The sequence below is a fragment of the Sceloporus occidentalis genome, unplaced genomic scaffold, assembly GCF_023333645.1.
Source record: "Sceloporus occidentalis isolate IW3139 unplaced genomic scaffold, rSceOcc1.0.p SCAF_53, whole genome shotgun sequence".
Taxonomy (NCBI): Eukaryota; Metazoa; Chordata; class Lepidosauria; order Squamata; family Phrynosomatidae; genus Sceloporus; species Sceloporus occidentalis.
In genome coordinates this window covers 2,970,756-3,042,844 of record NW_028317033.1, presented here as the reverse complement: position 1 = coordinate 3,042,844, position 72,089 = coordinate 2,970,756, and the positions used below count along the sequence as shown (strand labels likewise).

The following is a 72,089-nucleotide window of genomic DNA, read 5'->3' as shown; positions in this document are numbered from 1 at the left end:
GCCTGATGTGGCGAAGAAGGAGCTCTGTTTAGACCCAGAATGTGCGAAATGCCGATATTACAGCATTAAGTTATCTTCTCGCTATTCACCTTGGTATATCTTGGGCTGTAGTTACAAAAAGTTGCTAGAGATTTTTTAAAATGTTGCAATTCCTTGTAAGGATCCCGTCCGGCACTGAAATGACGATTTATTGTATGTGTATCTCTTATTAAAGAAAACAGAAATTCATGACCTTTGATCACCAAATATTTTTTTAGAAATTACTATGACTACAACCTAATGTGTAATAATAATAAACACAAACGGATATTCAATACACCAAACAGGGATATATATATTTACATACTGCAATGGAAGGGTACCTAGGAGACTATTACCAGTAATTTTACCATAATAACCAGGATTCCACAATGACTACTGACAAACCACAACTCTCCCTTTAGTGAATAGAGCCCTAAAGTGTTGTTTACTGGAGGAACATAGAAAGAAAAAAAAAATGTACGGCTTCCTACACTGTGGCTACTATTGAGACTTTAGTGGCTTTCCATTTGAGACCATTCATAGAATCTGTATGGATTGTGCTGCAGCGTTTCGCTACTGTCTGATAGCATTGAACAGTTTAATCCTGAGTTCCAGTGACCATGTATTATTATTATCTCATATATGACGGGTATTTTCATATTCCCACATGCCACCGGCAGTATTCAGATGGGCCCCTGGTTCTTATTAAACGGATATGGATAAAACTGCTTCAGATCTGGTCAGTGGCCAATTGGCAGCCACGCAACACAGAGACAATTATGTTTGTGTGCAGAGATTTAAAAGAGCCCGACCACATTAAGTACTCGATGGGCACCTTTACCCCCTATTTGCTAACCACATATCCCCTATGTGATTGGCACTCAGAGAGTTAAAGGAATAGTCATAAGGTTTTTCGTGATTATCGCGCTCCAGTTTGAATAACACGCTATCGTGCTGGTGGCACCGTGGGAACACGCATTCTCAGTGCCTGCACACAAGTACACAGAACCCCAGTTACTGTTGAATGACACGTGCCATCAGGCACTAATGAAGTAAGTGAACAAGCAGGAATTCTCCTTAAAATTCTCGTGGGCAGACAATATATTAACTTATTAAATGAGCCACACGCTCAACTCTTGGTCACATAACACACAAAACCCTCTTAGCTGCATCCCGTCACAAGCCAGCACAACAAAGCCAATACTCGCAACCTTCCCTCATTACACCCCTCGATACTCCAAAGGGAAACCTTCCTAACAAATCCAATCCCAACACGGCAACCATACAGTAGCCAGATATATACCCCAGTCTCGACTCTCTATAGCTGTCACAGGCTCACAAAAATAATCTTATCATGGCACCTGTCAGTGGGTGAGATATATTAGGCAGCAACTGAACATTTTTGCCCTCAAAGTTGATGTGTTGGAAGCATGAAAAGTAGGCAAGCTTAAGGATCTGAGCGACTTTGACAAGGGCCAAATTGTGATGGCCTTACGACTGGGTCCGAGTATCTCCAAAACTGCAGCTCTTGTGGGGTGTTCCTGGTCTGCAGTGATCAGAATGGAATTAAAAGCAGTTAATAGCTAACAGGGTCATAGGCTGGCCAAGGCTCCTTGATGCACGTGGGGGACTGCCCACTGGCACTGGTGAACGATCCCGCCACCCAGAGGATTCGGGTGTTGACCCAGACGCTGGCGCTTCTCCCGGAGTTCTCTAGGCCAAACCTGGTATGCACATACTGAACATGCATGAATACACAAGTATGCACAATAGGCACATTCCAAAGGCATGCATATACACATATATATACACACACACACACACACACACACACACACACACACGGGATCCTGACTCATTAACCCTGATCCTTGCCTTTTCCTTACAAGCAGAGTCACGCCTTACTGACTGCAGCATGCGACCAATAAAGGCGCTTCTTACCGGCAGATCCTGTCACATGACAGGAAATAGGATGCCACTATTGATCCTACACACATAATGGACTCTGAGTCTCAGCAAATACCCATGCTGCAGGAGAGCCACATCACAGCATTCCTTCTAGGCAGTGGAGGTTACTACAGAAATTACACCGCAGCAAGCAAGGGCCCCTTGCCACCTGGGGCAAATACCCCATCGTTAATCTGCCCCTGGCTGATTAATATGATGGGCCATAACAAGCCAAGGCCTGGGACCTAAATTGATATTGGTGTTCAAGAGGTCAGGCTCGGGATGACTCTGTTGCTCTGGCACTTAAAGCCATCAGCTGCCAACGACATACGTGGTTAGATAGGACTCCCCACACTTGGGGTACTTTGACGTAGCGGTGGGCCAAGTAATATATGGCCGTATAGTGTGAAGGAATCCCCCATATTTACACAGGTGTTTTTCAGATGGTATTCGCTGAATTCTTGCTTTAACGATATATGTGCGGCTGCTGGCTGGACGCTTCAGTATCGTTACGTACCTCTATACTGTCCTGTAGCAGCCATCATTTTATGCACATTAGCAATAAACTGCACGTTTGCTTGTGTATTCTGCACCGAATTAGAGATGCAGCAATCTTAATGCTGTTTAAACCAATATACAGATTTTTCTGTTTTCCTGTTATTTTCTAGATAACCTTTTACTTCTAATTTCCCTTCTTTTCCTTCTTCTTGTGGGACCTGAAGGGACCAAGCAGAAAAAAAAACCACTTCCCTGAGAACCTTCTAGAATCTAGATCCACCTGCCTTCTGGGCTGCTCCCTGAGGCTAATCCGATTTCTTCTTTCGTAGACAGCCCCCAATAGCGCACATTCTCATTTAAAGTCCCTGGAAGGTTCCAACTAGCCAATGCTGGCCTGTGAGACTATCTGTGACCGGAATGGGCTGCGTTGACTGATCACAATCAGCTTTAAAAGGCTTAAATTGTGGTATGACTGTTCGGTTACTACATAGGGCGCTCCGGTACGCTACTTCCTGTTGCTCAGGTTACAAACAGTACGTGGGGAGAGCAATTCTAATAAAATGTACGGTAATAACTGACATCGCGGCCCTTTAAGGCCTATTTTCATAATAAGCACAGATGCATACAGGCTAATAGACTCCGACACACACCCTCCCTCCAAAATGAACAGCCGTCGGCGCCTTCCATTATAACACGCGCGGTATATAATACCTATTTCTCATGGGTTTCCACGTGAATCTTATGCAATGAACGAGCCTCCGCCCTCCGCCAATCACCTACTCCTTTATCCAGATTGACAGGCGAATACGCCAAACACAAATGGCAGAGGGCTGGCTTCTCCCGAGCGAGTTATTCGCGTGTCCATCAAGGCAAGTCCTGGAACGCAACCGCCAATCAGCACACGGATAAGGTGTGTCTTACAATGACCGATCCAATCGCAGACTAGCAGGGGCGTGGCTTCTCACGGTTTCTCTCACGTTGGACTCTCTGTGAAGAACTAGAAGGGAGCTGGGAGTGTGATGGTGAAATGTAACGGGGACGTCGTGGAGACTGTGACGGGAACGGCGAAGACATAACGGGGGCTGCGGTGGAAGTATCGCAGGACACCGGCGGAAGTCCTTGTCGGTATGTGTGACCGCTGTGGATAGGTGTCGGGGTTATTCGCTGTGTTATGCACAGGGCTGCACGGAGCGCTGCAGGCAGCACTTGCTGTGCCGAGCGGGTAACCCGAGCATATTGTGAATTCCTGGCACGGTTTATATGGATGGCTTTTCATTCTCCGTGCGATAATATTAATGCCGGTAACCGGCAGACTATTATTCTAGTTAGTGAATCCATGTAGCGCCGTCATATGCCGCAGCGCTGTACAATGGGTCATTATCCTATGTGATCCCTGCTGCTACTAGATATTACCTACGTGTTGAATCCTCTCTTGTTAGAAAGTCTTTAGCCGTGTCCTATAATTGAATATCATCTCCAGCAGGGTGCAGCGCTGCGGAATATGTTGGCGCTATATAAAATGGTAAAGAATAATAATCAGAGGTGTCATATCGTCGCCGCAGTTGTTGTCACAGTGTCTTGGCGTGTTTAAAGCGCCACACTGTGCTTATGTATATGTTTGCGACATTTTAATTAACTTTTATTCACGTTTATTTTAATGGCACAGATCTCTTGCACCATAACTGTTAGTAAATGCATCTCAAAAAGCCAGTGCAAGAAATGCGTGAACATGTATAGATGCGAATGCGTTAATGTAGTATACGGGGGGGGGGATAAGGAGCCTTTGGTGCGTGTGCCGCTTTATGTCACGGATGTGGCCGGTAACGCCATTCACAAGGGCGCTGACGGTGCCTTTTGTTATGTCGTTGGCTGTCACTGTCTACAAAGAGTAACACAAAGCACTACGTAGCGTTGCATAACTATAATTACATACGTGTTTTGGAGAAGTACTGTTCATGCCTGGGTCAGGAAAATTAACTAAATTAACCTAAAAAATCCAAATCTGTGAATACCCCACAGTATCTGTGTCACAATAATGCAGCAACTCCGACTTGCGACATACGCATATTTCTACATGCACACACGTATACACCGGCGCGCGCGCGCACACACGTATACACCGGCGCGCGCGCGCACACACGTATACACCGGCGCGCGCGCGCGCACACACACGTATACACCGGCGCGCACACACGTATACACCGGCGCGCGCGCGCACACACGTATACACCGGCGCGCGCGCGCACACACGTATACACCGGCGCGCGCGCGCACACACGTATACACCGGCGCGCGCGCGCACACACGTATACACCGGCGCGCGCACACACGTATACACCCGGTAGTGTTGACCTGATAAAATGACGTAACTTTGTGAATATCCAGCGGGATATTGCCGGGCCCATCGCCCCCAAAAAACAAAAACGGGGTTTTCTCCAATTCACATAAGAATTGTGCCCAGGCCAGCCTAGTGATGCCATTGTGCCTGTCGTTGGGTATCGCGTACCCGTTCTTTCCGCACAGCCGCGGTGCCCACACTGATTGGAATTGGTTCTTGTAAACTTTGTAACACTTTACCCACCACTAAGTATATGTCGACCGGACCAATTGACATCGGTATATCTTTTATACCATTGCTTCTTCTCAAAAGCATATACAAAGGCATTTGTTTTGATTGTTTAGAAAACGGTTGCGCGTTTACAGAGTTTATGAAAGAAGTATCCATAATGCAGCGCAGCACTGATCGTTCCGATATTCCAAATTCAAACGCCACACTCGGCTTATTCTTCATGGTGATATTAAAGGTGCATTTCAGTCATCATCATCATCATCGTCATGTTCGCTTTAATACATATCCCTTTACGTTTCTATGGAATACTTTTTGTAAATGCATTACTCCATCCTCCCGCCCAAAATGCCATGCAGGAGATGCGTTCGGCCGAACACACGTGACATGCTCACCGCTTGTCATTTCTGCAGGATAATAGTAAGAATGCATATTAAAGCACTAATAACATACCTTAATTTGCATTCTTTTCTTTCCTGGGGCTGTCATTAAACTGAGTTCCTGCATATACTAATGAAGCCCCTTTCCCCTAAATAGCCAGAGAGTCCCTCTGGGTGATTTAGGACTGAGGCATTCTATTGTCTACGAGACTGTGCTGTTGGGCTGGGCCAAGATAATAGAAAACTTCCTATTAAAACGGACGACATAACTCCTGGTTTTTAAAACAGTTTTTAATTGATTCTAGTAAAGCATGGTCCAGTCTGAGGCTTTCAGGACATCTCACTGATGTAAATATGCTTTACAAACGGCCATGCAGGCTGTTCTTTGGAGTGGAAGCTTGCTGGGATTCGCGAGATGAATCTACAACTCCTTCCATAGTGAATAAACCCCATTAATGGAGTGAGAATACATGGGGCTAGTACAATTTCTTGTATTCATGCTGTGAGCAAGTGCTCAGTTACTCTTTCTAACAAAAGGCTATCTTAGGTCATGCCATGAATTTAGAAGGTCACAAATAGCCCCCCCCCCCCCCAAGAAAGTAGAAGCCATTGAGTGAAAGCGGTAGAAGCTCATTGTGTAGCGACCCTTTAGGATTATTGCAAAAAAAAAACAAACCCAGAAGGGAATAACATAAAAAGGGACGTCTGAATATTTGGATAGGATCTGGAAAAGAGCCAGCGTCTAAATGTGTGTCTCCTCTCTATTCCTATCTAAAAAAGCCAACAACAACGCCGCAGCGCATGAGCATCTTCTCACTGCTGCATCTGGAGAGTAAACGCAAGCAGTGGGGCGATCGTTTCTTGGACATTAATTAGATATGACACTTGCGCTATGCACTTATTAATCCCAAGGCTCCTGGATGCGACGGGCTGACCTGATTTAGAGTCCACGTTACGCACGCTGCTCTAGGGCTGTGCACCGCTAGGTCTGCGTTACTGGAAATACAGGACGTGTAGAAAAACGCCAGAAAACGAGAAGGAATCATGAATGTGGCTGCAGATAAAATCTAGTTGGTTCGCTCAAACCACAGGCACATTTATTTTTGGCCTCGTTTTTGTGACATAAATACGGTGTGTTTGGGTTATAAGGCACGTGTGATTAAACATACCAAACCACAAAAATACATCGCCTCGCCCCATCCAATAATCTACAGAATATTACTTAAAACATTATTTTGTTGACCAGCATAAATATTTAACAAACACATGACTAGGGCTGAAACAACTAATCGATAAAATCGATAATAATCGATAATGAAAATCGTTGTCAACGATTTTCATTATCGATTAATCGAATCGATTTTTATCGATTTATAAAAATTATAATCCGACCTCAAACAGAGATCGGATTATAACACTAGAATCCAGATCCCCCGCAACGCTGCAGGGGACCTGCAGCTCCATCAGCCCCTAAGTCAATCCGGCCCTGCCAGTCCGGGCCTGCTGGTGGGTGTTCAGATTGCTGTTTAACCCCTTCTATGGGTTCTGTATAGTTACTGACCTGAACAGCCCGTCTCCTCTGCGCATGTGTGTCTACAATTGATCACGTGCGGGGGAACACTTGGGTAATCTTCTCTAAACCTTCAGACCAATGTGCTCGGGGGGGGGCAATACGTAATATAGACCTGACAATATATTTATAACGGCAGTTGCAATTATTTCTTGAGTTCAAGTCAATCTCGCATTTTTTAATTTTTATTTTTTTTTTACCCGCGAAAAAATATAACTTCAAAGCAGCTGAAACCTGCGTGTAATGTTCTACAGAGCATCTTCTATGAACCGGCACGCAATATTGTTCTCCAGGTTAGTGTACCTCCCAACAGTCCTGTTTTTTTTTAGCACTGTCCCAGGTAGCTGCCCTCATCTCCTTTTGTGGGATATGGGGACTGTTGGTGGTTTGATCTCCCAGGCCCATGGAGGTTGTGCTATTTCAACAGACCCTTCTTTGCCCCCCCCGCCTGCTGCCATACTCCCCAACACAGGTGTCCCTATTTATTTGGATCCAGGAAATGTTTTGAGGTGTGGGTTAGCGCGTTGATGGCATGGAAGTATCACTTCTGTGCATCTACAGTAGGCATGGCGGGGTGGTTAGCCAGGGGTTATTAAGAAGGATGGTGTTTCTAAGTGAAAAGCAATCTGCAAAAGAGGGCATCAGTGAAACAAATGCTCCCCGCTTCACTGATGTGTGACCGAAAGGAGCGTGACTGGCCCTTAAGTTCATTTTTTTTTTTAATTTATTTTTTTAAACAATGACCATGGGAGTGGTGGGATATTACCCTTAATAATGAAGCACGTTCTCAGTTGATGTAGAAGAAAGTGATATCTTCCAGCCTCCGTTTGCCGTGGAACTTGTTTCTATGCAGGATTCTTGGGGAGTGCAGGAATTGGGAGCACGTGAATAAATCGGTCTCTGAAATGCAGACGAGAGAGAAATATCTGTTGGTTTCTATGACGGTCGTTGCTGGGACAGACTGGTGATCAAAATAGGCCCTAGCACTTTAAGGCCAGTATTCATGTATCCCGCAAGTGGTCGCGTGCCACTTCCGACCAGCCACAGTGGCAGTAAAAGTCTTTGAGAGCTGCCAAGTCAAGATTTGCATAAAGCTATCATAAAGAATATGTTCAATAATTAAAAAGTCTATAAACCAGACCGGATGGGATTTTTTTTCTGCTGTCACAGCCTGTTTCTGTGATACAAATATAAGTTTACAATTGCTGGCTTTGACCACTATGCATAGTGGTTTCCCCGGCTATCACAGTCGTTGCGTGCCCACCGTCCCAGAGCTGTTGGGTGAACTGAAGCTTATGTACCTATGCCTTCCTAGGGTGTTTGAGTTTGCTGCCCATTATGGACTAATGGACTTTATAAAGTATAAACGTGTAATCCATAACTATTTACAAAGAAATTACATTTAGTGCATTCAGCTCCAGTACAATAAGTCTGGCTGGTGAAACATGTTGCCTTCGCTTGCTAATGATACGAGTTTTGCCTGGAGGAGGAAGGGGGAATAAGAACCCATGAGATTCCATAATTGATAAATTGTATCTGTCATATGTTTGTTATACCGTAATTAAAGGTTCAGGAGAATGTTCAAAGAGCTGATTGCAACAAGTGTAACATTGTTTCTGCGCAGGGGATATGATTATAACTGGGGAAAGCAGTCAGAAGTGAGATTGTATGTAAGCAGAAAGATCAAAGAATTGATACCGCTTTGTAGATCAACTGTGGGAAGTAAAAGCTCTCTATGGAAATATCATTTTCTCATGTCTTGTTTTATTTTGCATTTGTACTTTTGTAATGCTATGCAAGAATCCGGGAACGAGTTGTTTTTTTTGTGGGGTGTGTTTTTTTTTTTTTGAGTGGGCAAATTGATTTTTTCCAGTCCTGTGTCCCAAGGGTTCTCCTCCACAGAGGAAGCCACCTCAATGCTGTCAGTCTAATCCATTTTGGTCTCTGAACGTACAAAATTCCTCAAGGAACTCTAGTTGTTGTTGTTCTTCAAGGGGTAGAGGCAAGAGTTTGCCCCAGAATCGGGACAGATCCACTGACCAAGGACGGACAGATTTTTATGGTGTAGTAGGTTGCTTCTTGCATGATTGGGCACTTGTCACCTCAAATGTATGGGTTTTAGATGTTAGCAGTACTACTAGAATGTTTTCTGGCTTTGAAGGTTCCTGAAGAGCATCACAGGAGTCTATTTTCCCTATAAAACTTGTGTTATTGTTTTTCTGTAATCTGAGTGTCTGCATGGAAATGTTGATCCTATTGCTACCGTATCAAATCATAAAAAGGTAGTTATTCCTTATTTTTCTTGTTCCAAATTTATCTGGAAATTTAGGCTCCCTGTGGACCCAAGAGCCCCCGATCATTTTTTTTTTGTCTTGATGGAGATAAAAAGGACAGTGATTATTCTAATTAGGGGAGGGGGTGCGCAGAGCCTCCTCTGTTTTGCAGAAGTACCCAGAAAGCAGAGCTGATACCGGGGAGAAATGGACTTGTTGAAAGAAGCAGAACGGCAGAAAAGGAGATGGACACGAAAGAGGTCAGCAGCGAGGGCAACGAAATGCAAATGAAAGTTCGTAGCTCTTCTTTGTCTTCGTTTCGTTGGGGTCACTCCTCGTTTTCTGACGTTCGTGCTACCATACAACATTTTCAAATACAGTCTAATAAACATATATCATGTTGTTTAAAAATTGGTAATAAATATTTACTAGAAATCCACTTTGCTTGCGTGGTTTGTCACATGCTGGGCTGTTCATCGCTCGTTGAGTTCTTTCTCCTGTTTGCTAGAAGGTTCTGGTAGACACAAGGGGGGAGTGAGGAGAGGGAGGGTTATTTCAGGACAGGGCAGCAATTATCCACTAAAACTGCCATTAGATAAAGCACTCCCTTGGTTATAAAACCAAATCAATCTAAAGCAAAAATTCTGTCCAACACAGGTTTAAAAAAAAATCCATTTAATGATGTTGGAAATTGTGAAGCTGAGATTTGCCTCCATTTCTCAGACTTCACTATAATACATTTTTTTTTCTTATCTTTTATTCAGTAAGGATCCTTGGCGCATACCTACTTACCCATCCCTATGTTTAAGATAACTGAAATGACTTGTCGTTCCTGCTGCCTCGGTGCCCTGATCAGCTCATAACCCCATCCAGTTTTCAAGTCGTAGCTGGTTAGAATCACGGCCTCTGTAGTTTAAAAAAAAAACCAAACAACTTGCTATAGTAAAAATGCTTTCTATCGCGCAGGGATCCAGTAAGAATAATCGACCAACGCAGCCCCTGTGAGTATTCAAGCAGCGGTCCTTGGTGAAGTGCTGCTAGCATCCCTGATCTGTAAGAAGATCACTCAATACCTTCCCCTTTAATAGAGAACATCACTCAGTTTGTGATTTACAAAGCAGGTATAAGAGCATTCTTGACTTTTTTTATTTTATTTTGTTATTATACCTGCGAAGAACACTTGAACCTTCTACAACAATCCTCTGATCAATAGTGTATAAGTATAAGCAAGAATAAGCAAGAACACCCACCAAGTGAAATTGCTGAAATAGCAAAACAAACTGGCTTATAGTCAGCTTTCTATTCACAGGACAGGAATTTTTGTTACACTATTGGTTCACGTAAAGGCAGACGATCTGGATGTTTTATATTTATTATTTTATTTAGCGAAGATTCTATTTTACTGCTCTCCCTGCGGTGATGGGCGTCTCGTGCAACAGTCTTGCTGTCATCTGCTTGGCTGGTCAGGGTCCTGAGACCTCAATGACCAGTGGCGGAAACTTAGTCCGTCTGGCTGGCCCTAGGTTTGCAGTAGTGAATAGGCTGTCTGTGAGGTGGTTGAAGGAAAATATTTGCTCTTCTGATTTTCATGCACAGAATAAACATTTTTTTCGGCATAATTGATTTATTTAAAACGAAGCGGTATGATCGGATGTAATAAAGAATGCAAGGGTAGAAATACTATGGTCATACATGTGTAGAGTTAAGCTTAAATATTCTTTATAGAAGAAATGGTGTGTGTTCTGTTGGATTAGGGCCAAGGGCTGCAGGCTGCGCTCTCAAGTGGCATGTGTAGTTATTATGGTAGACACCTCCAAAATATATATATATATATATATATAAATTGTATATGTATTATATCCCTGCCCAGTAAACACAATATGCAGAAATTGCATATTGGGCACATCGTGGGTAGAAGTTACAAAAACTTGTTGCTACGAATAGTGGGTGTATATATAGTCTTTTTTTATTATTATTACATTATTAAATAACATATCAATGACACAATTGAATAGTCTTCCGTTTGATATAAGTATATATAAAAGTATAATTGGTAAACATTAAGCAATCATGAAGTCCCTGTTAATTTCAATTAAAATACTATAGATTTCATATAGAGCATTGAAGAAATATCAAAACATTTATAGTATAATATTCAAAATAAAAATAACTAAAAATCTACTGCCCTAAAACCAGCGGTTAAGGATGAATTAGGTATATATTTTTATATTTTTGAATTTAAATCATTGCCCCCTCGTGTATTACATATATTCCAATAACTGCAGCATAATTAGTGTAAAAGAACCCTTTCTGCAGAGAGTATGTACGGTGGAAGTGTTAATAAGAGCGTAATGCTGCTGAGTTTTGCCTGATTGGTCCCCGCAGAGAGAATTTGTGTGATTAGGAGGGATCTGGCGTATGTGTGTCTCGGTCACATGGGTACGTAGCCTACATAAGAGATGGCTTTATATAACGTGTTTATGTGGGGGTGGGGTGGCCGCCAGATCTGTGTGAAGATGAGGGACAGCAGGAGACAGATGTAGGCTGACCTTGTCCTGCTTATACAACACTTCTTATACTTGGGGTCATCACAAGCCACGAGATTTGTAGAAATGTGGGTATTTTTGTTCAGACTTTCTGAAATGCGACGAACCTCTGCAGGCTTCATGGGCGTCTGAAAGAATGATTAAACTTGCGTCGGTTTACATTGTGCTGAAATAATTATCTTATTGCATGCATACATTGGTCCTTTTACATTGCATCGTCCCCATAACAAAGAACTCCATCAGTGTGTAGTCTCTGCCATGCTTCTTTTATATTCAACAATAGGGGTGTATTCACTAAAGAGGGAGTTGGCAGGAGAGTTGCGGTTTTCTCTTACTGCCTTCACTTTACATTATGAAGGACCATCCCAAGTGAGCTTCTGCTACAGGTATCATGTGGCAGGCCCTTTATAAAACATATTTAATTAGAAAATCTGGCAGGGGTGCCCCTTTTACAGTGTGCATTGAATTCAGTGAATGAAACCCCAACTATCCTGCCAACTCTCACTTTAGTGAATAAGTAGGGGAAGCCTCATCGTGTTTTCGTGGTCCTTGAATAAGGTTCCTCTTATACGAGATTATCCTAAGCAGTTTGGGACACATGGTCACCCATTGAAGCAGAATACCAAGCTTTGCCGGGTGTTTGGGGTTTAAGGATAGAGAAATACAAATAAATTCTCATATGAGATTTTGGTACTATAAGAAAGGGAAATCCTATCAGCGCTTAGTCTCGTAAACAGACTCGTACTTTATGAATCATTGAAATAATCAATGTGAATGCAGTAGCATTCTTAAAAATCCAAAACTTCCTTTTAAAGCACTTAGTCTCCTTCCCCCCCCCCCCTCTCTTTTCTCTCCTCTTTTATGCTCATGACCTCTGCACTGGTATAGACATATTTGCACTGGTGTAGACACTTTAAAATACTTGACATTTTCTTCTGGATATCGGGGGATTGTTTGCAATTTAGAACACCTTATTCAGTGACTCAGTGAACGGTCAAAGATACATTGTGTTTCCACTCAAAATTGATTTCTTGATGTGCAGCTGTAGAACTCGCTTGGCACCTACAAATCGATTATGTGGAGTGCACTTGCTATTCTGTGTATACTGTGGAGTGTTGGATCTAATGACTTCTGTTCTTCCTGTAGGATTGTCCATGCTCTTGGTGTCTACTTCCATCTAATGCAATGCCAAATCAGTGCAGTGACCAGCTCCCCGGAGATCTCCACCAGACTACACTCAGCGTAGACCTGCCCCACAATCTTATCTACCAGCCAAGAGCATCATTACAACAAGAATGTCACATGTCCCATGAGAAACATCCTATAGAAATGCCCCATTCCTCTTTACTTCAGCCAGTAGGATCTGCATCACCAGGACTCAATTCAAACCAGGGTGTTCAACCCACAGAACTAACCCACGGCATGCTTCACAACCAAAGTGATCTTTCTAAGCAAGGACACAGTACTGCTCTAAAGCCACTTACTGTAGATGACCTACCTTACCTCTCCCCACAGCATGGAGATAAATTGCCACTTGAATGCGGTGCAGTTTTGGGTTGTCCATCCACAGATCAGATCAGACCCCCCATTAGTGCTGTTAACATGAAAGAATTTGCAATGCAGGCCCATTTAGATTCCCTGAGGACACTTGTAACAGATATAACACCAGGTTTACTCCAGTCAGAAGATCTGGACTGTGAACTTCCATCACAAGAACTGGTGCCTCCACCAGGCGATACACTAGATGACATGGAAACATGCAATGACTCCAGCAGTAATGAGCTTAATGAGTCAGAAGAGAACGGGAAGGAACCGGCATCCAAAAGGTAAGAAGTCATACATGGTGTTACACAAAAAGAACACTTCCTCTGCGTTTACTGTGACTCCTTGTTATAAGCTGGGATATACAGCGTTGCTTACCTGTTCCCCAGGTATGCATTTAGCAGTAGCGAGAATTATATGATCGCCACGGTGCTGTTGGTATGTTAGGTGTCATATCGCAATAGAAGTGGGGTAATATCAATTGAACTCTTTTTCTCAGGAGTAATAGTACTAATGAAGTAATACATAGGTAAGGGAACGCTAGACTTACAAATTTTGCAGAATTTTTATACCAGCAAGTCAATAAATACCCAAATGTCGAATATAGTACTGACTGGATAGACTTAGGAGCTCTGGAATGACCGCATTATCGATGAAACTGAGGCACAGCCTGGAGTGAATTTTTGAAAGCTTTTTATTCAGTTAATACGTATCTTCTTTATGTCTCTTAGCGTTTCGTTCAGTTGTTCCATACCTTGAAAGCCATAGTTTAAGCTCTATCCCATTCGGAAGATGTAATTGCCGGGAGCACGGGACGGTCGCAGCTGGGTTCAGTCCTAATCCCACACAAGAAGATTGAAAAGATTGCTTAGGTGTAATAACGCTAGTGAGACTATCCTCCTCGGCATACGGGGTAACATGATACATTCACGTCAGGAAAATAGATATTTGTTAAAGGGACCTTCGTGAACATAACGACCTTCTGACGTTCAAACAGCCACTAGCCTATTTGATTTGTTCAATAGCAGTTTTGTGATATAGAGTCGTAACTTATAAAGCGCTGTAATATAATCGAGATGACTGGTCCCTATCAAGCTGGTTTGTATGTAATTGTGATTGCTGTAATCATGTAATAGTTGTTACCAGATATTTTGGAATAATAATTCTAATGCCAACCGTACTTTCCAAACTATACTTGAGAAGCTGTAGCCCATTAACTCAGACCGTCAAATACAAATTCATAACGAGCAGCAAGACAAATTTGGTAGTTGTCATAGTAACACATTCATAACTGGTACATTGAGATGGCTGAATAGAAATCAGCAGTTTGGATTTTAATGTTCAAGTTCATTCAGTTTATTAGTAATATTGATTTGCGCAAATGATTAAAATGCTTTTTTACGAATGTACCCTTGATTCAGTTCACACCACAAACTTTTTATTTACGTAAAATGTTATTCTATAATGAGTCCGGCAAAAGGTCTAAAAAAGCAAAGCGCGACTAAGGCTGATTGCTAGGCGACGAATGTCAACACGTAACACATGATGTCAGATTTACGGGCTTAACGAGTAGTTGTCGCATTGCCCCAGCATCACGAAATAACATTTAACAGAACTACTGGAATATGAAAGAAACATATATTTTCAGGAATAAACCAATCCGATTTAGATTAATAGGGGTTAATATCGGAGGGTTTACACCCTAGCCAAAATACAGTACTAAAGCATCATAACCTATAAATTTGTAGGTTTGGTTTTGAGCCCTGGTAAATTGTTCTTCTAAATATTCTAGAATGAACTGTTCTCACCATGCAGCAAATCTTTCCCTGGAACGCTCCACAGCTTGAGTTACTATATGTATATATATATGTATATATATATATATATAAACATATAATGTATATAGTTTGACGTAGTAGAGATAAAAGAACTAGGAGGTGCTGTCCAGAGAATTCCCATCCCAGGTTTCCTGTAGTTTAGTCCCGTGTCGGATGTAGTCCGAGGTGGGGTGGGAGGGTGGCACTGTGACCTACTTTACGTGACTCTGCAGTGAGATCTTTCATGCAGGCGCACGCAACACGCTCTAGAAAATAAAGAAAGTAACGTTCCTTCTGATCCAGAAATGGCTTTTTTTGTAGTCACTGCATCAGTAAAACAGGAGTTCTGTAAATGGATCCTATTTGATGTCAAAAAAAAAAATATTTTATTGTAAACTTTTATTCTTGCTTATTAAGACATCTTAATTTTTTCCTTTCTGGGCTTTGTGTCATTTTTAATTTTCATTTATGTAGAACAAACATGATACTTTATAATAGAGAATTTATACATACATACATACATACATACATACATACATACATACATACATACATGGCATATTTAAGAACCACAGAAAGCAAGCGGGGACTTTGTTGCTGTAATTTTAAGATCTAAATAGGACATTAAAGCTAAGACACAAGGCATCATATGAACTATTATCTGAAGCATTAGAAAGATACCAAGTGAGGTGACCGCCCCAACACATACAATACAAACCTTACAAGATGGGTTGTGTTTGCATAATGCTCTGTAAAATTGGGGACATAAATGCTGCTAAATCTCAGCACTTCTGATACATTGCATTTCTTGGCCCTACATTTTAGTTGAGAACAGGAAGTTTACAACCAATGTCTATGTACGTACAGGAACAGCAGCCATCTATCATGCCTTCCTCTTACAATCTGTGCTACCTTCCTCCATGCTTTCCGTGCAGTCCCTCGTGACCGGCGCATGGTACCGGTCTCTCAGGGATCATACTGGAGCAAATAGCCAACTTGCCAAGTGGGTCAGATACAGCTAATCTCCAGGCCCTACAGGTTCAGGCTTAGCACCGTCCAGTGTGGCCGGTATAACACACACACGCACCTTCACACACACTTTGTTCCTTACTCCTCCTTTTCCAGGTTTAGATCGCTTCCTGTTATTTGTGTGTGTTTATATATAGCCTTTTCTAATGTTTTGCTATTGCCTTGTCATAATGCTCTTTGTTCTGAGCTTACCGATTCTGCTTTCCCGTGATCTTGACCTTGTACTGAATAAAATTTGAATAATAATAGTAGAGTAATAGTACTCTGCCTGCCCTGACCTTGGACCTTATCATTGGTGATGGAATTCTGCCTGCCGCTAATTTGGCCTGTATTCTATCTACGCACTTAGCCTATCCGCTTCTAGGTCTCCAAACCTCTCTCATAGTACCCAAGTCCAGGGGGCCCCCAGCACCCTTGGGGAAAGGTGGTTGTTTCAGGTGAAAACCTCCCATAATTTTCCCATGCTTCCTCACAGAGGTTCTACATTACATCTTCAATGTAGCATTTAACAACAAGGCCATGGATCCCGATGGAGGCGAATGCCAAGCAAGAACTGGTCTTATGTGGCCCACCTACAATAGATCCATCTAAAGTTGGCAGTTCTAGTGCACTACACAGGCAGCTACTCGACTTGAGGTCATGCCTTCCTTCTACTTACCTCTACTTGATTAACTCACAGGGGATGCACGTGCCTGTCAGGAATTGCTACAAGGGTAGCCTTGACATTCTAGCTTTGACCATACCCCTAGCGGAACAAGGTATTTTTATTACAGGATGCTGATGCTTTTTATTCAGTTGACTTTATTATCTTTTGACTCTGGTCATAGAGAAGCAGCAGAATATCCAACAAGGTATCAGAACTGTGGGCCATCATACAATTTTGCAGAATTTTGTTATGTTCTATGAAACTGAATGGAATCAGATTGAATTGAATAGCCACATTAAAGACAAAGAAGCCCCTGATGATCTTGAATTGTTCATGCCTTCTGTATCAAGATAGACTTGCGTTACGCTGAGCGAGGAACCAAGAGAGAGAAAATGCAGATCTAGACCTTGTCACCCAACAAGCTCTACTTCCAGATATCAATACCGAGGAACCTATGGAGATGGCAGAGTGAGAAGATTCCCTCAAGCTGAAAGGAGACAACTGAGAAAGCAGGAATTCTACTGCAGCTCTGGTACGCATTCTTTACCTCAATGTCCGTCTCGCCCGAAGAAATCCAGAATCTAAAAACTTAAAGGCAATAAGAGGAGTCACGGCAACTATTCCTAATCTTTGTAGATTTCGGGGCTGCTTGTGTCTTCACCGACCAAACCTGGGCATTTAATCATGGCATACCTCTTGAAGTCACATGTTCAAACAACTTTGTGGATAAAAACTCTCTTGGAGAAGGATATCTTACTTTGGATACCCATCACAACTTTCTCACTATTGAGAGAGATTCTCCTTACCAACTCCATCATGCTAGGGTTGCCCTGGATTTGGAGACATAACCCATCATTCCATTGGGGCAAAGATGAACTCACTTGGGACGACCCCTATTTCCATTCATGCCTTACCGGGGATCGCTTAGTTGCTGTCGTACTGGAACTTTCCATACTTGATCCTCAGAAGGCAAAATATACCCTTGCTTTTAAACCCAGAGAGTTTGCAGGATAGTTGTTTCAGCTCCTATACATTATGAAGGTCTGTCCCCAAAATCTTGCATTATGCATTGTTCAGGGTCAGCTGTTCTTCCTAGAGAAGCCTGCTGGTGTTAGGCCTTTTAGAATGAATAATGAAGTAAGAGAATTAAAACCACAACTCTTCCGCAAACTCTCCCTTGTGAATTGACCCCAATATCTCCATTACGCTGATTTACAAAACAAAGAGTACAAGCTATAGCTAGTTTTATGAGGGGAAATTATTCTTAAAATTACCATATTAAATCACCATAGGAATCTGTGGAACGTTGCTGTGGATTGATCCACACTTTAACCCTTTGCACTGGCATTTTAGTTCCCATCTGTGGTTTTTTTATGTGGGTACTCTTGGGTTGATTGGTTAACAGTGGTGAGCTGCCCCAAGTTCTAACTGCTTAGCTCAACAAGTTCCGTTACCAGTTAGGTGCTTGAAAATAACCCTCTTTTGTTATTCTTTTTATAATACTAGGTGGAATGGCATTTGGTATAATACCAGTAGGTGAGCAATCACATTTTGAATTTTTCCAGTGTGAAACTGGAGTATATGTAGTTTCTTGTACACTTTTTAGTGTATTTTATAGGTAATTTCAAGATATTGATTGCATAAAATCTGTATTGTAAATGGCAATATGTGAACTAAATTTGGACATTTTCCTACCCAACAGCTCCTCTGGTTTCCAGCCTCCTCCATGCAGCTCCGCAGCATTTTCCTTAATGATGGCCGACTCTGAACACAATCCCTCTACCAGTGGCTACAGGTAAGCACAGATATGAAACAAAACTACAGATCATCCATAAAATAAACTCTGTATGTTGTGCAAACAGCACACAGAGGTTTATAACTCTTTTTATCCTATTTGTGAAAATAGTTGTGGGAATTTTGGGAATTCTATCACACAACCTCTTATTTTGTGTTTTCTGCTCACAAAAAAACTTTGGAAGAAGAAAAAAAAATACATTATGCATGAAGAGTGCCATAACGGCACCGAACAGAATGCAGGATCCATGGATAAATTTTACTGTCTCGGATGTAAAGGGGATTGTTCATCCCCTCTCTATACTGTTTGCACTCTGTGTGTTTTCCCTGTTTCTCCTCATTTGTATGTGATATTCCTCTTTACAGCAGTGAACAACCTGCTAAGGCCAAAACTCAGAAAGATCTGATGAAAATCCTGAAAGAACTACGTTCGTATCTCCCCTCAGACAGGAGATCTAGGGGCAAATCTAGCACGCTGGCGTCTCTTCGATACGCGCTGCGGTGCATCCAGCAGGTTAAAGGTAACACAGCACACTACAGCAGTAATAGGTTTTCCCAATATTAACCCGTGTATGAACTGTTCAGGCAACATTATTAGACTAGCGCGTGTGTTCCACACCAATCTGCTGTTTTATAAACTTTCATTTTATTTAGTGTTATGTTTTCATTGTGGCTTTCAGTTATTGATGTCTCTTTTTAATGTAGCAAATGAGGAATATTACCAGCTACTGATGGTTAATGAGGAGCAGCCACGTGGTCTGGACGTGTCGTGTTACACCGTGCAGGAGATAGCGAATATCACCTCCGAGTACACGCGGAATAATATGGTAAGAAGGGCTCTGTTGATTGGCACGACCACTTACTGGCTTTAATTCCTATAAGTTTGTAAACCCGTGTAAGTGAAGGATAAGTTCTATGTGCTATGTGATCCACTTTTTACACAAGACTTGGCTGAGCTGCATGGCTCCTTGTTTTAGCCGACCTATATAAGGTTCTTGTCTGCAACTCCTGTAAAGTATTTCTGCCCCAAATTATTAATTACATTTTCCTTGAAATCCAATCATATAACAAAATGTTGTAGTATTTGCAGGGGGGATATTAGAGAAGAATAAAAATGTCTAATTAGCATTTTGTGCTATAGGTGTTTAATCATCGAACCTTTTGCTTCTACTGCAATCCCTGTACAACAATTGGAGTATGAATAAAGTTGGTTGAATTCAGACCGTTGAGGGGTAGTTTTCATGCTATGAAGTGCGCCAACCTCTACCGATATCAGATATTTGGCGAGTTAAGACTTTCATGGCAGATAATTAGCAACCCTCCCCGCCACAAACCCTGTATTTTAAAATTGACACTAAACCAATACATGAACTAAATATATAAAGCAGCCATCTTCCTGTTTTAAGTCTCTACCCCATTAAGTTATTTCTTCTCTATGAAGTGGCTCTTTTTTATCAACTTGTTCAGACAGCCTTTTTTAATATGGGGTTGGATTGGAAATTAGAATTATAATTTTTACCCCCCCTTGCCACGCTGTCTGCTTCTCTAAGCCAAACCATTGCATTTAAACAAGGATAGCGGCCCCCCAAAATGCAGCACATCTCCAGGTTTCTATTTATACAGATGTACCTTTTTATTTTCTAATAAATTGTAGGTATTTTTGATACTTTTCACAATGATTACGATTCTGTCCTTAGGACGTGTTTGCTGTGGCGGTTTCCCTAGTAACTGGACGGATCCTGTACATCTCGGAGCAGGCCTCAGTGGTCCTGCGCTGTGGGGCAGATGTCTTCTCGCAGGTTCGCTTTGTTGAACTCTTGGCCCCTCAGGATGTGAGCGTGTTCTACAGCTCTACCACCCCATACAGACTCCCATCATGGAGCATCTGCAACGGAGCTGGTGAGAAACTAACCACGTTCGGCATATCTGTTTAATCTCGCGGGTGACATTTATTCGTAGGAATATGTAGTGAATATTGCTCATTGAACAATTAAATGGTAGGACGTCAGGTTACTGTTATTTCCATGCAGCTCCTGCGTACCGATGCAAATAAAATTCAATAAATAAAATATATTTACATAACACTTTATTTTCAGAGTGCAAGCAGATCCCACAGCGATGTCACAATATAAATAACACTTAAAAAAGGAACAGCTTTCCTGCAGTAGTTAATAAAGTGAGGGAACTGTATTATATGTGGGATACGCATAAACTGATCCTGAATCTGTGACCAAGGAATGAGTAAGGTTTTTAAGTTCTACTAATAGAGTTAGTAGGATAACCTGCAGGAGAGTTTTAGGTTCAGCATCTTGAATTCTAAATTATTCTATAATAAAGGGCCATCCCTTGATTATTTCTCTGCAAGGAGGGACTCAGCTGCCCCTGTGTAATGCATAATTCAACAGGTGAGGTTTGCATATTCTCACCGATATTAAATATATGCTTTATACGGGGCAGGTCAGCCTGTTGGTCGCTGAAGGTCATTGGGGCTGGTGCTTCATAATATAAAGTAAAGTCAGAAGGAAATTGTAGCTCTCTAGCAAACCCTCCTACCAACTCCCTCTATAGTGAATAGACCACATTTCAGTCAATGCGTCCATGGAACAAGGAATCCTGGATCTCAAACCAGTGAGAGTGTTTGCCTTTTCCATTTTTACCTTGCCAACTCTTTGAGATGTAGCTATAAATACTCAATTTAAGACCTGCAACACACAGCAACTTAATAGTGTCTTGTATCTAGAAAGATTGCAGAGTCCTCTAGAACATTGCAGCATTGGGTTCATAATCCAGATTCTCTATAGAAAAAAATCTTCTTAAACTTTTTTATAACTTAAAAATTAATCTTAAACTTTATTTTTTTAGAAACAAATTCCATTTACAGGGCTGCATTCATGATGATTCAACTGATTCCCCCCCCCCCTTCCCTTTTAGATTCTGGATCTCTGGAGGGTATGGAGGAAAAGCCCTTTTACTGTCGCATCAGGTGAGCCCTCGGACATCACAATACTTTGTTCTAAGCTCTTTCTTAACAACTTATTATGTCGTGTCTGCAATGTGTGATATTTATGTGTAGATATAAATATTATGCATTAGACATGCATTTTTAAGTACATAATATGTAATTATCTCTTTTGAAGTAAGGACCGCGATTAAAATATGATTTCAAAATAACAGCTGAACTGGCAGTTAGTTTTCATTCTTTAATATTAGCCCCTGCCGCCAATATATATACTAATATTATCCCCTGCTGCCAATATATATAATAATATTAAACCCTGCTGCCAATATATATTAATATTAGCCCCTGCTGCCAATATATATATATATATATATATATATATTAGACCCTGTTGCCAATATATTTTATATTGGAAAAAATTGGACCCCAGGAAAGCATTTCCTTGGGCCCCGCTCCACGCTCCGTAGCATGCAATCACTCCCTCCGCTACCACACCAAAATAAAATAAAATGCCACACTGACCACAGATTAGGGGAAGATTGTGAGAGTCAGTGCAGTCTTCCCTCTTTCTGACCCTACCATGACATTGAGAGGTCCTCTCCCCCATAATCATCCCCAGAGTCCCTTTGTCCCCTCATTCACTGAGCCATACCTCTCTTTTACTTACTCCCTGTAGTTCAGGTATACATCAAATAAACACATGTAAACAGCACGTGCATGTATAGATCAACTGAATACAAACCCTGTATTTGCAGGTATATATAAATAATTTATAGAAGCATAGCAGATATAAATCAACAGAATAACACAAAAACCCAGCTTTGCAGGTATAGATCAACTGGAATTCACATAAAAACTCAGTATTAAAGGTATAGATAAAACCTCCTAAATTACAGGAATAGATCACACGTTGCACACTCCAAAGGCCAGCCCTGGCATCCACACATAGGACGTGCCATATTTGTCCCCAAACAGCCCAGCGTATGACATCTTTGTTCCCAAGCTGCCCACCCTGTGCAATCTTTGTCCCCAAGGCTTAAACGCCCTGTTTGTGCCATCTTTGCCTTTCCACAAATCAATTATACATCTATGATACACACAAACATTTTTAGTCACTCACTAATTCACACGATTTATTCACACAATCATTTATTCTCTCACTCTTCCACACAAATTATTTACACATATTCATTAATACATTCTCACAAATGTATTAATTCTCTCTCATTCACACATGTCATCCACATATTTATTCATACTCATTCACAAAATTCATACACGCATTATTTCATTTATTCTCTCAGAACAATACCGTATTTGCTCGATTATAAGACGACCCTGATTATAAGACGACCCCCCAAAATCTGAATATTAACTTAGGAAAAAAGAAAAAGCCTGAATATAAGACGACCCTAAAGGAAAAAAGTTTTACCAGTAAATGTTAATTCATGTAAACTATTTTTTTTAATAAAAGCTATGATTGAGAAAAATATTTTTTTGGTTTTTATTTCTTGTATTTTCCAGCCTGTCCCCCAGTTACGCACATCTGCCCCCAGGCTTGCCACACCAATATGGCACTGTGGCCCATGATATGCCTTTTAACCCTCTATATGCCACTGTGCCCCATGGTATGCCTTTTGACCCCCTATATGCCACTCTGCCTCCAGAAATGCCTTATACCCCTATATCCCATTCTGGCATTTAGGGGGTTAAAATGCATATTATGGGGCAGAGTGGCATATAGGGAGGTATAAGGCATTTCAGGAGGCAGAGTGGCATTAAGGGAGTTAAAAGGCATTGTATAGAGCACTCTGCCTCCAGAAATGCCTTATACCCCTATATGCCACTCTGGCATTTAGGGGGTTAAAAGGCATATTATGGGGCAGAGTGGCATATAGGGAGGTATAAGGCATTTCAGGAGGCAGAGTGCTCTATTAAATGCCCCCTTAACGCCACTCCAGAAATGCCCTATGCCCCCATTTAACTAACACACACACACACACTCTCTCCCCCCCCTCCCCTCCCCTCTCCTCTCTCCTCTCTCCCCTCTCCTCTCTCCTCTCTCCCCTCTCTCCCCTCTCAGCCCTCTCTTACCGGTGCTTCCAGCCGGGGCAGCGGGTTGACGTCGCCTTCTGCTGCAGCCGGAAGGAGGTGGAGTTGGCAGCGGGGGTTTGTATGCGTCCGTCGCGTATACTTTCCCCGGCTGTCAGAGATCAGAGATCTCTGACAGTCGGGGAAGGTCTACGCGACGGACGCAGACAACCCCCGCTGCTAGCCACACCTCCTTCCGGCTGCAGCGGACGTTGTCTCCTTAGTCTCCTAATCAGACTCTATTTGAGGTCTGATTATAAGACGACCCCGATTAGAAGACGAGGGGTATTTTTCAGAGCATTTGCTCTGAAAAAAACCTCGTCTTATAATCGAGCAAATACGGTATATAAAATGCAGAACATAATGTACGCTGCCCCAAATGACCCTGCAAATTATAATCTAGTAAAAGCAAACAAAAGTGTGGACAATCAGGAGAAACTACCACTAAATATTGTTTTATTCGGGTAGATGCACGCAGCCAGCATCCTGGGACTTCAATGGGTACCTGAAAGCTTTGTGTCATGCTTCTGCTAGGAAAAAAATGTTATTTTGTCCAGAGTGATACTGCTTTTGTTTTTTTTATAAGACATTCTATCACCAACATCACGGGAGAGGACAGCTCAGGCTGCAGATGAATAGCCTGACATCCTAAGTTTTATTTCTGTTGTATGGCAGGTTGCTGCTTCTTCTTTGTATAACCTTGAAACCTTGTAGCTGTCTGTTACATCATGACAGACTACTTCTTTATTACATATTCTTTTTCATCAATACTATTGTTGGTGCCGGCAATTACCCATGATACTTTGCACCTCGCACATCTTTACAGACCTTGGATGTCATGCGTAGTTTGGATCAATAAGAGGGCACATTCTTTGGGTCAGACACAGCGCAGAAATATTCTCTCTCTTTTATACTCCACAAAGCGAGACTAAAGCATGAAGCAAACTGCAAATATACCCAGAATAGCATGGGTGCAAATAGTTACCCCATTGAAGTACAGCCTCTGTATGTTCATTGTTTCCAACACTGAACCAACTACTAAAACAGTTTTTTCTCAACAAAGAAATGTCTAGTTTTAGCGTGTTAATCAGTAACACTTGTAAACTGTAGAAGAGGATTGACAGCATAACCATGTGCTCCAAACACCAGCCGCAAAGCACAATGTGTGCATGAACATGTTCCCCTCTGCATACTCACAGATAGGTGACAGGGTGCTGCATGACATCAGGTGGCAACATCCAGTGAAATCCCACGTGCTTCAATGATCCCTGCTCAAGAAAAATGGCACATGGTGACCTCTTAAACCTGATCCCTAGCACTTATATTCTATGGTTTACATAATAAATAAATCATTCTCTTATTATCAGGAAGGAAATTGTCTCCTGCGATTCTCTGTAGAACAAAACTTTTTATTTAACCTGCAGCTGTGGCCGGGAATCGCGGCGAGAGATCTCTTATCATCCTTTCCGCTTGACCCCATATCTAATCCGGGCACAAGCAAAGGGGAGCCCTGCTGAACAACTGTGCTGTGTGCTGTTTGCTGAGAGGGTGCACTCCGGATATGAAGGTACTCAAGCTCATACTTTGTTCTTGCCTTAATGGTTCCTTAATTTATGTTTATACAGCTTATTGTATATTTTAACCCCTTAATGACAATTGCCGGTTCTGGCACGTCATGCACTAAAATCCGGTTAGTGACAATTGACGTGCCAGGACCGTCATGACTTTAAACGGGTGCAGAAAGCGATCTACGTTCGCTTTCTGCACCCAAACGGTGTTGCAGTAATGCCTCGACCTTGAGGCATTCGGCAACACCACAATCGGCACTAGGGGCCCCTCCCCGGGGCGTCAACATCCGCCATACATTGTTTTAAAAGTGTTTAGGAGGCGATCAATGATCACCTCCTAAACTTCAATGGTGTCGCTGGAATTCCTCGATCAAGAGGCATTCAACGACACCAAAAACTTACCCCAGGACGGGCTGTGACCGCTCCGGAGAGCGGTCACAACCGCCACTGCAAGTGATCTTCGCCATCCACGAGATGGCGACCGTCCTGTAAAAAAAAATAATAAAGTTGAAAAGGTTCGCTAGATGGTCTCCAGACCCTCTAGAGAACTCTGGCTCCACTTGCAGGTTGAATACAGGTACTGCATTCAACCATGCAAGTCAATGGAGCCCAGCTTTCTAATCACAGTGTGATTAGTAAAAATAAATTAAAAAATAAAATTAAAATAATAATTAGAAAAAAATAGTAAAAAAAACCAGTAAAATGTAAAAATAATTTCCCACTAATGTCACTATCAGGGGAACCTTCAAGTTCCAAAAAATGTAAAAGGAAAAAAAATAGGCAAAGAAAAATAAAATATATAGATAAAAAATATTTTTTTTGGGAGCAAGACCTAAAATTAGCACATTAGCTTAAAACAATTCTCGTATGGAAAGAGTTAAAATACTGGCATATTAAATGCCCATGGGGTTTCTACTTTTAAAAAATGTATGATTTGACGGGGTAAATTAAATTGGCCGGGTTCAACAATGTCCTAATTAACACGGGGGGAAGGATGGCCACACATCTAATTTCCAATTAGAAAAATGCACACATACCAAATGTGGCCTTTTAGTTCCCCCCAAAAATGTGGGGTATCACTGTACTCAGGAGATGTTGCTGAACACATATTGGGGTGTCGTGTGACAGCGGCATATACCAGGAGCTGTAAATTCATACATAAAGTAGGTGTGTGGGGAAAAATACACACACAAAAATACTACTGCAAACTTTGAAAAAATGCTGGTGGTAAAATGTGTGCATGCAAAGAGTTAAAATACCAGCATTTAAAATACCCTGGGGTGTCTAGTTTTCAAAAATATATGGTTTTATTGGGCACACTGAAATGGCCCAAACATGTATCAAATAGGGCATGGGCAGTGGATCCCCAAATGCCAAAGTTCAACATTGAAAAATGCGCATGCCCCAAATGTGGCCCTTTTTCCCCCCAAACAGGCAGGCAAAATCATTCATGTGAGGTATCGCTGTACTCAGGAGATGTTGCTGAACACATATTGGGGTGTTTTATGATAGTGACATATACCAGAACCTGTTTATTCATACCTGAAGTAAAATGTGTGTGGGAAAAAAAATGCAAAAAAATGACTACCACAAAGTTTGACAAAGACTGGTGGTAGAATTAGTCCATGGAAATAGTTAAAATACTAGCATTTGAAATACCCTGGGCTGTCTAGTTTTCAAAAATATATGAGTTGATGGGGTAAATTGCATTGGCCGGCCTTTAAAGATACCCGAAATGGCACATGGGGGGAAGAATTACCAGATTTGGAAAAAATGGCTTTGAAATAGCAAAACGCTACCTGTACTTATTGCCCCATAACGTGTACAAAAAAGCAAAAAAACATAAAAACATTGGGTATTTCTAAACTCAGGACGAATAGTAGAATCTATTTAGCAGGTTTTTTCATTACTTTTTATAGATGAGTAAAAGATTTTTCAACTAAAAGTCATTTGTTCTAAATTTTTCACCATATTTTATACTTTTTTTAATAGTAAATAATATGATACAATCAAAACAATGCCATCTAAAGAAAGCCCTTCTTGTCCTGAAAAAAACAATATCTAATGTGTGCGAGTTCAGTAAACGGGAAAGAAGAAAATTACAGCTAAACACGAGCAGCGCAGAAATGTTAAAACGGCCATTGTCACGAAGGGTACAAAAAATAAAATCAGTCTTTGTCACCAAGGGGTTAAACAATATCTTGCACGGATGTCTAACATGAGTTCATTAAAATGGATTGCAAATTATGTCTCCTTATTGGCTAGTCTCTCGGGAACAGCTTTAGATTATAAATAAAGCATTTACCAAATTAAGACGTGATTTTACTTTTCCACCTTTTTGCTGCTGCGCTAGTTTTAGCTTTTCCTTTGAAGCGCTCCGTCTTAAGTTATTTCTGTCTAATCTCTTAGAAACACCACATGTTAATATTACCCAATTATGTATCTTGGCCTTGTGATGCTTAACTGGATATTTTTAGGAACACTAGGTCTAAGATGCATGCTAGATCCTTTTTTGGACCGATTCAATTTTATTGTAAAGTGGGCCAAGTGTTATGTAAAAGTGGGCACGGTTGATGAAAGGCTTTGCAGAATCGTATGTTTTGGGTTTTTTTTCTTCTTACATTCTTGTGAATTTTTGGCATTTTGTTCAGCTCCTTGGATCCCTGCAGATAAACGCATCTTCACGACCACTCACACACCCAGCTGTCTGTTCCAAGACGTTGATGAAAGGTGAGGGGATTTTAATGCGGAGGAGTCCTCTTTCTCCCCAACAAAACCCTTGAAACTATTGGCAAAGTAACTGTCCGTGGCTACTTTGTGCAATCCCGTGTTTATCTAGTTTCCTGTTATGTTACTGTTACCGTCATTCTGTATTAATAGCCGATGTATTCCTCGGCTCTGTAATAGTCCAGGAAGTCAGTAAGATGATGTTTGATGTGGAAATACTGAGACATCAGACTTTATTCAATTAAGGGAAAGCTGGCAGAAGAGAGGTGGTTTCAGTTCGATATTCATTATAAAGGGCTACTCCAGGGTAAAATTCAATGTGAAAGGAGACTTCGAAGAAATCTTAGTGACTTAAATATACATTATACAAGACCAGCCAAGCTCTTCCCGTAGCTCAATAGTGAAGTGAAGGAGCTGAAAGTGAAATCTCCCATCAATGTTTCAGTGATGTATTTTGTGGAACTGTCCATTAAGAAAGTTATATTTCTCAGAGTGCCAAGGCTACTAGATTCTGATTTTTTTTTTTTTTACCAAGAGAAAAAACATTTCAGATTAGCAAGAATGAAATACGTTTGTTTGGCAAGGAAAGCCTGTGAAGCTTTCTCTGTATTGTCTTCCTCTGTCTGTTGCCTGCCTATTTCAGCTGTGCTTCTTGATTTTTTGTCTAAGCAGAGCTGTACCTTTGCTGGGATACCTTCCTCAGGACCTGATCGGCAGCCCTATTATTCTGCACCTTCATCCTAGTGATCGGCCGCTCATGCTGGCTGTACACAAAAAGAGTATGTGTGTTAATCCTACTTTTCCAACATTCTACAAGGCTTTCGAATAAATATAACCTCAATCTGAAAGCAAGATTCCATCTGTGTTCTAATGTTATACAGATATCTGAGTTTAGTTCAGTTTATAAAATGCCCTTCAGTGTTCTTCCGTTAACATATATTGTGTTTGCGCTCTCTCCCAGTTCTGCAGCATGGAGGGCAACCGTTTGATTTCTCACCTATTCGGTTCTGTGCACGCAATGGGGAGTACATCACCATAGACACCAGCTGGTCTAGCTTCGTCAACCCTTGGAGTCGTAAAGTGTCCTTCATCATTGGCAGACACAAAGTTAGGATGTGAGTGTCTCACTTTGTACAAATGATGCGTGAAGGGATTCTCAGTTTGTTACTTGCACGGCAATGAAGCCCAATCCATTTCAACTGGCTGCATGTACTCACTCTGTATCTTTTAGGGCAAGAATGTACTTATCTCATAGGAGGAAAGATAATGGTAGAACATATTAAGATAACATATTGGGTATTGAACCAACAATGTCTTGCATGATGACTAACCGTTTAGTACACACATATGGTGCGGATCTTTCTTTTCTCATTAGGGGTCCTGTTAATGAAGACATATTCGCTGCACCCACATGCACGGAAGATCAGTCGGTGCAGCCTGGAATTCAGGAGATCACAGAGCAGATACATCAGCTACTCATGCAGGTAATGCCTGTACATTTTCTATGCTACGAGAATGGACTAACAAATGTTAAAATATATGAAAATGTAAAATCCAGAAAATCAGATCTGTATTTCATTTCTTTGGATATTCTTTGTGACAGCAGTTATAGTGCTACAGAATAGTGCTCGCTATAAGAAGATCCCTGGTATGACCCAGTGATGGCATCTCACGGTCCTACATTGGGTCTTTTTTAGGGGGGGGGTTTAGTTGAACAAATTCAAAAGCAAATGTAATACATATGATCATCACAGTGCAGCAATGCTAGTATGACCTGTTTGTTCTCTTCAGCCTGTCCACAACAGCAGCTCCAGCGGATACGGGAGTTTGGGAAGTAATGGGTCCCATGAAAATCCAATGAGTGCAGCATCCTCCAGCGATAGCAACGGGAACCTCAACGAGGACATAAAGGACAAGCATGTTAGTTTTGGGGATGATGATGTAAAGAGGGTCCGGAAGGGAAGGAGTATCTGGCAGTGCTCAATGTGTGTTAATCTGTCTGCATGCTTTATTCGCATGCTCCGGGGGTCTCCTTTCTCTCCTCACCTGACCCCAGGCAAGGCTTTGCTTTTTATTAATTCCCCTATGTGTCTCTGTCATGTTTAGGGTTCCAATTTGCATCTTATATGACATCACAGTTTTTTCTTTTTTTTCCTCTACTCTAATTATACCAATTTTCACAGCCGGCCATTAATTAAGTCACATTTTCCATGTGTGGGGGTTTCCATCATTCATGTGTCCCCTACGTTGAGGCCGTTTTTATCTTTAGAGTAATTCTCCCCTGCTCGTCTGTGTTTATGGTTTAAACTTGAACACAGGAGACTGTGGGTTGTCTGTGCCTTTTCCACAATCCTGCTGTCACTTCTTCAACCTGCCTACATAACATGCTTTGTTCCTGCTATTTGTGTGCTGTCAATATGGGCTTTAATCCGTACGACAAACTGAATTAAAATGTGTATGTGTGAGATGCCCACCTCATCTGTGGCCGTGCGTCACAATCAAAGCATGCCCTATTTGCCTTTGTAGAAACAACAGAGTACATGAGCGTCGCTAGAAGTGTGCAGTGTGATTCTAAGTGGGTGTTTTGGCAGTATTTGTCACTTAGGAAAACTACTGTGTAATATGCTATGCCAAATACTGTTATGGATTGCATGTCTACACACTATTTTACCTCTGTTCTAGTTTATTGCTGGCACCATAATGTTTTCACCAATACGTTTTTTCATTATAATTGCTTACTTATACCTATTGGGAACCAAGGGGGTTTCCAATATCCTTCCTTGTCTTACTATGACAGATCTATATTAGCTATGCATATGCATATACAGGTCATCTAATATAATTAGAGAGCTGTAATGTCAGGGTCTTTGCGCATGGGCTACAAGACGCAGCAGAATACTCTTACATATAAAATGTTTCTTTGCCCACCAGGCATCTTCCGCTGTGCAGAAGGAGGAGCAGGGAACCAGCAGCCTTGAGGTTAAAGATACACAGAACCTACAGAAGCAAGCAGGTATAATAGCATGGGCTCCAAAGCCCAAATCGAATGACTTCTCGATTGTATTTTGGTGACTGCATTGGTTTATAAATAAATGTAAAATGGGTCTTGGAGAATATATATAAAATAACAGGGGAAGAATTGGACCAGTTACCAGAAGTAGTACTAACCCAAAACGAAAATAACTTATGAACAAGACAAGATAGCAACACATATCGTAATGGCACCCTTACAAGTTATAGCCAGAAACTGGAATACCGGAATGGGAAATGATAAAACACCAGACTCCGCTACAACTGAGAATGGAAAAGGGAATAGATAAGTGGATAAAGAACGGTACTGAACAAGACAATAAATATGGCAAATTTATAGAAGACCTAAAGGAAAGCTAATTAAACCAGTACACAAAATATTAGAGAACTTTTACCCAATTTTACCGATTTACCCAAATATAATTATAAAGATATGGCAGCACACGATCATACCCTTTTCCTCAGATCACAGATTCTTTATTTTTTATTTTTTTTGCCCTCTCTCTCTCTGATGTTTTTCCTGTCTTTTTTGTATGTTTCTAAAAAAAATGATGTAAATTGTACTCAGTTTGGCGTTCTCTCCGTTACAGAGAGTAGTCATATGAGTTTTAAGAAAGAATTCCACGGAGTCTGGTAGAATAATCTCATGCGTTATGAAGCACACTGGGGAAGGTTTTATCTTCTTGTTGTGGTGGAGCGGGTGGTAGTGGCAAGGCTGTCACTTATAGTGCTCACAAACAATAATAAATCACCCCAAGGTAAATACTAAAGGTCATATTATATGCCTCCTCTGCTGAGGTAGGTCTTTTTTATATCTAAATTGGTAGTTTTAGGTTAAATTTAGTTGGTAGCTTAAAATAAATTTACTGGAATATCTTATATATATCTTATCTTCTTCCTTCAATTTCGACTCCATATTTCTTGAGAGGGATCTAATAAAACTACCCATTATCTGTTGTCTAGGTCAAAAAATATGAGCAAAGTGAGTGACTGCAGAGAAAATCAACTTGTAACTTCTACTGTGCCAATTCCTTTATGAAAAAAAAAAGTAGTTTTTAAAGTATAGCATTACTTTGAACTTATATGTCCCTTCAAATACTAGATTATGAGTGTTTATTGGCTCAATGCATTTAAATATGTATTTGTGAAATCTAAATAGAGATTCTAAATATACTAATGTTTTCCTTTTATTTGTGAGGCTGCTGTTCTGTTGAGGAGGGAATGACTGAATCCACGCACTTTGCCCAGATTGTATATTTTCTCATCCCGCATGCTCATACCTAGTGTTTTGGCATTTTAACCCATGCAGAGATACATGCCACCTGTTTAAAAGGAAGCTGCCAGATTTCCGGTCCCAGCAACCGTTGCATTTAGTATATCAACAATTACAGCAACTTATAACGCAATGGTTCTGGGCTTTCAGAGTGAAGCAAGCAGACGTTTATTTATTGTGGTGTCCTTGTTACCTTTCTTCAGGACCTGAAGTTTTCAGTACATGTAGTGTTCAGTACACTTTTGTTACAGGAAGGGTACACACCAGCTTTATTGTTCTGATGCTTGTAATACCCGTTTTTTTTTTTTTTTTTTAACTTGGTAAGGGGCTTTGCTAATATCAATTATTGAGACAGTAGTTACAACCATCATTGACACCATCATTGTTCGCAGCTTTATCTCTGTATCCTTTTCTCAGATCATGCTCCTAATGCAGATATGGATGATAAAGACCTTGCCAAGGATGGATCAGAAAGCGGTGTCTGTCCCGTGCAGATTGAAGAGCTACCGGTTAAACAGTCTCCCTATTCGTACCAGCAGATCAGTTGTCTGGACAGTGTTATCAGGTGAATAAAGCCACTGATTGCCTACTGTACTGCCCAGGCAAGAGTACGCCGAGCTGAAAAAAGTGCTAGGATTCTTCTTGTTAAATGAATGATCCACCCAGCTATTACTACTGAATTCCACAAGGAGCCACATTAAATATAAATCCATTTTATACAGTGGTTTCGTGCAGCACAATGGCTGTTAAGAATGCTAGACATTCTTACAAAAGCTACAGAGAGAGACCAAATAATTCAAAAGTCAGGGCAGTTACCATCTCAGCTGGTTAAAAACAAGGAGTGCTGTGCAACTCAATGGGAGCCATTGGTGTGCTTTACCTAGTTCAAGGGGAAATGAGCACACCAAGGAATTTCCTTCAGTTTTCGGTTTGAAACTTCTTGGCACACACAACCTTTTTGTGCTGTGACCGTTAGTTTTACAGAGAACAGAGCTGAGGATAACTTTGTATTAGGGGTATTGTATTTTTAAGATGCTCACTTCAGGGCAGAGGCACAGAAGCCGGATAACCACTCATGGACAGCATGAGAAGCACACAACATAAGTTATGTATAAAGTGGATATAGAGACAGGAAGGGGATTATTGAAAACCTTATTTGCATACGCTGTGGTGGTAGCACTTTGAGTTTAGGATTTCTGGCTGGAGTGTTAAGATTAGTGTTAAAAAATGCCTCTGCTTGTCCCTTAATATATATTACACACGTACATCTGTTGTACTTGACCAAGAGAAACTCCCTAAAAGCCAGTTACATATGTGAGTAACAAATAGTTAATAGAGTACATAAAAGTTGAGGATACAAATAATGCAGAACATACCTTGTTCTGATTTGTGTAACCGTTTAACGACAAGTGAATCCCTCTGAAAGAAACAGGAAACACGAACATGATGATCCAATTTACAGGTCAGTTTGTGATGGGATGAGTGATTTACAGACAGTTTATTTGTATGGATTCCAGTGTTCATGTGAGCTGTACGAACACTACATATGGTTCTTTGCAGCACAGATGCCGTTCTATTGAACACACACTTGCCGTTAGGTTCTGTAAGATGCAGGTATTGTGATCCCTCTTCACCAAATCAACAAATCAACAAAATCACACGGAGAGGGTTTATACTATAACATTTCACATGAAGCTATTGCTCTAGTTATTTGCAACTAAGTTACTTGGGATCTGTCTAGAAGTGTGAACATACATGCAGATGTGTACATAGAAAAATAATACAGAGGGTAGAGAGTTAAACACAAAACAAACATATAAAAGTGAAAACACTAAAGGTCGGTTTGTTTATTAACGACGCGAGAGTTCCACTGTCGGTAACAGCTTTAGTCCCTAAGAAATACACCCTGGATGAGATAAATCTTGTGTTCGGGGGAATCCTATTCCAGAACTAGCAGCTCAACACGATTTGAAAGCACAGTGGCTATTCTTTCTGTAAGCCACATATACTTATTACATGTGTTGGTCTGCAGCATGTAGAAAGTGCTACCCTGCTTTATGTGATAATCAATTACATGGCGTTTATACATCCCACATAGTGCTAATGGGCAGATGGAAACCTTGTTCATAAGGAAAATATGATGGTAGAGCCCTCTATGGCCCACCCTCAAAAGTTTTTTTTGTTCTGTAATTAATGATTCTGAACCCATTCTCTTACTACAAGAAATAAACGTATTCCCTCAAGATTTTAAGCTTGCGAGCAGGGCTCTCACCCACCTAATGTATCTTAGTGTCTTAGTCTGTCAATTCTCGTCTTGTCATAACCCTTGGATATATGTATTGTACTAAGCGCTGCGTAAACTGTTGGCGCTATATAAATAAAAGATAATAATAATAATAAAATGGATTTTTTCGTTTGAGTGGAAGTAGTGACTGAAGTGATAAGAGACTGGTACAACATCATCAAATATCAAGAGATCTTTCCAAAAGTCAGAAATCTTTCTTATGAAATGTTTTTTATACCATACGCATGGGGCTTGTTTGAAATCTTTCTCAATTCCCACACATCTCTTCAGATACCTGGAAAGTTGCAGTGCCCCCACCAATACTAAACGCAAGTGGGAGTCCCCCTGCAATACACCGTCTTCTACCTCGGATGATGACCCAGTCCAGATGCAGGACAAGAAGATGGAGATACAAAAGGAAAGTCCTGTAGCGGGAATGAAACTACAATTAGGTATTTCTATTTTGGCCAGAAATCTGTGAAACTTGGAAAATGAAAAATAATATTTTCTAGAATGCGTCTTAAAATTCAAGAGCTCTTGTGTCCCACATGTTTTGAGCTGGGAAGGTTCTGGGTAAATTGTTTGAGTTGTAAAACATTTGTAAATTAACACTCTCGCCTCTCTCTCTCTCTGCATCAGGATCCCGTCCGCTCCACACTACCATGCCTGTTCCAGGCCCTCCTTCCATGCCTGTGCTAAATCCTCTGTCAATTGGTGCCAAGGCTGAAAGTGTCGTATCTCTCACCAGCCACTGTAGCTACAGCAGCACAATTGTACATGTCGGAGACAAGAAGACAGGTAGGAGTGTAGAGAGTCTTCTCTGCATACTGTTTTCTCATCTTAACCATTACCCTTATTGTAACAGATTAATACAAACGGTTTGCTAATGAAGAAGAAAGATTGAAGTAGGTTCCTGACACTTTTAATATGTTGTCTTTTTTGAATTCCAAACTTTTGAACGGTAGCGTATGTTCAAAAGTACGGTCACCGCTGTTGGTTTAGTAGGTCTACTTCAGTGTCTGGCAACCCACTGAAATATGCTTAAGTAACCATAACTACAGTTGAGGGTATCATAGCTGACATTTTTCAACTTACATTAAACTTTTTGCACTGCAGAATGCCTGTTTGTGTCCCCAGCTTTAGCTAAAACAGCATTTGAAACAGCATTTTTCTGCAATAGCAGCCAGTTTTGTATGAGCCAGGGAACTGTTAAATGTTATCAGTTTGGGGAACAAAAAAAACGATTCAGTAATCGAAGCTGCGCATGGAGAATGATGGCGAAGTAATTTTGTGTTTACGCGTATCTGACTACGTTTGTTCCTCCCATTGTCCAGAATTTGAGGATGTGCCTGCGCACCTAGATGCTGTGCCACCCGCGTCTGGCACTACGGAGAAAGAGCCACGCAGGCCACTGGGGCTTACTAAGGAAGTGCTGGTGGCTCACACTCAGAAAGAGGAGAATCATTTCATGTCTGGTTTCATGGACACAAAAAAGCTTAGTGCCTTCCAGACTCGATGCAGCAGCTACCTGCATGAGAGGCCAGGGGGTGAGTGTATGATAAACACATGTTCAGTCTTTCTAATGTACAGCAGAGGGATTTTGAATTATTGTAAATAGGTGTAAATGACTTAACCAATTAATAATGGGGGAAAAAACCATCCAACACGGCTGTTTACATTTTAAATGGTTTAAAGCACTACATTAAAGTAGTCAACAAAAAGCAGTCTGAACCAATCTACACGTGGATGGGCTAGTGTTAAACATCAGATGACCACGTTAGGCGTTTGTCCCAGGACACACACAAGTTTTCATGTGCTGGTCAGCAATATGTGAAAGTTCTACTGTGCTTTCTATAACCAAGTAAAGATTTCTTTCAGTGAGTTTTCTGATCCTCACACATTTCAGAGCAGCACCTTACATGAGCTGATCAGCAACATGAGAAATGTATGTGTCCTGGAGGAAAAAGCACCACACTGTGGCCAATGGGGTTAATTACAGACTTCTGCAATGTAATACCGAATAAATAAGTTTCTATACAACACCGTATTGGCTCGATCATAGGCCGCACCCGATTATAGGCTGCATCCTTAAAGGTGCTATTTTAAAGAAAAAGCCGCTGGGGCTTCTATGACTGAGCACCGGAAGGTCATGTAATGCCGGCGCTCCTTCATAGAGGCCCCGGCGGAAGTGCATGCATCGTGCAGATGACCACCGGCTGCCAGAGCGGAGGATCCAGGTCCCCTGCAGGGCTAAATGAAAAAAGAAAAAACACCTGTCCAGCCCCCGGAACTGCATGTCCTGGGCATCGGGCGATACGAATTGTGCATTCCTGCGCTAAATCGCGATTTTAGGCCGCACCCCTACTTTAAGTGTGTGGGGGGGGATGTGCGGTTTATATTTGGGCCAATACGGTATTTCTTCTTAATAATATTAAATGAACATATAACAGACTCTGGTATTCAGCATAGTATTTTGGGTTTTTAGGTACCTTTAGGGTTATAAATCCCCAAAATGTGACTACTGAATCTAAGATCAAGGGGCAGCAGTTATCGTGAATTATTTTTTTTAAATGGCAATTCTGACCATAGGTTTTACAACTATAAACAATAAGACTGGTGTGATATCTGAGCAGTAAATGTCAGTATGCATGTTATGATTTGGTTGCATATTGCAGAGTGTTTAAAGGGCTAAATAATTACACTTTTTTTTATCGGTAGGCATTCGTCGACACTGTACACAGGGTGCTGGTACCCCATGGAAAAAGACAGGCAAGAATCTGAAGCCCAAAGCAAAGCGTGTGCGACCCGAGAACTGGGATAGTAGTAGCTCTGGTCTTCCTCAGACTTCTCGATGTCCTCTTACTGGCTTCAATACCACAGCATGGTCACAATCTGACGCCTCCCATCCAAGCTATCCCCCACTGTCATATCCTATTCTGCCTGCTTACACAATGCCAGTCTTCCCTCCACAACAGATTCCGATGCCTAATGAGAGCCCACATTGCTCTCCTGCTGGCACTTACCCCACCCAACCTTTCCCTGCCCCTATGATTCCCCCTATGGTGGCACTGGTCCTACCAAACTACTTGTACCCTCCAAACTTGCCGCCTGCTATGTACCCAGTGTGTGCTCCACCTCCTGTATTCCCTGGCCAGTCATCTTCTTGTGCTCCACAAATGGCCTTTCCTGCTCCTGAGCCAACATTGTCTACTGCTCCACCGGCCTTCTCCCTTTCGCAGCCAACCTACCCTGTTCCACAGTCTTTAATGTCAACACCACAGAATGCCTTTCCTGTGCCTTTACCATCATATGCACCACAGACAGTTGAGAATACTTATCCTAGACAGTCTACCCAATACCCAAAGATGATTGAAGGGATCTCTCGTTCCTCCACGCCCAGAGATCCTCCTTCTCCCCCACTGTTCCAGTCTCGCTGCAGCTCTCCGCTACAACTCAACTTGCTGCAACTGGAAGAGTCACAGAAAGCAGAGCGTTTAGAGGGAGCCCTTGGATTAAAAAATGTGGGGACAAGAAACAGCACAGTGACGCCAAAACCCTCTAAGCAGTCCGCACCGGTAGGTGCAGCTTATTCAGGTATAAATACGGCGCAGTGTGCATTACACAATTACTTAACTGTCACATCTCTGACTCCTAGCTCCCTTCAAGGGCAGGATCCCCTGCAGATGCACAAACCAGTGATGCTATGTCGGCCTGTAGCGACCTTATGGATCTACTGCTGCACGAGGATGCGTCTTGTGGAACATGTTCTGCCTCCTCTGCTGTCTCAGAATCCATGACATCTGGATCTCATGGTCAAGGTACATCTGGAAGCCAAACAGGTGGGTTAGTTAGCAAGTGTAAGACATGCAGCATCACAGACTACGACTGGTTCATGGGGATACATTAACTAACTTTTTGTGGTTACAGAGAGCAGCCTGACCAGCCGCAGCAGCAAATACTTCGGCAGTGTGGATTCCTCTGAGAATAATCAACATCAACTACAAAAACTAGGAAAAGAAACTGCAGCTGGGGAGTCCGTAATGAAGTATGTCCTACAGGACCCTATGTGGCTGCTCATGGCCAATGCAGATGAGAATGTAATGATGACCTACCAGATACCACTGCGGTGAGTGTGCTGGAAACCAAATCTATATGGTCTGGTAATGCAAATACATCCACATACAGACTGTAGAAAATAATAGTTACTAATAGTTGGAGGATTGTAATACTGACGGTGAGACAAACTGACTTGGACATTTTACAGAGGTGTTTTAGTTTTGTCATCTATCAGCCCATGAGACAAAGGATTTGTCCGCTTAAGAGTATAAATATGAATGAACCTGGTCTGTTAATCCGAAGCTTTCCAAGGCCAGTGCCCTCAAGGGCCTTGGACAATTTTGGATTAACATAAGATACTACATTTATAGTGATACTTTGCTAGCAAGTTCATACAGACCTCTGTGTCACTGCTCCCTGATGCTGGCTATTGATGCTCGGCGCTGGGATATCATGTCAAGACTATGCTTTTTCTTTTTAGGGACATTGATGCTGTTCTTAAGGAGGACAAGGAGAGGCTGAAATCCTTGCAGAAGCTGCAACCTCGTTTTACAGATGAGCAAAAGAAGGAACTGGGGGAGATTCACCCCTGGATACAACGAGGTGGTTTGCCACAGGCTATGGAGGTGATGGTAAGGATACATTTTTTAATATATCCCCTGTAACTCTCTTGGAAGCAGGCTTGGTGTAGATTGAGAATATTCTTTGACAGGGGTAATGTGGCACTGAACCATAAAACCCGTACAATGTGATGGAATCAATTAATAGTACCGAGAACAGGTTATAGCACTGCATCCAAACCAGCCCTCGCATCTACAAAAGGGACACGCTGCATTGCTGTCGGCAAGGAGGATGATACTTTAAGAGTAATCAAGAAGAACACTTCAGCGGATGCTATCATAATTGCTCCGCTTATTATACAAACCCATGAACTCTTCTAATACGAACCTGCCAGGACTGCATAGCAATCGCTGGATAATTTAACATACAGGAGTTTCTCCAAACCCATTAGGTATATAGTAATGACATGCACCTTATTACAGATATCATCCATGTTTAAGACCATGGCAGAACATCACAGGGAACCAAGAGCTACCAACACGCTGGGTATCATGACATTAAATCTGTGTTTATTTTTATTTACAATCTGCTTTTAAGACCTTGCTGTTTCATGACAGATGCCAGGGAATGCCACAGGTGTAAACACAGTGCTCCCAGCTAATGTATTAATCAGCTTGGCCTCCAACAGGTCCTTTAATTGGCTAGACATTTAATCTAGGCTTTTAATAGCTGGCGCTGTCTGGGCCAAAGTTAGTTTTTTTTCAGGTCATATTTGATGTGGCCTTCCAACCTGCAGCTCTGTGAATCTAGCTGCTGAAGAGAGATTTGTGCCGCGTGCATCAAGTGTGTTAAAAAAAACTATTAGCCAAAGCCATTGCTGAGGTTAAGAGCCATTCACATATTTTTCTTTATTGTCTCAGGACTGTGTTTACTGCAAAGAGCAAGGTTCTGACTGCACAGAATACAAGGAGGCAATCCAAGCGCTTGAACTGAGTGGAATCTTGGAGTCGTGCGATTAAATTGTGGAAACGCGTTTATAGCCAATTGTTACAACCCATCATATGAGTTATGATTTCAATGTGAACACCGCTCCCTTACTACAGACGTGTAGTATGTCCTCAACAACAAACGACATTTTTATTATTCCCCTCTCAAAGCGTTTCAGGCAACCTGAAATAAATGCAATGGGTCCAGAATGGAACAAACCTTAGAGAATGTTTAATCACAACAAAGATTCTGTCTATGAGGTTGCTTTTCTTAGATAATTCGGATGCCACTTCTCTCGTGGTTTTCAGCATCTATGGCGCAGGCCGTTTATATTTTATTTTTGTCCTGAACAATTTTTGGTCTCTTCTAGAGGGTCCATAAGCAAGGTGTAGACATCTAAAAGGGGAAAATGCACTGCGTTTAAAATGTTCTGTCGTGCAGCCAAGACTTTTTCAAAGGCAGGTGGATTTTAGGGTAATATTTTTGCACAGTTTCAAGCCTTGCTTATTTAAAAATGTTTCTATATATCTTTTCAGTTATGAAATACTACCCTTTTTCCTTCGTGTGAATAAGCAATTCTACTGGATGCAGGTAGATGAAGATTGTACTCGGGCACCTCGCTTATTTCAGATTATCTTCACAAGGTGATACAAATGACTGTGTCCCTGTGCAACATTACCTACTATACACCCCATAGCACTGGATGTACTTGTGAAAAGCTAAATGTCAGATCTATACCAAAGCAGCAAAACTGCCCACAAATTGTAACAAAGGCCAGCCTGTTGGTGAGACTCAACTCTTTGCTTTGCACATCTCGGTTCAGTAGTATTTTCTGTACTGTGTCTTTAACTTGCATATTTTACCAGGTTGGGGCCAGTTTTACTTACATTTTAAGTCACATAAGAGTTGGGATTGATTACTAATTTTCACTGCTGCTCGCCCCCAAACTGTCAAATGTATTGTGTGTTCTTTTGGTGCAGAGCTGTTTTTTGTTTTGTTTTTTAAATGTATTATTTATGTGTTTGTACAATGCAAGATTGTATGAGTGTGAACCGCTGTGCCTCTATCATGGTGTAAATCAAGCATAGTAATCGTGTTGTTGCCTGTATTTCAACACAGCAGATACATAGGGAGGATACATTAGTGTTGGTTTGTATCCAGTTATGGTTAATGTACAAGTGCTGTGTGTTCACAGATGGAACACAGTAGTGTTTGAGTGTATAAGATGTAAGTCCAAAACTGGATTCTAAATAGAAGTGAAGTAACATCACTAAATCATCCAGTTTATTTCTCATAGTTTGATTAGTTTATTTCTTTAGATTTTATTAGTAGGTCGGAGTGGTTATACCACAACTCTCCCCTTTGTGAATAAATCCCTTCCTGTAATCTATACTCACCTGTTCTCTAGCAGGGAACATAGTTTGTTGGCACATAAGAGCTGCTTGGCTCATCTAAATCTCATTTGCTCCCTGGTCTGGTCTTGTTTTAAGGATAGCCTTACATGTATCACATGCATGAATACAATGTGTTCACCTCACCACGTCTGTTGGAAGAATGTTGCAATTATTCCTCAACCTCTCATGTAAATTTAAGCCTCCAGCCCTCTTGCTTTACACTATGACCTCTTGTTGTAATATATGTTTCACCTTTATTTGTTGAACCACTTTAGATATTATACTGTAATTTTAAGGTTCCTGTAACATTCCGTCCCGTCTTTCATTCTGTTAAGTTATCTCCTCTAGCTGGCTGGTGTGCAAACAGCATTAGCAGGTTCCCAGCTGAGTCCAGTCAATAGGAGACAATCCACTCCAAGTGAGTGAGTGCACGTCCCAACGCCGGTGCCCATATTAAGTGAATAAGCACATATTTAGCGTTTGTCACTAAAAATGCAGATTGCTGTTTAGAATGCATTTGAATGAAGTTCTTATGAGTATGAATGTAGACCCTCTTTTAAAGGCAGGCATTTCCGAAATTCACAGCAGATTTTAATTTTGGATTTTCCAAGCGCACTGTGAAACATAATCCCATAAACACTGGCTCCTGAGACTGTTCTTTCTGATCGAGCTACAACTGACCCTGTACTGTCACTTGTCAACTTTTTAAAGTCTGTGCATCCAGGATGATTCCACACTGTCTGTCTGATAGAGGAATATCAATAAATTGTCTATTTTGTAGCTTTGTGTCTTTTTTTTTTTTTCTTTCATGAAATTTCATAACTTTTTTTTTTTTTTTCCCAATTCTCCGTTTATTACACATTTGGTAAAAGGTAACAGTACAAAATCACAATAGCAACAGTAACAATTGACATCTTGTAGCTACAGGTGAGGTACATGGTATAACATACACAATGAAAGTGTCGGTCACATCGGCAAAACAATACAGTTCAGAACGTTCTTGAATGTCGCGGCGACCCAGAGAGTAAACCATAGACAGAGTCCGTAAAGAAAGCAAAAATATTACCTACATGTCTGGTTATGAAACACGGAGATAGAAATCATCCATAATTAGTATAGCCTGAAGAGACGACATGGAGGACACATATAATGACAGGTAAGTATTCACAAACCACTGAATAGGAGATGAGTATCGACCGATCCGACTCTGAAAAGTGGTAAAAGAGTATCACGCCGCAGCTTGAAGTATTGAGTGTGTCCAAAAGAAATTGTCATTTAAGTAATACAGCACTAAAATGTGACACGGAGATGAACAAACATTACGCATGTCGATATAATGTAAATTGTATGTAACACAGAGACCCTACACAGAAATGAGGTTCACTAGAGTAGTGGAAATAGGGTCAGCAAGGCATGCGGAGTAACAGGCAAACGTAGGAACAAAACCCAACGATAAAAGAAACGCAAAACAAAAACCAAGGTCCAGCAGATAGCGTGCGTGAAGGGTGTGTAAGTGAACGGAATGGGCCAAGTACTGCATGGACAGCAATCTTATAGGTGCAACCCGTCAAGGTACGCCTATACAACCAGCTGGAGCTGCTTCCAGCCCAACTATATAAGATCGCCAATTAAACCATTTGAGTTCAATTGCCTGTTCTATACCACGTGAGGATCCCATGAGGACCTCCATCTTATACAGAAACTCGACCTGATTAACCCAAGCCGAAAAGGAAGGTGGGCTGGCCGACTTCCAGTGTCTAGGGATAATGGCATTGGCAGCATTGATGAGTTGGAAGGTCATAGACTTCTTATAACTGGAGAACGGGATGTCATTATGGTGTAAAAGAATAACTTCGGGAGAGGCCGCGAAATCAGGGTCAGCTATCTCTCAGATAGCGTCCGACACCAAGTTCCAGAATGGGCGAATCACAGGGCAGGACCACCATATATGAAGGAGAGTTCCCGGACTAGAACCGCACCGCCAACACATAGGCGATACAGAAGGAAGGAATCTATGGAGGTCCGCAGGGACTTTATACCAACGAGTAATAATCTTAAAAGTAGTTTCCTGCATCCGGCTAGCGACCGTGCCCTTGTGGGCTATTAGGAGAATCTTGGACCACTCAGCAGGAGAAAGCATACAATTTAAATCTCTTTCCCAAAGGCAAATATAGTATGGCTTGGAGAGTGGCTCTGGGGATACCTGTAAAGCATATAATTTAGATAACAGGTGGGGAAGTGCTGTTTTACCCAAACAAAATCTCTCAAACAATGTCAAGGGCCTGGCCACCTGATTCATGTCAACCGAGGTATGTAGAAAATGTTTCAATTGATATGTAAATTGTAAGAGAAAAGAAACAGCATGACCTGGTTGCAACAATTCATTTAATGGTCGGAGCGCAGCGTTTTGTATCACCTGGTATAAACGAAGCAAGTGTTGGCCCGGGGGAAGGAAAGCCGCCAGGCCGCCCAGAGACATGCCAGGGGGAAAGTCTGGATTGCCGCTCAGAGGTAGCAAGGGGCTGGGAGCCACGAACCACCACACCCTCACCCAAAACCTTCCGAAAGACCCCGAGGGTGGGAATCATAAAAGGATGGGCAGCGTGAGGGACCATTCGGGCAGGGCTGCAGATCCAAGGTAAAGCCCATATAGGGCACAGAGCGAAAGATTCCTCCATTGAGATCCATTGCTTAGAAGGGCACAGAGACCATTCAACGATTCTACGTAAATGCGAGGCCCTCCAATATAGTTCAAGATTAGGCAAACTCAAACAACCTTGAAGTTTCATCCGAGTCAGATAGGCAAATGATAATCTAGAGGGTTTACCCCGCCAAATGTAGGTCAAAAAAGCCCTATGACAACTTCGGGAAAAAAAGATCTAGGAAGTGCAATAGGAAGGGTCTGGAAGAGGTATAAAAAACGGGGGAGAATGTTCATTTTTATCACACTTAGTCTGCCGAACCACGAAACATGGGGAAAGGCCCACCGTCTCAGGTCCGACTGCAGAGTGCTAAGGAGGGGGTCAAAGTTCAAGCTTTGCAATTTGGAAAGGTCATGTGGAATTAACAGCCCTAAATATTTGATATAGTCAACCTTCCATTTAAAGGGGAATGTAGAACAAATCCGGTATTTCGATAAATTAATTTTATAATTTGATAAGTCATGGAAAAGATTTAATTCCGATAAAAGACAAAGATCGGACCGGGTCGATAAGGGTCATAAGGATATCATCAGCGAACACAGACAGTGGATACGTGTTTGTACCCATTCGTACTCCCGAAATATCTGGGTTAGCCCTAATGGCATTACAAAAAGGTTCAAGGACCAATAGGAACAGGAGGGGGGATAGTGGACATCCCTGTCTGGTACCGTTGGTGAGAGAAAACCTATCGGACAGGATCCCATTGACAGCTATCTGAGCACACGGTGAGGAATAGAGAGCTCTAATACAAGCCAAAAAATTAGGGCCAAGGCCGATTCTCGCCAAGACCTTAAAGAGAAATGGCCACGACACACGGTCGAACGCCTTCTCGGCGTCCATAGAGGCTATGACCATCGGAAGCTTATGAAGTTTTCCGTAAGAAATTATATTAACAACCTTAATAGTATTGTCCCGTGCCTCACGGCCCGGTACGAACCCCACCTGGTCAGAATGTATCAAAGAAGGCAAAAAGGGCTGAAGGCGGTTAGCTAGGATTTTGGAGAATAATTTGAGATCGACATTTATTAGGGAAATGGGCCTATAACTACTGCAAAGATCCAAATTCCGGTCAGGTTTGGGAATAACCACTATATGTGCCGCTAACGAGTGGGGATCAAAGGGGAGACCCCCCGCAATGGCATTAAAAAAGGCAACCAATTGAGGGCCAAAAATTGAGGAGAATTTTTTATAATATAGAATAGTAAGTCCGTCGGGGCCTGGGCTTTTACCAGCTGGGGAGCTTTTGATAGCTAATTCAACTTCGGCCAGGGATATGGGCTTATCTAGCAGGGACCTGTCGTCCCCATTGAGGGTACATTTGAGAAATTTGGAAAGATAGCCGTCAATGGCCGAGTTCATACCAGAGTGGGGCTCCCCGGGGCTAGACAAGTTGTATAAGGATGAGTAATACTGACGGAAACATGCAGCTATCCGATCAGATTGAAAGTGTAGCTGATTCGTGTGATCCCTAATACGCGAGATGTAGCTCTGGGCTCTCTTGGCTCTCAAGGCCCTCGCGAGGAGTCTGCCCGGCTTGTCTTCATAACATGTTTGTATTGTGTGAATATGTGTGTGAGTGTGTGTCTGTGTGTGTTCGCGCACTGATTTGCAGTAGTGTGGCCTTTCATCTCTTGTGCTAATATGACCTGCGCTTCCTGCATTGGCAGGTGTGTGTGGCTTTTTGGGACATCAGGGCATGACTTGTTACAGGACACAGCTCTGGACTTAATATTGTTTTCTGTTCTTTATTTAATACCACAATTAAAAATAGATTTTTCTCAAAGATGTTAAATGGGGAGGGGTGAGAGATTACCTTCTAGTTTTTTATATTCAGTCTTTTCTGTGTAGATAGATGACAGGCTCCTGAAAAAACGACCCATCACAACCAATTCCATAATCTGTGTGACGGATTTGACCGCAGGCTGTAACCTTGTGGGTATTTTTCATAGACCCATCCATGCATTATATCTCTGGGTATGAACTGCTGGAGTCAACTAGGTCATTATAGTCTTGAGATTGGCTGTGAGGTAGGTTATCTTGTGCTTTCTGGGATTCTCTGCTAAAACCTGCAGCTAACAGTCCTGCCCGATGCTCAGGAGCCTCAATGTCATCTGCCTCGGCTTATGCAAAAAATCATTGGCCCTAACAGGTTGCCCCTATTCATATTCAGGGCAGCTGTGGCTCTGTCATCACGCGGCATCTCCAACTTTAGCAGTCAGTTTACGTCTCATTTCCTGCTGGGCCACAATAGCTTGTTCTCCCGATCTATGCACTTACTAACTTTTAAAATGGACTAAACAAAAATACACTTTATAACCACCAACCTTGGCTTTGCTCCTTCTCTTAGCAATTACTAAAACAATCTGACATTATTAGATACAAGTGAGTGGGTAGATGCTATGGAGGATTCTGCATCCTATCCTAAAGAGACTTGAGCACAAGGACCAAAAACAATTTCACTTTGTTTTTGGTCCATTCATTTTCAGACAACAAATTTTGTTTCCTGCCCTTTCGGTTCCAACAAAATTTTCAGGTCTTTTTTATTTGGAAACATATTTCATTCTCTCACCCTTACTCTGTCACACTGTTTATCACCCTCTCTCTCTCTCTCTCTCTCAATCAGGAGTGTAACAATCATGGTCGCAGGGTTTACAACTGCGACCACCCATTTAAAACCCGCTAGATTCGAGTACCACCTGCAGTTGGCGGCATGGAGAATGTAGAGATCATCCGATCAGGTGATCTCACACACTCCCTGCACACTGTCTGATCCAGCATGCAGGAAGTGACATCACATCCATTTCCTGCATGCTGGATTAGTCTGTACAGAGGGAGAGAGAGAGACAGGCAAACTGTTTGGGGGCTAAGATGGCACAGGCAAACTGCTGGGGGGGGCTAAGGTGGCCCTCAATGTCTCCACAGCTACACGTCTTCTTGGTTAATTCCTGTTGTCCATGCCTTCATTCTTCTCCAGTGATCTGCTTCTCTCTGTGACCCGCTGCGTTACCCTGGCCTCTGCGTTTTTTAACATCGGGATGCAGCCTCTGCAGGGGATGTTGTCCCTGCAGTGTGCAACAAGGCCCTGTCCTGATGTAGAGGTGCTCCAGGAGGTCAGAATAATACAGACTAATGCCTAATAACACTTCTTTCTCCAATGATTTACATATATACTGCATGTATGTGCAATTTGTAAACACCATTGTGAATACAGAGCAACGAAAACCATTTATATATGGTATAGCAGAAACACAAACATGCAGTCTCCAGGTATTTCCATATGCAAAGAGATTATTCTTCAGTTGCAGTAATTGACCACAATATGGTGAAATAAACATGTATGAACGCAAAACCAACCTATAGCATTTTTCTGAAACTGCAACATAAACCGTGAGTATGTAACATATGATTCCAGAAAAATTACATTACTGTCCCTTTAACTGATCTGCTTGTTAAACTGCCCTTTCTACCTCTTTGGGTCATTTTTAGTTGGTTTAAAAATCATCTTTTCTTGGTGAAAGCTAAACAATATTATTTAAAAATATATATTTATACTTGCGTATAAATTTGGCATCATTCATTGTAGATGAATGTTTTTAACTTTCAGGGCAATGTTGATCTGGAGTTTGCCGTACAATCCACTGTATAATTAATCTTTTTATGAAAGACAGAACTTTCTCTTTGAGACTGTAGCCTTTTTTCTTGAGCAGCATCTGCTGTCTGGACTGGCAGCTGCTGTTCCACAAGAGAGGGGGACAGCCCAAATGCTGTGTCCTTTATGCTGTGGCAAGGGATTCGGTGTGAATGACTTGAGAAGCAAAGCATTACTAAGAGTTGTTGTTGGGTTCAGGGAATTAATTTCATGTAAATTAATAAGAAGGTGGCAGGAGCACAGTGGTGGTATGATTGTGCCATGCTGAAATCCAGAGAAATAAATTTTTTTAGAACCAGACATCCAAATTAATAAAAAGTAAACTTTTCTTAACAAGCCCAAAATTACCTTAATTACCTTAATTCAGTGGTGTACAGCAATGTATGTTCTCATTTTGTCATGTGATATTTTTGGGTGACTTTCTCCGCTCAAATACCAAACTAAGGGAAAACTTAAAAATAAAACTTTATGGCAAAAAATGATCACTAGCTTCTTGAAAGCCATACACATTTAGCAAGCATATCACAGGCCAGCATCCACAGGTTACACATTTTAATCACTGTGCACTTTATAAGATAAAAGGAAAATGTCTAATCATATCTAATGTGGAACTCAAGTAATGTCAATGATTTTATGTTGTCTTACGTTTGTTTTGATGTCTGTTTACTTTTGTGCTAAATAAATAAATGTTATTTTGATTGTTTTGAGCTAATTTGTATTAATCAATATAGTTATGTTTAACTAGGCATACAGTGCAGCACTTCATGCCTAAAGAATGCTCATTTTCCATAACCCAGCAGTGTCACCAAAAAGCAGGTATGAGAACCAGGATCGAGCCTAGGTGGGTGTGGCACCAAGGTGGGTGTGGCACTATTGCTAACCACACGCACTACTCGACCTCTTTGGTTCTCCCAACTTTACCATATAACATGACTCTTCCCACACTTCACACTTTGCCACTCAATATATATATATTAATATACGGAGCCTGACAGTGGTATACCACAACTTGCATCACCACAACAGTATAACTGCTATCATTATATAGGGATCCCGACACTGAGGGTGGTACAGTGTATGTCTTATTATACCAAGAGAAACACATCTCTCCCATTACTATATACTGTGTCAGACACTGGCAGTGATACACCCTAACGTCCATCACTATATACTGACACTCACTGTGGTACAGCATAACTCTCAATATCACATTAGTGTATTAATATCACTTTTTAACTATATTTGCTGGGCCATTTGTACAAGCTTTCCTACTTTTTACACTAAGTAGTTACAGGAAAAACATGTGTCCAATAATTATACATTATGATGAAGGGCCAGTTTAAATATATAAAAGGACCAGCTAGAAGAAACTATGGAAGGTTGGCCCATCAGAATGCAAAATTAAGAATAAGAACATTGATTCATCGCAGACCAACAATTTTTATGGTGTTAACAAAGTTAGAATCAAAAAAACAATCAGAAAACTACCAAAGTGTGATCAAGTGAAAAATGCACATTAATATTAATTGGCCCACACAGCAGGCATAGATCACTGGTCGTACACACCAAAAGCCACCCTCTGCACCTATATAGATGCACAAATAGGACTTGACGAGCACCCAAATTGCATCTACAGGACCTGCTAATCAACCAGAATGTACTTGCCACAGCACCGAGATTGCATCCACGGAACTTGCTCATTAACCAGAATATATTCGTATGATTTGCCATAGCATCCATATTGCATCCACAGATTTTGAAATATGGGTGTGGGAATTTGTGCCCATTCATCAAAAAAAGCATTTGTGAGGTCAGGTATTGATGTTGGAGGCGTGGCTCGCATTCAGCATACCAATTCATCCCAAAGGTATTCAATGGGGTTGAGGTCAGGGCTCTGTGAGAGCCAATCAAGTTCCTTCACACCAAGCCCGTCAAACCATGCTTAGTGCACTGGGGCACCGTCATCCTGGAACAGGAAAGGGCCTTTACCAAACTGGCACCACAAAGTTGGAACCATACAATTGTCTAAAATGTTTTTGTGTGCTGTAGCATTGATTTTACCCTTCACTGGAACTTGGGGCCTAACCCAAACCCTAAAAAAACATCTGGAGATCGTTACTCCTCATCCACTAATCTTTACAGTAGGCACCATGTAGGTAGCATTTATGTGGCATTTGCCAAACCCAGATTCAACGTGCTTCCACTGCTCCAGTGACAGTGTGCTTTACACCGTTTAAGCCAACGCTTATCATTATGCATAGGGATGTCTGGCTTGTGTGCAGCTGCTTGCCCATGGAAACCTTCTTAATGAAGCTCCCGTAGCACAGTGCTTGTACTGATGTTGGAACTGTAGTGAGTGTGGATAAGTGATTTTTGCACTCTCTGAGTGCGCGTGGTCTACCTCTTCGTGGCTGAGATCTTCAGTATGACCTGTTCAGCTGCCAGTGTTGTTCTACAGAGATGGCTGCCTATGTGCTTGATTAAATACACATGTTAGCAATGGATGAGGCTGAAAAGCTAAAAATAATTAGGAAGGGAGTCCTCATACTTTTGGTCATACAGTGTATATCTACAGGCACATTATATCAATTATGGTAAAAATACCATAGTGGCTGGACTCCATGTGAGGCTACATCATTTATACTAAACAGGTACAGCCATTAACCAAAACTTCTGCATCCTGATATCTCTCCCCGAAGTTAACCTGTTTTTTGATGCCTCACTTTTCTTACAAACCCAAATATTTTATTATTTTAATTGGACTTTTTTTGTTGTTTATCATCAACAAACTGCAGCGCTGTGTTCCTGGGAGGGACGGGGTTACATTCAGTCAAGGGGTGTGTTTTTTTAGAGGAAGGGGAGCATTCTCAACAAAAGATCCTGATCTGGACATCTGTCCCTGTAGAGTGAATAGAAGGTTGAAGAAGGAACTATTCACATGCAAATAGAGGCCTATATATATATATTGCTAGAGCGGGAAACTGCCCCAAGGACCCAGACAGAAGGAAATCTGCAGAAAGGAAGCGACATCTATAGGGAAAAGCAGTGAGAAAAAAAACAAAAAAAGGATACGGGTAACAATTAGAGGGGAAAGGAGATCAGACTGAACTATGGAAAGTGGAAACAAGCAGGCTGCAAAGTCAGGAGCAGCCAGGAGCCACCTGAAGCTGTCCAACGCCAAAGAGGAGAGGAAGGTAAGGGCACAAATCGCACAAAGCCTGGTACGTCTCACACGGTGGCGCACCATCTACACCTTGGCTTAGATATAAAGATTTTTTAACTAGAAACACATTTGGGGCTGAGTGAACCTTGCCTGCAAAAAATTTACCAAAACTGACCCATGTAATCTGGCATCTGTCCTGGGTATTTAGTATTGATAACAACAAAATATGTCAAATCCACACTCGCAATCCATCACACCTGGAACGGGCACCCAGGAGCAGCCACTTAACGCCAAGTAGAGCAATCTATCTCATTCACCCCTTAACCTCCTAATAATGTTTAACCATGTAAGAGCAGGGCCCACTTCTCTTAAATGTGTGTTAGTGCCCGTTATTTTGTGTTAGTTATTCTCACTATATTGTCAGTTGTTATGGTTAACTTTCTTTCTCCTGATCTGCTGGCGCTCTATAAATTAAATGGAATGTCATATAATTATTCTTTATTGATTTAGTGCCATCATATTTCGCAGTGCTGTGTAACGGACAGACAGGATATAACAATGATTGCATCATAAAACAATATGTACTACAGAAAGGAGCTTACATATACGTATTACCCTTGTGTTTTAAATTGTGTTAATCTTTCCCAATCCTGTTAAATTGTGACGTTTGACACCTTACTGTTCCAAAAAAGTACAGTTTTGAGATGTTTTATTAGATGTCAGTTGGCTAAGGGATTCTGTTTCACACTTTGCCCGTGAGGCTTTCTGTGTAAAACATGAAATTCCGAGCTACTTCTGCTTCACACATTCGCAGGTAAAAATGATGCATCCAGAGCAGGCTGAAGTTTTCTTGTTGTTTGATTACAGCTCTTAACACCCTCAGACAGCCTTAACAAAAGTGTTGATTTTCTCCCACACAGCTCAGGAAGCCTCTAATTGAACGGAAGAGAAGAGAGAGAATTAATTCTTGCCTGGAACAGCTGAAAGAGACAGTGGTCAGGGCATTCCAGCTCGATGTAAGATCGTGTACAGACCTGCACAATGTATTATTATTTAAAAAGCTATAAAAATACCCCATGATATGGTATGTACATTCTGTGTGGGAGTCCGGTGTCTTAGAGTCACAATCACACACTCTACTGAATTTGCACGCTGCCTACGTTATACTATAAAACTATATTGACATTGATACAAAATGCCTATCAATTGATAATTGGGGTTCACTAAAGCAAAAATCATCAGAAAAGTGGTATTTGAAGGCCAACCATGGCGCATTCTCCTATTAGAAAGGCCAAGTTAGTCTTAACCATGCATTATACAAGGTTAATGCGGAGAAGCTTATTGAGACCAATTCATAATTTTCCGATGACATGAAATGGTTAAACCCACCTGCAAACTTTTACTTTATTTCCATTATTTAACACACATTGTATTTATGCCCTAAGGAGCAACATATGTGGGATATTATGTTATAAAATTAAGAGCATGATACACTCGGTAATGAACAGCAGACACATTATATAATCTAACTATGATGCAATAATTCACACAACCTCAATGTTGGATATTGTGTCATAATAATGGGGGTTAGATGCAAAAATTGATTCTGCTACAAAGTCTGAATAAGACTGCCATTGGTCGTTATAGTGTTAAGAACTCTTTACAACCTTTGCACCTGAATCACCTTTTATACATAACATAACATCGTATTGTACAAAGACAGTGAGATGCAGGTGATGGCAGAAAAACAGCAATGTTTTCTTGAGAACAGGTGTCTCACTGGATTATACTTTTCAGTCTGGCTGAACCCCAAATTAAACAAAGCTTTTTTAGCTCAATGCCTAAATAAAGAGAAATCTGTGCATATGATCAAAATGTATACTTTGTCTTTTCAGCAATCCAAGCTGGAGAAAGCAGATATTTTGGAAATGACAGTGAGACATCTGGAGAATATTCAGAAAAGCAAAAGTACAGGTAATATGTTGCCCAAATATTACTTATTTGTATAAGTGCGCTATCAGTTTACATTCCACAAAGAAGGAATGGCAATCCTTAACAAATTTATCCAGCAAGGAAAGCTGATCTGGCCCTGCATAATGTATAATTCAATCATCAAGGCGACCTTTAAGAAACTGCATTGATTTATCTTTGCACTGTACAGGAAAAGCCAGGCTCTTCCTGCACCAGGTGTTCGCTGGGGTTGTCCCTTCATAATGTATAGTGAAGTCTTGGAGTTAAACACAACTTACCTCAGAACGGTCCTGTCAACTCTCTCTCTCAATGAATGGACCTCAATATGTGTTAAACGTCTCAATAACATGCAGTTTGCAAATCGGTCAGTAGGTGGCGATGTATGACAAGAATTCAGAGTAGTGATTTCTGATTCTTCAAGGTCATCTACACCAAATCATGGCTATTCTTCTGTCAGCAGTTCCAAAAGTACGCAAACTGCTGTTATCGGACCAACCAATGGTCTCTGCTTTAACGTTGCGAGGAAACGCTTATGTTCTTATTTTTCATAGAGCTCTATCATGGGGCACGCTGGTAAGTTGTTATTTCTTTTCCTCTGCAGGTGAGCCTCCTCAAGGCCTGGATTCTCTCCAGAGATTTAGCACTGGATACATTCAGTGTATGCATGAGCTTCACACTTTGCTGATTACCAGCGACTGGATGGACCCTTCCCTCGGAGCACGTATGCTCAATCACCTCCTGAAATCCCTTCCCAAGACCAAGGATGGGATAACCAAACCACAGCCAGACTGGAAGGAAAGCCACTGGATGGCTTCTTCACCAGCACTACTTGAACATGATATCAAGAAAAGGTCCGCTTGTTCCCGGGGTGACATCGAGGATAAGCAGGCACAGTGCCCCTTCGCTGGCCAACTAAATATGTGGAGGCCCTGGTGACAGTCCGCCACTACGTTAATAAAAGGGGCCTCGTAGTGCAGTCATTCTTTATAGAAGACCAGAGTAACCCTGTTGTTGGCTATAGATTCTCTTCTATATAATTATAATTATATCTTATAGATATGCTCTGTTTAACACTTTGGGGGCATGCCCCACTAGGTGTATGTACTAAAGACCAGGTGCTTCAGGCTGAAGCCCCAAATTTGTAGCCTGCATTGTAGAAGGCTTATTTTCTCCCCACCTATTTATTACAAAGCCCCCTTGTATAACATCCCTGTCCATCTGTAATAAACCGCCTAAGCTATTGTGTCTTGTATTTTTGTTAGTAAAATAAAAGCTTATTAAACTATTGCACCTATGTATATCTGAATATCATAGGACTTTAGAAAACCTTCATGAGATTTTCTGCACATAAATTACTTGTAGGGTTTTCAATCCCAGGAAAATTCTGTCAAAGCGTGCATTAAATATAGAGTATTCTGCCCTCACTGGTCTGAGTTTAAACACAAAGAAAGGACATCTAAAAAGATGGCCCTTTTGCACTTTCACAAAGATGGCGCTGCCTGTTGTTTTTATGATTTAAATCACACAGATAATCTTACATTTTTTATGTCATATTCTCAACATACACTACATATGAAACCATAATTTCTAGTCCATGGTGTGCACATCGATATTAGATGGACACCACAAACAGATAGTTATAACATAGATGTACATAGAAACAGAATAAGAGAGCAGATAAGAACCACTCAGTCCATCTAATCTGCCCATTCGTCCTGATGTAAAGACTCAGACCTTAATCAGTGCTTGATTTTGTTTTAAATCCAGAATAGCTTTACGCCTACCCCATGCAAGTTTAAATTCCGTCACTGTGTCAGCCTTTACCACTTCTTGTGGGAGGCTGTTCCATTTCCTCTCAAAAAAGTAAAACTTCTTTAAATTACATTTAAGCCACTGACTCTCTCGTTTTAGACTATAACCTCTTGTTTTAACATTTTGCCTACTTTGAAATAATCTTCCCTCCTGTTCTTTGTTAAATCCATTTCCGTATTAAATGTTCCTATCACAGCTCCTTTCTCTCTTGTTTCCTCCATATTGAGATCTTTCCTGATGATTTTTATCGTCCAAACCATCTACCATTTTAGTGGCCCTCCTCTGCATTCTCTTCAACATGTCAATATCATTCTGGTGGTGGAGGGGAAATTTTAAAACTTACCAGCCATTGGTTGGGGCCAATGTATGGCACTGTTCACTGCCTCATCAGTGCATGAGTGTTTTTTCCAGTTTCAGAAATGAATTAAGCACGTTGGGTCACTGAACTTCACAGTGGACCTGAGTTCCTGAAGATTGTGAATTGTGCCTTGTGGCCACCACTTCCCCTTGAAGGCTTCAGTGAGTCTTCTCTTGGGGAGATCCTAGAAGATCTGGCCTCCTCAAGGCTTACGTCTGGGAGGGAAGGAAGTGGCTGCATATCCCCTTGTGGGAGTGAGGCCTCAGAAAACAAAGATTGGCGACTTGGTATCCACTGTGGCCTTACCACCCAGCAACCTGCACTTCATTGCATTGCCCAGTTAATACAGTGCCCCATATGCTATATTCTGCTTTTAGATTGTTACATTCCAAGTGCATTAGTTTATATTTATCAACATTAAACTGCAGCTCCCACACTCTTACTCTGAATACATATAATTACCTACAACCTTTTGTCTCCTGTCACTCCACCATTGTCTTATCCATTCAAGTATTTTAATATCTAAACTGAAACACTCTAATTTATTTATGTCTTCTATAAGGGACAGCATCAAATGACAGGCTATTTCTAATGTTCCTCCTTGATCTTTTATTTTAGTTAATTGCATTAGTTAATCGCAAACAATTTACATCCAGATCCCATGACTTTGCTTTAACTTTGGAGAGTTTAACCCCTTAATGACAATTGACGGTACGAGCACGTCATGCACTAACATCCAGTTAGTGACAATTGACGTTCCAGGACCGTCATGGCTTTAAACGGGTGCAGAAAGCAATCTACGTTCGCTTTCTGCACCCAAACGGTATTGCTGTAATGCCTCGATGTTGAGGCATTAAGCAACACTGAGATCGGCATCAGTGCCATGTCTGGCCCCTCCAACAGTGTATGGTGGCGGACACCCGTTTTAAAAGAGTTTAGAAGGCAATCAATGCCACTCAGAATATGGTGGCGCGTCCTTTCAAAAAATAAGAGTTGAAAAAGTTTCGATGAGGGTCTCTCCATACCCTCCTTAGAACTCTGCATTCAACCATGCAAGTCAATGGAGCCCTGCTTTCTAATCACTATGTGATTAGTAAAAAAAAATGAAAAAAATAAAATAATAAAAAATAAAATTAGTGGCCATGGATGTAGGCCCTGGGGGTGCTGTCCTAGTCCTGAACCAACAGAAGATAATCTCTGGGCAGCTGGTGGTATTAATCTCTTTTCTCCAGCTCCATTGATGTTCTACATACCGACACTAAGAGCAATTATCAGATTGTGAAGCAGAAAAATACAGTTAAAACCCCTAGTTATCATGGGTCTCAACTGTCCCTATTTCTTGTGGGCACAAAGGAACACGGTGGTGTGTATATGTATATATGCATATGTATTAGCTTTAACTTACTTTGTCCCCACTGTGTATGCTGCTGAGGTATAGGTTGACACAAATGATGAGAAACATAACAGTGTTTTGATGAGTGGATCTACAACCAGCAAGGGTTAGGTAAGTAAAGTGACAGTTTGAAAAGAAAGCTGTGATTAAGAGGTATCCTAGCTGCCGTCAAACTGAACAGAAAAGGAGGAGAATAATACAGCCAGCTGCCTATACATGAGAAGCGAGCCAAGTGCGCAGGGGGATGCAGAACAATGTAGAGAAGTTCATTGGTCCAGGAACAATGCAGAGCAGGAGAGTATACAGCAGATGGAAGAGAACTAACAGATGGCTTCACTAGATCACAGTGACACGCTGCACAGCAAATGCATCCACGGAGCAGTTCACAGCGTGCTGCACTGCTTCGAAACCCAGGCAAGGATGTTGCAGCCGAATACTGAAATATCTTAGAGCTCAGCTTTCTTTTCGTCTCTACGCATATTATGTCAAATTACAATAAATATAATAATGGCTCCTTTTGTTTTCACATAAAAACCTCGGTGACTTTCCTATACTGTGCAGATACTATTTCTAAATAAAAAATAAATACCGTATTTGCTCGATTATAAGACGAGGTTTTTTTCAGAGCAAATGCTCTGAAAAATACCCCTCGTCTTCTAATCGGGGTCGTCTTCTAATCAGACCTCAAATAGAGTCTGATTAGGAGACTAAGATCCAGATCCCCCGCACCGCTGCAGGGGACCTGGATCCTCCTGTCTTCCCCCCCCCCCCCCATCATACACACTTACCGGTGCTTCCTGCTGTATTGCCGGGGCAGCGGGTTGACGTCTACGCGATCCGCGTAGACAACGTCCGCTGCAGCCGGAAGGAGGTGTGGCTAGCAGCGGGGGTTGTCTGCGTCCGTCGCGTAGACCTTCCCCGACTGTCAGAGATCTCTGATCTCTGACAGCCGGGGAAAGTATACGCGACGGACGCATACAAACCCCCGCTGCCAACTCCACCTCCTTCCGGCTGCAGCAGAAGGCGACGTCAACCCGCTGCCCCGGCTGGAAGCACCGGTAAGAGAGGGCTGAGAGGGGAGAGAGGGGAGAGAGGAGAGAGGAGAGAGGAGAGGGGAGGGGAGGGGGGGGAGAGAGTGTGTGTGTGTGTGTGTGTTAGTTAAATGGGGGCATAGGGCATTTCTGGAGTGGCGTTAAGGGGGCATTTAATAGAGCACTCTGCCTCCTGAAATGCCTTATACCTCCCTATATGCCACTCTGCCCCATAATATGCCTTTTAACCCCCTAAATGCCAGAGTGGCATATAGGGGTATAAGGCATTTCTGGAGGCAGAGTGCTCTATACAATGCCTTTTAACTCCCTTAATGCCACTCTGCCTCCTGAAATGCCTTATACCTCCCTATATGCCACTCTGCCCCATAATATGCATTTTAACCCCCTAAATGCCAGAATGGGATATAGGGGTATAAGGCATTTCTGGAGGCAGAGTGGCATATAGGGGGTCAAAAGGCATACCATGGGGCACAGTGGCATATAGAGGGTTAAAAGGCATATCATGGGCCACAGTGCCATATTGGTGTGGCAAGCCTGGGGGCAGATGTGCGTAACTGGGGGACAGGCTGGAAAATACAAGAAATAAAAACAAAAAAAATATTTTTCTCAATCATAGCTTTTATTAAAAAAAATAGTTTACATGAATTAACATTTACTGGTAAAACTTTTTTCCTTTAGGGTCGTCTTATATTCAGGCTTTTTCTTTTTTCCTAAGTTAATATTCAGATTTTGGGGGGTCGTCTTATAATCAGGGTCGTCTTATAATCGAGCAAATACGGTAACTTGAGTTTTCAAAGGCTCAAGCTGCAGGGAGAGAAAGTCCCACCCACCATATGCACGGTGTCACATTGTCTTAAAAAGCAAACCGGTCACCCAAAAATAAGTGATATTAAAGCAGTAGAGCATAAAGAATGCATATCTATTGTGTTAACTTTTTAACACACCCTATGTGTTTGCAATTACAGATTTCCATTTCCATTTTCTGTTTTGTCTACTGCGAGAATTATGTATCCCAGCATGCAACAGACCTACCCCTTCCTGATTGGCTGGTCACCTAGCAGGTGGACTTCCACCACAACCAAAGATTAATGTGTGTCACACATGGTAGGATACATTTTTTCTCATAACAACATATCTTAGAAACTGTTATTTACTCTTTTTACAAATGTGAACACAACACATGAGCTTGATTGAGTTTATTCGTAGACTAGACATACATTCCATATACAAGAGATCTGACATGTCTCCACTTCCCATCTCCTGCCCAGTTCACTAAATGTCAAACTACCTTTACTAACTGGCTAGTGGGAAGCGCAAGGTACGGCATATCTGCATAGAATTGCAACATTCCTGTACCCCTGGACCAGGTAGGCCTAGTGTTCCACTGTATTGTAGCATGGCACCAAGTTTTACATATTAGTCTGTAACAACAAAGCAGTAAGAAAAGGAGTATTTGAGTTCATTTTCCAGGCATCCCAGCAAAGCCTGTGTCTATATCTGGCCAGCCGTTCCTAGTATGCATTAATGCATCCATACAATGTCCTTGCGTCTATCGATCAACCAGCGTAATGTCACATTAGTCCAAACAGTCTCTGCTGTGGCATCAGGGAGCCCTGGGATCTGCTCCAGGATGTTTTTCGCTCTGATAAGCTTATTGATCACCCTAGATGACCACAATACCGGTATCACTCTCTCCAGTTGGTTTTCCTTCACAGCCCTGATAATATCCAGGTAAAACCAGGGTGTATTTCAGTTGTAAGGGATGGAGCTCTCTCATTTGTCCCATCTCATACTCCTCCAGAGGAACGCGGTAAACGTTCCCCTCAGAGCCATTTAGATTGTCGCTCAGTGCCCTACTCACACAGATGCACAGGAAGGAGGCCCTCAGCAAAGTTGGTAGGTCTGTCACTCCCTTGCCGCCCTTGGAAGTGTTCTTGTGCGGGACTGTGCATTTTACTCTGTTCTTTCAAGATGAAGTAGAAAACTGTTCTGGTGGTGGCTTGACTCACTGTAGCCAACAAAGGCCAAGTACTGCAGCACAAGAACAATCTGCAGAACCAGAACTTCTTCCAAGAAGGCTCCATAGTCCAATCAACTGTTTGACTTTATTCAGTCTTCCCTCCCAGCTCTTCAAGACGTGTGGTCTTTGGGCCAGAAGCTTTGTGAATGTTCTCAGACGTCTGGATTAGTGCAGAGACTGACTGGTGATGTGCACAAAGACACTGAGATCCATGTAGAGAGAGGTGTTTATCTCTGCCTTGTTTCTTCCTCCAGGCATTGTGAGCCCACTTACCTCAGGGTAACAACAACAACAGGCATATATATATAGTGCTTTTTTTCCAGTGGGACTCAAAGCGCTCCACAGGGGTAAAACATAACTTAATGTAGTTACATAATTGGACATTAAAGTGGAACAATAAAAGCAAATTAGCTAAATGTTTGGAGAAAAGATGAGTTTTGAGTCTTTTTTAAAAGCCTCTAAAGATGGTGCTTCCCTGACTGAATGTGGCAGAGTTCCAGAGTGTAGGATCAGCGTGGCAGAATGCATTGGAGCCTGATTTTCTGCGCACTCTGGGCACTGAAAGAAGAGAAAGATGTGTAGATTGAAGGGGGCGAGTTGATATGTAAGGTGATAATAACTCTTTCAGGTAACAAATGTTAACAAACCCACTTTAAAATAGAATCTCCATTTAATAGGAAGCCAATGCAGAGAGTGGAGAGTAAGCGTGATGTGGCATAAGCTGGGCTGATTTGTTAATAGCCTGGCTGCTACAATTTGGACCATCTGTAGGTGATGAGGTTCTTTATCTGGAGGCCTAGGTATAGTGTGTTGCATTGATCTAGATGTCACAAAAGCATGGATTAGGGTGTCAGTGTCCACAGGTGGAATTAGATGATCAATGATGTCAAATGCAGCTGATAGATCTAGAAGGATTAGTATTGAGCAATCACCCTTGTCTCTTGCCATCAGGAGATCATTTAGAACATGAACCAGGGCTGTTTCCGTGCTGTGATGTTTTCTGAAGCCTGATTTGAAAGTGTCAAAGATATTGTTTCTTGAGAGATGGGGCTCAAGTTGAATTAACACACATGTTTCAATTATTTTTTTTCCAGAAAAGGGAGGTTGGAAGCAGGCCTGAAGTTTGACATGCAGTCTGGGTCTAAGGAAGGCTTTTTTAGAAGAGGTCTCACTACTGCTTCTTTCAATAGGTCTGGAAGAATTCCAGATTGCAAAGAAAATGTTACTATTTTTGTAATGACTGGGCCACTTGCATCTGTGCATGCTGAGAGAAGATGTGTAGGTGCAGGATCTAAGTCACAGTTAGTTGGCTGCATGCTTTGTGTGATTGACATGATTTCTTTCATGCCTAAAATGTCACAGTTTGTCCACAAGATGGGTGAATTTGGACGCCCGCTCCTGGAACTCTGCAAAGCCTTTCCTCTTGCAATAGAGGTCCGGATAGAGATCTTATCAGAAAAGAAAGCTGTAAAATCTTCACATTTAAACTGTGAAAGTTTGTGGGGTATGCAAGCTAGATGGTTTGCAGAGCCTTTCTACTGTGTGAAATAGCTAGGCTGGCCTGTTGTGTGCAAGGTTGATTTCACAGGATTGGAATGCCGATTTTTTTCTTCGTTATTGTTGGTAGAGTTGGTAGTCAGTGATTTTTAAGCGTTTTAAGCCATCTTCTTTTAAGTTTCCAACCTTTTTTCTTCAACATTCTGATGGTGTTATCAAACCATGGTGCATGGCAAATGGTTTTTATGGGTTGTATGCACATTGGGGCTAGGCTGGCCAAGTTATCACTTACCCTCTTATTAAACTGTTGGACTAATAAATTTGGGTCTGTGCAGGAGCCCAGTAATTCTTTTAAGTGGAGATTTGATGAAAAGTCCTGAGGAGTCACACCCTTTAATGATAACGCCTGATGCATAGGTCATTTAAGTTGTTTGACAGCAGGAAGAAGGAGGTGGTTGTATCACTTTTACAGATCTCTGGTCAGACCTCACCTAGCTATTGAGTACAGTTCTGGAGAACCCCCACCACCAGAAGCAAATTAACATATTGGAGAGAGTTCAGAGGAGGGCCACCAAAATGATGAATGGCTTCCAGGATAAAAATGATCAGAAACTAAGGGACCTCCGTGTGTATTGCTTGGAGGAAAGATGAGAAAGAGAAGGTGTGATAGAAACATTTTAATACTGATTTTAAATGATTTAGTAAAGTACAGGAGGAAGTTTATTTCAAAAGTGTTTCTTGGCCAAAGTAGGTACATCCATAACACCCACCTTTTAGAGGATAAAATGCAACTTTCTATTCCACTTCTTTTTTAACTATTACATATTACAAAATGTATATCAATTGTGAACAGGTCATTTTGTGTGCATATATATGTGTACATAAGGATATCACACATCTTGTTTAGATCCAACAGTGTTTAGATCAAATCTCTGCTTGTGTTGCAAAAGGTAAATATTGTCACCAACAATGTAATTTTCTGAATGGGGCGGAGGCTATACAAAAAATGGAAAAATGACAGCTGGGAAACTTTTTATAGCTATACAAATATAAAACTTGATTCATCAATTTCAGCCCATTTAGTCCACCTGTTTTACTCCTGCTGTAGAACCATAACAAGTCATTGGTCTTGTCTTAGATTCTTGTCCAATCTCACACGCGGCTAAATTTCCTTAGTGTATTAACTACCACACTTATCTACTACCCCTTGAGGTACTCTTCACCTTTAGTGAATGGCAAGTCTCGAAGGAAAAATAATGTTCCTCCATCTGGTTTTCCACCAACATATACACTAAACGGACAAAAGTATTGGGACACCTGACCATTACACCCACAGGGGTTTTTATGACATTGCATTCTAAATACACAGACATAAATATAAAGTTGGTCCCCCTTTGCAGCTATAACGGCTTCCACTCTTCTGGAAAGGTTTTCCACAAGATTTTGAAGTGTTTCTGTGAGAACGTTTGATTTCAACTTTTATGGAAAATTCCACAGGCCAAGGTCTCTAATAAGAGAATGAGATCACTAACTCAATGTTGGTAGTTATCCAGGAAGAGGTGGTAATCTTTATTTAGTAACGTCAAAATTAGGTCTCAAACTATTTTTCCATTTGTGCCTACAGCGCCAGAGTCCTTCCCTATATGTGATATGACAGGGTATAGCCAGTACTGCTGTTGCCAAATTTATAGGACTTCACCCCATAACATTGGATGTACTGCTTGAAACTAAGTTTCCCCATAAATGGCATGAGTGATTCATCAAAAAAGTTTTGCTCTGAGGTTCAGACCTCTGAGAACTTTATACAGCCTGGCTTCACTTCTAGGGAGGCATTGGGTATCACCACTAAAAGGTAAAAAATGACATCTACAAAGGCTTTCATAGTGTTCCTTTTTACAAAATGAATTGGCTCATTAGCCTCAGTGTTATCCAAAAGACAAAAATTTTTATATGAACACAAAGTACCCAAGGTACAAATGGAAAAACCTGTGCAGCTATGTTTAAAAGCCCTCCTGCTCCAATGTGCGCACAATAAGACATCAATCCAAGAACAGAAAACACAGCGCTCCAGGGATGTTGCAAGTGAATCCACAAGTTTAGCAAATGTGATGACGGACAGGCGTTTCGGGATACACGCACCAGTCATGGCTATAGGTGCACATTGATAAAGGGGTGTGTGTACCCCGAAACGTTTGTGCTTCCACATTGTCCGTCACACTAAACATGTCGATTCACTTGCAATATCCCTGGAGCGCTATGTTTTCTTTCCTTGGATTTATACCCTCACTGTTATATGTGATACCAGTCATGGGTACCCTCAAGTTTTATTTTAATAGCTGACTTTTTAAATCTTTTAACGTTTTCTCCCCTCTAAACTATACCCAAATTTCAATTACTTACCACACTAAAACCCGCTACACTATGCCCAAATTCCCTCTACCCGCCAAACTAAGACTTATGTTAAAACCCACTACACTATCCCCAAACTCCCTTTACCTAAAAATTATCAGCTATATATTTATTTATTTTTAAAATAAAAAAAAAAGTAAAAGAGTAAAAAAAATGGGGTTAAGATGGCGGCTAGCAGAGGGCTTGTGGTGATTCAGGAAAGATTTGATATCCTGCAAATGCTTCTCTTAAGATGAATGTTCATTCTGACGCACAAGATTGCAGTCAACTCGCTGGTGATTTTCTCAATATTTTGGGACCTAATGAGTCCTGATGTGTTTGTAGCCACAATGAATTTGCTGAAACATTTAAGGCTGGTAATTGATATGAAATGACCTAGAGTGTAAAAGAATAGGCATTTCTCCTACTCCTCATATGAAACGGCAGTTAAAATCAGGTAAAGAATCCTAATAATGGATACAATTCTAATGTATCAGCTAAAATATGAGAGAATAAGGGAAATACCGGTATATATATTTATTTATTAGGAATATCAAAGTGCATGTAAAGAAAGAAAGAAATGATAAATACTGCGGGGCAGCATTAATGTTCATTCATGTTTGTATTATGCTAGATGGAGGTCTCATGAATTAGTCAATATAAGCCCCCTCCCCAAAGAACAAGACAACAGCGTGAACACCTGTCACAGCCCTGGGACACAGACCGGCCTTTATTGTGGGGTGGCAGCTGCCAACTGCCATCAGCATCAAGTTTCAGCCACAAAGGATGCCTTCATTTTTATGGTATCGGGAACGTTTCTGAATGAAGTGGAAGGGAGCATATGAGATATCCAAGCTGCTGCGGCCATTTGCTGAATGCAACTCCTTAAAGACACATTCCAGCCGTCATATGGCCTTTAATGCGCGGGATAGCCGAGCGTTACTTTATATTTTAACTATTTATAATTTTTTGCATGCAATTTATTGGAATTATTCCTATACATGTTCTGTTTCTCTGCCTTAATACAATTCCTTTTTGCCAAAGTGTGCGTGCGCAGAAAATCACTCTCAGCCAGCACACGCACTGGGTCCCAGGGCTCTCTTCATCTAATGTATCGGTTTGTCTTAGTCTGTCAATCGTCGTCTTGTCACACCCCTTGAATTGTATTAAGCGCTGTGTAAATTGTTGGTGCTATATAAATAAAAGATAATAATAATAGTATTGCTGACAGATGATGTGTCAGATGTATACATGCGTATTCACATACATGTTTTCACACATACGGCCATCAAACACTTCACCTGTACTGACCACCAACATGCTACATACGGTACATCCTAAAAACGTATTAAACACCCCTGTGCGTGCGCATGTCAGTAATGCTGAAAATGTAATGATAATTGCTAATGTAATAATGTGTGTTCTTAGTGTGTCCCCGGGGGTAATAGAGCGTCAGCAGTGCGGCAGAATGTACGCACGTTAACACGGAGAAGGGGATCCTGCTCCTAGCACTTACTCAGATGGCGGAAGAGTCTTAAGGACGGTGGTTGGGGGTAATAGGAATAAAAGTAATAAAAGAGAAGTCATGGGAGGAACGCGGAGGGCAGTCAGGAGAGTATTTGGATATAAGAGCAGAGATATAGGGGGGAGTTGTTATAAGGGCTCCGTAGGTCAGGAGGGTGTAAGCAGCTAACGGGGTGACTGGCACCGTGGGGCAACAGATGAGGAGCGGGGTGTTTCAATTACTCGGTTATACATCTAATACACCACGGGACAACACCTTAACTGTGCATGTGAGCAGCATGTGAAATCTATATATATATATATAAAATGTTCATAAGTAACGGTTCCTTTGCTTTAAATGAATGTTTATTACACCCGTCTCTATAGGTCTATTCTCGGCTCCTAAATTCTACGTAGATTTGTCCTCATTTAAACGCGTTGGGGAAACGGAACGTGAATACAATGTATCTGTATAGATCTGCATTCTATGCATTAACCTCCCAGTCAGTCTATACATGTGGATTGGTGTGTATAGGACTGACCCAACCAGCCATCCCCAGCTACAACATGCGCAGCTAAATACTGATTCATGCTTTTAGGACATTTACACCAATTTTTGTAAAATGCCAATCAATGATCAGTAAATATGGGGGTTAAATGGGGAGCCTTATTGCCAGGAAACAATTTGGGTTAAATAATCAGTCATTTCTAGGTCTTATTCCATGAAAACAAAAAGGTAACGAATTTTTAACACGTGATAATGCAAAATAATTCTTGAAACTCGTTTACTTTCCAATTTTTGGTATAAAAAAAGAGCAAATATTTTTCCTCGAACAGCCCATCATTTAATAAATAAACAGCTGGAATGCAACCGCTCTAACGACACTTTAACGCCCAACCCCACAGTCGGTAGGAGAGAGTGCGCGCGGAGACGCCAACCCAAACACTTCTCGCCAGACCCAGCGCAGCCTCCTGTAACTCCAGCGCAGCTGCCGCTTGGGACAATACCGCGCTCTGCCATTGGTTCGTAACAATCGTGACGTTCGCAACGGTCCATTCACATGTAAATGAGGCAGGATATATGGAGGCCTCGAGCAACCGCATTGTGACGTCACAAAGAGATCTGGGGAACGTTCTGTCTGTACAGTCACATGGATCGGGGGGAAAGACAGGTGAGATTTCTATACATATACAGTATATGGTCGCCTATGTGAGTATTAGCGATCGATCGGTACGACCAGAGGGGCATGAGGTCGTATCGGAATATACATCCGCATACATGGTGCTGTGCTTCAGGCCTGCACCGCTGCTATGCGCTGAGAAAACTTGGAAGGGCTATAGGTACGGTCCTATAGATCCGGGTGCGATCCCCAGTGGCCCTGCTTGTCTGTTCGTTTAGTATTGGCTCAACGGTGTAGAACGGTCCGCGGTCTTACCTGGGAACTCGGGGTTTGACTCGGGGCTCCAATCTCAGGGTGCTGCTGACTCACTCATACCCTACATTGATCTGATGATATCTGACTTCTTATTAGTGCTTTTGCTACCTGTGTGTCATGGCTGCTATCCCTGTTTGAATGCATGTTACTCAATAAAGTGTTTCTTTAAATAATGACAAGCCTTAGCTTTTATGAAGAATGGTATTAATGTCATTTGTTTAACACATCTGATGAGTTGCTACATGGAATCTGCACGGTGGACTATTCAAGGGTTTCAGGATCAGCACCCTTGGCAAGTTCCATAGTGCTAAGTGTTCTGGGGTAACCTATCAACAAGTTACTTGCTGTAAGGTGGTCGAGTGACTTACTAAGGATCTTCTGTGTGGGTGCCAAATGCTTGCTTTTAGCCTATATTTTTGTGAATGGCAGTAAGTTACTACTAGTTTAGCTGGCGTAGGTGTTTGTTTATAGGATACAGTCCTGCCACACACCTGAGTATTGTTACTATTTGGTTTACATTACATATGACTTAAATCTGGCCGGTATGGAGTTTATGGCTCTTTGGCCCAATTCTTTGCAGTTGCTTTGATCTGCGGAAATCCTGCAGCTAACACCATGTGCAGCATTCCTTTGAAGGTGTTCTCACCCTGTGTCTGAATAGCCAAGTGCAGATGTGTCGGGGTCCGGTGGCCATCCTGGATTTTTAGGCCTCCTGGTGTCTCGTCATTCTGCATTTTCTTCATTGAAGCCAATTTGGGGGACACATCAAAGGCCTTTATTTTGCTTCAGTGTTCGGATACCCTGGTTCATTTTGTTTGCAACTGATGTTGTGTATAATGTGAATGTTTGTTTTCTTTGTGTAATCATAGATGTTTACTTTACGTTTAGCCATCAAAACAATTCTAGTTGTACATGCTGTATTTTAGCTGTAGGCTAAGTACACCTGTTAGACACCATACACTAAAGTACAGGTTTACCAAATTTTCGTGGCAAAAAACTGGACATAGTAATGACAAATAGAAAATTCTGCTGTGATTGCCAGAGGTGCAGACTTGTCAGGTTAGGAGGGCCAGTGGAAACTCAACCATATTGGGTTAAAAAAAAAAGCTTTTGCTTCTGGGTCTTACATAGGTTAAAGTATCTATTCTATATGTAAAATACCAAACGTAATTATAATATCATAAACAGCAAGACAAAGACCTAGAAATTGAGCAGTTACCATGGTAGGTTTAACACTTAAAGTTTAGGGCAGGAAAGAATAAGGTTATATCTTGTGAATGTGTTAAAGGAGTCTTGCTGTACTTTGACCCTCTCAGGTTTGTGGTCTTCCTATATGTACCTTTTATCTATGTGCATCTGGTACTTGTTTTATATATACTTGGCTTATGACTGCCGTTTTAGGTATATCATGGTGGATCTTGTCTTAGGTATTGTGTCTATTACCCATTATTACACCAGCAACCAGATGTAGAGTTCTGTTGGCTTATATTGTGTTATAGAAGACATAAGTAATGGATGTATATGAACTTAAGTGTCTCTTATGTAGAAGATACCATAGAAACAACCAAGAGTTGTTTGTTCGTAGGTGTCAGTACGTGACGACCTCAGTAAACATTCTCTACTGTATTTATTTTTTGTAGATGAGGAAACCTTTGGTGGAGAAGAGGAGAAGGGCACGGATCAATGAAAGCCTGCATGACCTCCGGGGCATTCTGGCAGATACAGAGGTGAGTCTACAGCGATGGCAACCTTTTCAGTGGATAAAATGGCATAAAGCAAAGGGGCTGTCTAGCCAAGTCTGGAAACCATCCATTATACAGAGCAGTGGATGCCATTAACCTTTTTGTAGTACAAAACTAGTGTGGCTTTATTTACTAGGGAGGAAAAAAATCTTGACTCTGCTCTCATTTCCTTGCTAGTTTCAAACAAAAATGGAGAATGCTGAAGTTCTGGAGCTGACTGTGAAAAGGGTAAAACGGATCCTCCATAACAGGACAGCTGGTGAGTATTTTTTTTTATTATTTTTTCTTTCTATATGTGGTGTAGAACATGAAATGGATTGTCATTTCCTCATCATTCTGTCGGTATCCTAACTTGGTGTTGTTACTGTAACTGGATACATCCTTATATTGCATTGCTTATGCCCCCTCTTCAATTTTGCAGAGGCTGATCGGTTACAGAGGGAGGCCAGTGAACGTTTTGCTGCGGGATACATCCAATGCATGCATGAAGTTCACACTTTTGTGTCCAGCTGCCCCGGAATTGATGCTAGCCTTGCTGCTGAGCTGCTCAATCACCTGCTGGAGTCCATGCCTTTGAGTGAAGGGAATCTGCAGGATCTGGTCCTGGATGTGCTACTTGATTCCGGAGCTCCTGAGACTGGATGTGGCCAAGGCATGTCTTCTGAAGACAGCTGCTCTGATACAGAAGAAGCAGAAGTTGGCAAAGGTGGTCTTGCATCTGTACAGGACAGTGACAGAACACCAGAGATTAAACCCCCTACCTCTACAGTGTGGAGACCGTGGTGACATTGAGAGGCACACATTAGCATGTAGAACCATGCTATGAAATTAAAATATTGTCTGCCCACCTATGTTGCATACATTACAACCACAGTGGATTCAACAGCCTTACACATTTGGATGTCCAATGCCATAAGTTGACCTGTTGAAATGCGCTGCTCCAACAATCCCCACCACACAAGATCCTGGAGAATCATCTTACTGGATTACTGCAGGACTCTATAAACATACTCTCGCACAATGCTGTTTGTTTCAAAGATGGAAATTCTAGTTTTAAAATTGTTACATTGTTTTATGGCGCAGTGTGTCTGAATATCATTGTACAGCTATTCATTCTGATGTGTGGCATGTTCATGACATTTGTACTATTGCTTGCATGGTGCAGATCTGTCTCCTGCCCAAACTCCAGGATCATAGAGACTGCTCTATTTCATGTATGAAGCAAGCTTGTTTATCAAAGTCCTGCAGGATAGGATAAGGCTATCTTTTCTTTGCAGTGGTGTCAATGTTACTATCTCCTGTAACTAAGCAAGGTTATCCTGACCTGTCATAAATTATATGCGGATTATGGGGGGTAGAGTGTGGTCTTGAGATCACTGAACACCCAGTGAAGGCACATTAAGTCCTAAGCTGCCAGAGGATGATTTCCTTATCAGGAAAAATGGAGAAAGACCTAGTTAAATGGATGCATGGTGTGTGTATATATATAGGGGATGTGATATTTAGTCTTATCAGGCTGCATACACATAGTGATAATAGTGCATTGACATTTTCATCCCTAAAAGGGATGTCTAGAGTTTAGGTAATTTTGAGGTTCTACCTTCAGTGAAGGAGGCTGTAGAAGTTTGTTTGGATACCGATTTGAAGGGTGCTATAGGATACTTTTCTGAATTTACAGAAGTTTTTTGTATATTAGTTAAATTGTTGTGGTGTGTTTCTCTTTTTTTGTGTTTTTTTGTATATAGATGAATGTTTTAACACTGTTGGGAGCTGGTGCCTAGGTCCTCGTGATGCACTTGTACCACGTCATAAATACATTGTCTCCATTTTGTGCATCCCTCTGGCAAGCACTTATTGTCTTTCTCAGACTTTTGATCCCAGAACATTTTTTTTATACTAAAACATACTAGTGTATGTCAAATCTACTGTGCATTATTTACTGATTAAATAAATGAATGCTCTTTTTTGGGAAATCCTGTTATTTCTTGTGATGCTTTATTTATATTTAATAGCATTGTGCCAAACACCTAGATTTTCACACAATTTAAATAAATAAATAAATAAAAACTACATTAGGAATCGCTTCTTCTAAACTGCAGCCCCCTTTCTATTGAGCCGGTCAGTGTTAGTTTTTTTTAAGCAAGGAACCGTCTTTGACTAAAGACCAACACAACTGTTGGTTTCCCATATACACCTCAAGGACAAAATATCCAATTCCCCCCCCCCCTTATATCTGGAACCAGTTTCTGAGGTTCAGACATGCACTCTTTTTGTGAAAGATTGCATGGTCCACACACTACTGCCTGTATACTTGGACAACAAGACAACATAGTGTTTATCCCCTTATTTAAAACACAAAAAATCCCATGGTGTCTGCTAGTGGTTAGGTGTCCTAACCCATGTTGGCTATTTCTAAAGGCCACCCTGTAGGGCTCTACTGGTAGATATGTGCATCTCTATAAAGCCAAGAAAAGACAATAACGCCAGTAGTGTGGAACAAACCTCTCCCCCCTCCCCATTCTGGTCAGGAACACATTTCCTGTAATTACATGCTCTGTGCTAAATTCTAGCCAAAAGACAAACCCAAGTAGACCTTCAGGGAAGGTGTCTCCTGCTTTTTACTGCCTTTTGATGTGTTAATATTGACCTGTTCTATGGTAATTGCGAAGAGCAGATCAAAAGCCTGAGACGCAGAGTGTCTGTCTGGACTAGGAACGCTAAAATGTTTCTTGAGGCAGTAAACCAACAGCATAGCAAACAGCTGTGTATGATACAGAAACTCGCTATACTGAATTTGATATTGTCTTCTGCCTAGGAAATTAAGTCTGCGTTTTTAAAGGTAAATTTTCCTCTGTGGCTCTAGAGCCACCCATGTATTATGAACAAAATAACAAATGTATCGCATTTCCTTAAAAGCAAAGAAGGAATTTTATATAATAACATTATTCAAAGTGGTCTTAATATTTCCCGTGTTGCGTACCAAATTTGTGTAATTAATTGACCCTTAAAATTGTAGACAAAATGTGTAGATGGGTGGGTAGCCTTTACAGTCTTGTAAAGCTAGATACATTTGCACATACAGGGGCAGACACATGATCTACAATCCATTTGTGTGTTAGAAGGCATAATTTTTAATCACATTATACTGACATTAGGTGTCCTGCAGTACGGTGCAGGGAATGGGTCACCGGTAGGAACAGTCAAAAGAGACAATTTCTCTTGATATATATATATATATATATATATATATATATAAATTAGATTATATATTTAATATATATATTTTATACTTGGCAACACCCAGTCAACCTGTGAAGCAGTAGTTTTGGTAAGTATAAGACCCTATTGGCCACCAGCACAATGGGCATTTGCTTGGTGGGCCAGGTGGCCAGCGCAGGCCTACATACATTTCAAATGAAGCATGTGTAAAGTGCCATGCTGCTGTATGTGTGATATATTCACACTTTACACACGTGTGTCCTGAGGAAAACGCAGATGTGGGCACCCCTAAGTGTGCTACTAAACGGAACCCCTTGTTTCCCTGTTCATTTGGGCCTTATATAGTGCCTGCGCAAAAAGGATCCTTTTTACTAGTTACACTATAAACAACTACAAAATAAACAAAACCACTAAGTGAATATAAATGTGCAAATAAATACTAAATTTAATATTACTCCGCTAATGCAATGCTGCTCCCAAAAGTACTCACCAGGTATCACTTTAAACCATACATGGGGCGCAAAGACATAAGGGTATATAGTACGGAGCAATATGTGGTGGATATAGAATGAATTCCACTCACAAACGTGGATGATAATCAGGTCTTTTAATGGACGTTAATTTT

The 72,089-nt window shown here is 41.5% G+C and overlaps 2 protein-coding genes and 1 pseudogene across 2 annotated transcripts; all 3 read left to right on the top strand.

The window, feature by feature from the left end:
- Positions 1–13,403: 13,403 nt before the first annotated feature.
- Positions 13,404–40,197, top strand: LOC149288213 (period circadian protein homolog 2-like; annotated as a pseudogene).
- Positions 40,198–51,020: 10,823 nt separating this feature from the next.
- On the top strand, positions 51,021–53,980 carry LOC149288212 (transcription cofactor HES-6-like). The gene is made up of 4 exons (XM_089491972.1): positions 51,021–51,104; positions 51,994–52,089; positions 52,969–53,047; positions 53,646–53,980. Exons 1-4 carry the CDS (start codon positions 51,021–51,023, stop codon positions 53,978–53,980), a joined length of 594 nt encoding a protein of 197 aa, XP_089348098.1.
- A 14,163-nt stretch (positions 53,981–68,143) lies between these two features.
- Positions 68,144–69,031, top strand: LOC149288211 (transcription cofactor HES-6-like). Its single transcript, XM_089491970.1, has 3 exons — positions 68,144–68,230; positions 68,423–68,504; positions 68,667–69,031. Exons 1-3 carry the CDS (start codon positions 68,144–68,146, stop codon positions 69,029–69,031), a joined length of 534 nt encoding a protein of 177 aa, XP_089348096.1.
- Positions 69,032–72,089: the final 3,058 nt, after the last annotated feature.

Bases quoted from the DNA above. Each gene is read 5' to 3' on its own strand.
- LOC149288211 (XM_089491970.1), top strand. From the start codon at position 68,144: ATGAGGAAACCTTTGGTGGAGAAGAGGAGAAGGGCACGGATCAATGAA. The intron at 68,231-68,422 runs GTGAGTCTACAG...TTTCCTTGCTAG, and splicing joins GCATTCTGGCAGATACAGAG to TTTCAAACAAAAATGGAGAA. The intron at 68,505-68,666 runs GTGAGTATTTTT...TCAATTTTGCAG, and splicing joins CCTCCATAACAGGACAGCTG to AGGCTGATCGGTTACAGAGG.
- LOC149288212 (XM_089491972.1), top strand. From the start codon at position 51,021: ATGGAAAGTGGAAACAAGCAGGCTGCAAAGTCAGGAGCAGCCAGGAGC. The intron at 51,105-51,993 runs GTAAGGGCACAA...TCTCCCACACAG, and splicing joins ACGCCAAAGAGGAGAGGAAG to CTCAGGAAGCCTCTAATTGA. The intron at 53,048-53,645 runs GTAATATGTTGC...TTTCCTCTGCAG, and splicing joins TCAGAAAAGCAAAAGTACAG to GTGAGCCTCCTCAAGGCCTG.